The following is a 72,089-nucleotide window of genomic DNA, read 5'->3' as shown; positions in this document are numbered from 1 at the left end:
AGTTGTAGCGGAGAACGATCATTTTGACTATTGAAGAGAACTAAGTGTCCTTTGCGTACTCTCATTTCTGATAGTAAATTATCTTCATAAGCTCTATTATCAATAGAAGGAAGTTTGACCGCAAAACTTGGTTATAAGGACATTATAGAAGAATTTACTACAAGAAAACAGAGGAACGCAGAAAGCACATTATGATTTACCTTAACCAGCATAGTTTCTCCATCTGTGACTGTAAAAAATTTTCTTACATGAAAATCAGGAATTTATTTTAGAGTTTTCTTTCTATCAAAATAATATCCAAAAATTACCTTCATCTTTTTTTTTGGGGGGGGGGGGCACCACATTTGTCAGTGCCTCGGGGCACCCAAGTGTGTAAATTGGTCCCTGAGTACAGTCAAGCCCACTTATGGAATATTGGATAATAGAATATCCCACTTAATGTAATAAAATTCTAATATACTGCACCGTTGATGTGTGTTAAATAATTTTTTGTAGCAAATTGCCTTAATTTAAACTGCTTGGTAGGCTAAGTATTGGTACCAATACTTAGCCTACCACGCAGTTTAAATAAGCAAGTAAATTCTTGCTAATTTGATAAAAATGCAAATACTCGCTGACTTGTACGTTACCGACCTCTATAAAAACTTTCCAATTAGTATTATATGCCAACTGTTCCAGCTCTATGATAACGTAGCAGTTACTGCCCATTCTATTGTTCATATTGTTCAACTTTTCGTATTTACATGGTTTTCAATTTACATTGTTAATATTCTTTTGAGTTTCTTGTTGTTGTTTAGTACACTTGCCATTGTGCTACCTATGAGTGAGACTTTAAATTATATATATATATATATATATATATATATATTTGAAAGTAAAAGGTTCATAGATAGTGTCTAAAAAGGCTAGAAACGTGTTGAACTCGTACTTTTATAGCCAAGAGAGTAAAAATTTTACCCCCAGAGAATTTTGGGCTTAGTTAACTTCACCAAAAACGGCAACCCAAGTGACACTCGGGCATAGACCTTAGTGTTAAGTCACCCTTAAAATATTTCGGTTCGGGTTAAATAATTATAAAGACTTTCAAACTGTAAATCTGGCATTGAAATATTTTCTGTGTTTGCCTTTTTACCTTAAAAATTGAAACTTGTTATTTTTAATAGCATTGGAAGCTGTAAGAAAAGCTCATTCTGAAGAGTTACAGAGGCAAGTACAAAAATTTAAAGAAGAATTTGTCCTTAAAATGAACAAAAGGTTTGAAACTGAAGCATTCAAGAAATGTTATGAGTGAGTAACCCTCTTTCATAATTTTTTTGATTGAAAAGTATTGTAAATCAGTTAGCAGAAATAATTTAATAGTTAATATTATTTACAATTGATTACATATTCTTTAAAAGTTTTTTAATGCAAATTTTTATCGACATAAAATATCAAATCTTAATTAAGTCTTCACCCTGGAGTTTTTAGTGTGATTTCCAAGTCTCTTTTCTTTGTTCTACCAAAAGGGGGGGGGGGACAAGATTTCTTTTAAGACATTTATGTTGGCTATCAGGGGTGTAGAATATGTCCAAATGTCCGAACTAGGTTTGAGGGAAATTTTTTGGACTTTTAGAGTATTTTTGCAAAAAAAAAAAGTTAGAATTTTTTTTAATTGAATTTCACTGCTATAAAGGGATATTCCACTGGGTTATTGTGAAACCAATAACTTTAAAAGTTGTCGATTCAATTTTTACAATGTTATCGAAAAACTTTGGCTACTGATTTTGATTAAACTAATTAAACATGTTTATACTTGAGTAATATATGAGATTGCTAAGTTGCCCCACAAGATGTTTCTTTAAATATGATTTAAATGTAGTTTAGGGAAATGTTGAGGGCTAATTTTGTGCTTATAGGAAGTTTAACTCCTGAGAAATTTTCTGCACCCTTACTTAAGCTAAGTTTTTAAAAATAAATATATGAAAAGATTTTTTTAACATATAAATATATATTTTTTCCCACCATTCATGAAATTCCTACTTCTTTGAATGAGCCGACCACTTAATGATTCTAGTTTTATTTCGAAGAAATGTGGTCAACCATTGATACTTACTGTACTACTTACGACTAAATGGCATGACCTTAAGGGTCACGGATTTCGACAAAACTCTAAATATAAGTCCATCCCCACTAGATATAAACCCAGGTAAAGCGGTTTGGCTGCAACAAGGGTCCAAAGTTGCTAGTTTGGCACCAGAAATGCAATAGGCACCAGAAATTTCAATGTTTCCAACGAAATTTTAGACTTCAACACTATGTTCCATGTCCCAACACATTTTGCATCTTTTGTTAGTACAACGAGTGGAATCGAGAACAAAAATTTATTTATGGGTATTATTTAAGTTACTTGAAAAGTCAAACCGATCTTGTATTTTTTTTTTTTTTATTAGCTTGAGTAATAAATTGAAGCTTTTTCTTCTCTCCCATTTTTGCTTATCATTGTGGAATACCTTTGATAGCAGACGATTAATATCCAGTTAAATTCAATATTTTCATTAGCAAACGGTAAATACTTTTTACTAGTAGAAAATTAATGTAAAAGGAAAATAATTAGTTTCATTTGCAAATGATAAATATTCTGTAACTATTTTATTTTGGCATTCAAGTCATTGAAATTAAAAGTAGTGTCCAATTTGAATTTGAAAACCCTTTATTAAAAATTCGTATTCAACATAATTATTTCAAAGGTAAGTGCATGCAAAAGGCTCATACTGCAGTAAAATAACAGAAAAAAGAGTAAAAATGGTAATTCTAAAAGAAACTCCATTGCAATTCAGAGTCCAAATTATCAACTTTGAACCCCCGTTGCAGCCGAACTAGGCCCTATGCAGTCAAACCGCTTTACCTCGGCTCATACCTAGTGGGAATTAACCTATATCTAGGATTTTGTCTAAATCCGTGACCCTCAAGGTCGTGCCGTTTAGTAGTTAGATGCTTTGATTTTATTAAATATTTGGCTAAAATACCCTATTTAAGTAAAGGAAGTAATTATTGTATCAAATGAAACAAAGTTCATTAAAATACCAATTCAATTAAACATTATGTATTCACATGATTTTTTCCCCATTCAGGTCTGATTTATCTAGTGTAAAACATGAAATTCTTTCAATGACAGAAAAATATTCAGTCAAGTGTTTAGAAAATGCTACGTTACACGAAAAGTTGGAGGTGATGACTCAACAACTTAAAACAACAACTACTCAAGTAAGAGTTCAGTTTTTGTTTTTTTTCCTCATATAGTCAAAGTGAAATAGCTGTATTTCCTTTACACAAATATTCAAGCATATTTGAAAATTCTAATCAAGTGTTTTGCAGTGCTATATTTTAAATTACTCTGAATAAAAACAGACATTGTTTTACTGACAGTTTTCATTTCAGCTTTTTAGCATATGCCATTCTGTAATGGAATAGATAATGAATTTTAAAAGAACATTTTCCTTTTTAAAAAGTGAAATTTATTTATTTCCACCCTTACAATTTCTGCCCTTTTATTCTTATCTGTCAGTGTAAAAGAGAAAAATGTGATACTTTATTTGTTGCTGACTAAATTGGTGAAAAACAAATATCTCCTGATTGTCTCTTTTGGTTAATTAACTGTAAACTTTAATCATATCTTAAATAAAGAAATAAAGCAAACTAGGATTTACACTAAAATTGATAAGAAACAAAATATTAACATTTGCAAGTAAATAAAAATGAGCTTTTTCTATTTCATGGAATCTAAGTAAAATGATATAATTTCCAAAACCTGCGAAACTTTTGCAATTTATGTGATACAATGTATCATTAGATATCAACGTCTCTACTTGAATAAATATATCCAGTGCCAGATTATGAACGAACTGCCATATTCAATTGTAAGCGAGAAAACTAGTTTTTGTACTCTTCAATTCATTTTTAAATCCCACAAAAAATATTTTCTCAATAGACACAAATCAACTTCAACAAATGAGCAAACAATTTCTACAAAATTTGGGCTAAATAAATAAGAACTATGGTTGCCTTTCCTTTAACATCTGCGCTGCATTTATAAATGAATTTTGAAATTTATCTCAAAATATAGCTATAAAAGTGATTGTGCCAAAATGTCAATTTTATTTTCAGAATTTTACTATAGATTTTTTTTAGCATCATCAGCAATTATATTATAGAAGGATATGTTTCAAGCAGGTTTCAATCTTAAATTTAAATTTTTCTTTCAGACACTGCTTTGTGCAAATGTTAAATTATATTGTCTGAGACACTTTCTAATGCTTTTGAATACACCCAAACCTGTTTTTATGCAGTGGATAGGGACTGCATAAAAAAAAATTGCATTCAAAATAATTGTTCAAAACTTCATGACTGGCTACAAAAAGCTGTTTTTGCAACACAGTTTTTTTTTTTTTTTTTTTTAATTTTATACGGTGGATAGGGACTGCATAAAAAAAGTCTCACGTAGAAAATAACCCCAAATGTTATATTTAAATAAAATCAAAAGAAACCAAGTTATGATAATTTTGCCAACTCTGGAAAATTTTCCGGAATAAGAAATTTTTTGAGAGGTCACAATGACTTCCCATGGGGATGCCCCTGTCGTCACTTGAAGATAATACCTTGCATTCGTTTCATAAATAACTAGTGGTACCCGCACAGCTTTGCCCGTTGTTGAAAATTAAAAGGTCATTCCGATTGCCTGTACATTTACAAATAATAGATGACGAATTTCTTGTCATTTGGCTATGTTCATTAGCTCTCCCATTCCACGTCATGATATATATTTCGTAATTTACTCGTCCATCTGATGATAATTTTGCTACGGAAAATGTTTTTAAAATTGGAATAGAAAAAGAACCACATCAAATTTTCGAAAAATCGCTTTGAGGTGCACACCCCCATGCTACAAAATAACTTTGTGCCAAATTTCATGAAAATTGGCCGAACGGTCTAGGCGCTATGCGCGTCACAGAGATCCAGATATCCCACAGACATCCTCCAGACAGAGAGACTTTGAGCTTTCGTTTTATAAATAATTTTCATACACCACACAAAAAGTAAAAAATCACACAAAAAAAGACCGCACAAAAACAGGTTTGGGTGTATTTTGTTTCAAATTGTCTTGGAATTTAAACTATCAGCACTATGTCACAGATTTTATTCTTGATTGTTTATCTGCAGGTGGTTGAACTGCTAGCAAAAAATCAGCAATTACAAGCTCGCTTGACTTCTGGTAGTCTTCAGAAACAAGAAGAGTTGTTGTAATTAAACTATGATCAAGTAGTAAAGAAATGATTGCTCTTGAATTTAGGTAAGTTTTTAGAATTTTGGGAAACACGACAAAAGTGGCCTCAGCATTTTAAAATAACAATATTTAAGTACAGATTTGCCTAACTATATGAATATTTTAAAAATTATTAACAAAAGTATTTAAGCAAACTTACTAAAATAGTGATTCTTTCTATCAATGCTTGTATTTGAAAATATGATGACAATAAAAAAATTAAAATATTTGTATGAAAATTCAAAAATTCAGGTGAGCCTAGGCAGTGGTGACCTGATCTGTAGATCCTCTGTGTTCGCTAATAGTGATTGGGGGAGGTACGGTCACCTCCCGCTACAACGTGATTCGACTTATGAGAAATGGCTATAACGCCAATTTTTCCCGAGTAACGAATTTTAGGGCTTACTCAAATTTTTCGCCCACAATACGAATCTTTTGGAAGGAAGTATCAGCTTTGTTATTGGCTACTAAATATTGATTTCGTGAATGTTATTACATCTTTTTGACCATCACTGACAGTTAAAGTTATCACACCAAACTCAGGGTTCATACTCTATTTAGATAAAAAAATTCCAAGGCTTTTTCATGACTTCATAAACATTTTCATGACCTTGTTACATGGGAGAGAATAGTAGCCTATTTAATATCAAACTTGCCAATTTTTGGCAATGAGCATTAGCAAAACTTCCATGTGAACACCATTACCTCATTGAAGCACTTACTCATGATTGAAAAAATATCAGTATACATCTAAAAAACTCAACTATTATTATGTCTTTATCATATAAATTTAAGTAAAGTAAAATACAGTGAAAGCAATACAATGATAATTAAGTGTCTAAAAATTTCTTTGTAAAAGGGCAGAATGATAATAAATGGAAGAAAGGTTAAATGAGTCATTACTAAGTTTCAATAAATTTGCTTCAAAAGTTGCATTTTAATGTCAACAGTGCATTTAATCATCCACATAATTTGACAGTATTTTGGTTCTTTAAAGTAAACCCACATACTGCTGTAAACTTATGTTTCTAAACCAGATATTTATTTTAAAAAAAACATTCAGTAGCGAATTAATCTTTTGATTCAAATGTACTTGTTAACTTATTTACACATTTTCAAATGCATATAAATTAATAGTGTTAGATTCCTGACATTGAACGTAACAGTGGGTCGCATGGATTAGTTTTTTAGGAGTTATGTTGGGCACTACTGTTTTAGAATATTAGTTTTTGTATACTATCGCCTGACTAAAGATCTTCATTTTCTAAAACTTTCAACAAATTGAGATAAACTGATAAATTAGTAATTAAGTTTTTACGAGTGACGGAAACGAACTCGGATGCAATTGAATTGCGTTTTTTAGTGGGCATGGCAAAATCAAGAACGTGCAAATTCTCTACTATACAACATAAAATATAAAAAGTGTTTAAAATAATGGTAAATACGAAATGAATGATATCCAAGCAATAAGATCACATTGAAAAAAGGACAAGCGGCTGCTACAGAAGTGGATGTAATGAGATTTCAAAATTCATATTTCTTTTTGGGATTGTTCAATTATCCAGTTTTAATAACTTTTATGTGTGCAATACTGTTAAATCACTCCAGATTTCTAATGCTCTTTTAGCTATTGTTACTTTCTCTTAGTCCAGGACATTTTCCCATCACTTTTAATAAATTTCCATGACTTTGAGTGCAAAATTCAATTTTCCATGACTTTTCCAGGTCTGAAATTTGCTTATTTTTTTCCATGATTTTCCAGGATTTCCATGACCCGTACAAACCCTGCAAACTAGTCTTGTGCATCAAATAACCACTCAGTAGCTTTCATTTATTTAATTTTTTTTTTTTCATTCTAAATATAAAATTTGATGAAATATAATGGCACCTTAGGGTCGCCTTCATCTAAAGTTGGTGAAGATAGGAAGAAAAAAAAAGTTCCTGAATTATAAAAATTGGAAAAAAAAAAAAAGCTAAAATTCTCGATATGCTGGAGCAACTACAAAACGTTGACAATAGCGTGACAATAAGTATGAGTGAATCTTCCATATGTACAATTAAAAGTTAGATCAGAAATATATCCGTAAGAGGTTCAGAACTTAATTTCAATATTGAAGCTTGCAGAGCAATCTAGCAAAGTTATATATTATGAAAATGGAAGTTGTTCTTGTATTGTGGATTAATAAAGAGATCAGGAAAAGGGGATGTTGCCACAAATTGAAACATTATAAAAGAAATAGCGAAGCAACCGTATTCAAAAATGTATTAGATAAGAATAATGATTTGATCATGGAGTATAAATCACCACTATCTTCATTTTTTAACTCTTAAATATTGTTACTATATCTGCAGTACTATTATAGTGCATAATTTTAATTTTACTACATGCTGTGCATACTGTGTTGTTTAATTTTATGTCTTTCATTCCCATTGGTCATTAGTTTTGTGCATCATAAAGTATTTCATGTTGTAACAGTTTTTATTTTTTAAATGCAGTAAAAGTTCAGTTTTTTATGCAAGAAATTGTAGTGTATGGTTAAGGAATGCTTTAGAGCTGTTTGAGGGGTGTTTATAAGTGACTTAAAGTATTTGGTATGCTTTAAAAAAAATTGTATGTATATATTTTTCCAACGCGAAATTTCGACTTACGCGAGAAGTCTTGGAACGCATCCCTCGCGTAAGTTGGGACTCGACTGTATAATATGTTGTGGTCACTAAGTCTTCAAAGTTCCCATTAAAATTAATACCTCTGGGGGTGCTGAACTTGGAGTTGTTCGACTTCTGGTTTGGATCAAAATTATCAAAATGTTGATAAATGGTTCTTCTGTCTACCGCATGCTTCTGCATGTTGGAAAAGTTTAAATTCAAAATGGAAAACATGAACAAATGAACATATTGCAAAAAATAAAAGTTCTGGAAGCTCATGCCACAATGAGTGCCGAATTTAAAAAACTCTTGGTGAAAAAATGTTTGCTAAAAGCGTCTCTTTATAGTAGTGTAAAGTATGAAAACAAGTCAGCATTACTAGTACATTGATCTATAAAACACAGGGTTGGCAGGTTTCTGCCGAGGCGGTAAAAACCACTGGTAGAAACCGGTTAAAACCGGCATGGCAAAAACCCCTTTCTGCCACATTTATGGCAGAAACTGGCAGAAACTCAAAAAATGACATAAATGCAACTCCTGACATACAATAGAAAATGTATAAGAAAAATAATTAAATATTAACCCAAACACAATTTATTTACAACACTACCACCATTCAAAATCAAATTTTACATTGTTTCCCCACTGCAGCTGCCTCTAACAAAATAAAAGTTTTGACGCTGTTTCTAAACCTAACCAATTTCCCAATTCGTTGTGCACAAAGGAGAAATTTGAGAAGATTCTTTCAATCCCAGCAGAACAAGGTGGCATTATCCTCAAAGAACAAGCAAGATTCACATAACTTTCATCTATAGCACATTTTTTCAAACTGCACCACCATGCAGTATTTGGAGTAGTTGTTACCACGTGATTGGAAAAATAGGTTTTGGGAAAAGGGGCCGATTTGTTTTGTAAAGCAATGGTATAAGGTACATAATCAGGGTTAATATTTGTGAGTAAAGTGCGGGCACTTTCTTCTTGATTACATGATAAATTTACTCTCAAATACTTTGGATGGAGCATATAGGCGAGTAAATGATTATCAGTAACTGCTTGATTAAGCTCTTTTAGAATAGCTTTGTTCAGTTATATTAAGTGTAAAATGAGAAGTTCTTGAATTTTAGAGTTTAATGAAATAAAACAAATCTGTATTTATTTAAATATTTGATATATATATATATATATATATATATATATATTACACTTTATATTAAATGCAAACAAAATAATTATAAACAACAAACTGAAAAATTTGTTATTTACAACATTACAAGGCTAAAATTTCTAACGCATAGCAATTTCAACTATGATAAATTTTACTTTGCTTTGGAAATGTCAGTTTTGTTATTTAACATATTTTTACACTAATTATTAAATAACTATTATATTAAGTTTTTGCAATGACGAAATGGAGTTATATTTTTTATTTTACTTAATTGCCTGTCATTAAGTAATTACTAGAGCTATTAAAAACGTTTTCTAGTTTTTGCCAGTTTCTACCAGTTTCTGCCGGTTTTTACCGGTTATAACCAGTTTCTGCCACTGGCAGGGCAAAAACCAGTTTCTGCCGGCAAAAAGCCAACCCTGATAAAACACAGTAATGGTAATTGATTTTTGTGGGGATGTTTAGGTATCTTTAAAGACATGCTAATAAACAGACAAATCAATGCATCCCATAGTTTTGGATATATTTTTTTTTTTTTGGGGGGGGGGGCAGAATATCACTCAGCAATCTTACCTATTAGTAATATTTTGAACATTTAAATGTAATCCTTTGTTTTGAGATTCAAAAGAACATATTGTATAGTAGTACAGCTTAAAAAGTATTAAATCTTGATCATGTCCAAATATTTCATTTATATTTACAGGATATTTAGAAATGCTTTGCAGTAGATGACTTTCCAAGAAGTTAGCTTGGTTTGCTGCATCTATGAAGATCAGGAACTTTCTACATTTTAATTTTTCATTTGTAATTTAAATCATGTTTCACTTGTTAATTTGTAATTTTGTATCACTGAGAGAAGAAAAAGTTTCATATTTTAGATTTTTATTGGTTACATTGTTGAAATCATTGATTACTATTTATTTGATTGCAAAACTTTTTTTGTCTTGAAATTGCTTTTATCCCACTAAAATAGAAATACCCCCCCCCCCCCCCTTGTCCTTATGAAAATAATAAATTATTTTTGGAAATATTGTGTGAAGTAAAACTTCCAAATGAATTACAATCTTTAAATATAAAGCCTCTAGTAAAATACATATAAATGAGAGTATAAGTAAAATAGCCTTACATGCAGCAAATTACCCCCTATAACGCTATCATAAAGCAAGTTTTATAAATTAAACATGCTCATCCTTACACCAGTAATATATTTTGTTGAATAAAATGTTAAATATTAAACTGAGCTCATATTCCATGAGAGATATCCTACAGCAAAAATGTTGATATAGACTTGTATATATATTATTTGTAATCTAGAATATGTTATGTAAATTAAACACTGTTATAGAGTCAAATGTTGTATGTTTATTAAAACATTGACTGATAGAGCTTATGTTTAATCAAGACTGAATATTTTCCGTTTAATGAACCCTTTATATATATTACTGTTGAAACATTTAGAAGATGCTGCAAAAAATAATTTTTATATCTAAGAACTATACTTATTATATTGATGCCTGATATTTTTACTATCAAATACAGAGAAAATCTTATCTATACAGTATACACATGTAGATAATGTATTATATTGTACAGTAAAGAAGAAAAATAGCAATAATTTTCTCACGAAGCCATACTTTCTTTATATTTTTGTAGTAAATAATTCTGTTCTGTCAGAGAATTTAATGATTGTTACGTGCAGACTGTTGTTGGTTGTATATTTTATAAATTAAAGTCTTTAATCTTTTTAGAATATGTTCATAGAACTGAAGTACAAAATAAATAAATAAAACTATCTTATATACTCTGTAGTAGTTTACTTATTTTCATCGCAAATATGTTCTGTACTCATATTTTATTGATACAACATCGCAAGTCTCCTGTAGAAACATGGAAAACTTTCTTGACTTTCACTGATCAAATTCTTTCATTACACTCAGGATCAGGGGCGTTCACGGGGGGGGGGGGGGAGAGACACCTGTTGGACCGGACCGGGCCGGAGCCTGAAATTTTTTAAATAAGGGGTGAAATATATGTATCGACATAGGGGTAAACAATATGGAGGGCGGGCCTGTAAGTCATTTGTGACTAGCCCCAAAATTTCTGTGCATACACCTGCTCAGGATATTATACTACAGTATTTTGACAATAATAATGCAAAATCACCACAGCTGTCCATTTCAGTTCTAATTTTAGTCGTTTTACTTTCAATTGAAGTTGTATCTGTATTCAAACAAGATTTTATGGTACATACAACTAATTATAATGATTGCATAAAATTCAAAAATAAAGGTATCACATGTATTTTTATCGACTGAATAGGTCTTAGATGTAGACATAAGGTACATTTAGGTTCTTGTTGTGGAAACTCAAAAGAATAATAAACAAATATAAGATCATTAACAAATTGTATCAGTATGTGGAAGTTTTCTTAATGGTGTTCAATTAAACTTTCAAAGAAACACCTAAATTGCAGTTTTTAATTTTTTTTTTTTTTTTTTGCTTGCACAGAATATTTAGAGGAGTGAAGGGATTTTAGTGTTTCGTACGAGTGATACTGTGTGAATAAAAATATAAATTTTATTACAATGTCAAAATTACAAAAAATATATGAAGCTCCAGTTATTATAGTGTTTGGCATGTTTTTACTCACATATGCTGCGCAAATTCTTGTTTACAAAGCTCATCTATAAAAACAGATGGTAAATCACCTAGGTCTTGACACACATCTGTGATACAATCTTCAAGAATGGCTTCAGCTATCCTACGTAAAAAAAATTTTTTTTAAACAGGGGCAGGGGAAAACATATTTTGATTATAACAAAGATAACAACCCCACTACAACATTTCTCTTTTGTTCAAACTAAGCTTATTTAAACACTAGGTGATTAATGTTTTAGTTATTTAAAAAATATAAGTATATGCCTTAAAATACAAATATAGTTATATTTGCAGCATGAAACAAATAATAATACAAATTTTAGCAGATGATAAGTAATTAAACTTATTCGTAAGGGATCTGTGGCCTTATTCAGGATTAACTAATCAGTACAACTTGTTTTACTAAAAGTATTTGATCAAAAAGTCCATAAAATATAATTAAATTCCTATCCTGAATACAGCAACATAAAATAGAATTTAAAAAAGGAATGACAAATCTGCTTGTTTCTTTTTTTCCTGAAGTATGGAAAGTAGAATTTAAACTTACTAATTTCACAGATTCAAAATTTTAAAAATTGAAGTTTTTTTTTTTTTTTTTGTGAATTGCTAGGAGATAATCACTTTTTTTTTTTTAAATTTTTGAAGTCTGTTAAAAAAGTATGCTTGGATAAAAAAAGAACAGTTGTTGATTTCTTATTTAACTCATGAAATAAAACAACTGTGCAAAACTGAATATAATAGATAATTGTTTTGGATATTAAAAAGGTTGAGGAAAAGGATATGATGGTATTTCATTATGGACAGTTAGTAAGTTTCCAGATTAGCAATGAATAGAGCAAAACGACATGCCTCTCTACCGAGTCCACCGCGTAACCAAAACACTCTCCAAACAGGTGTCTTAACAGGCTGACACAATGTATGTTAAACGTTTAAAAAAGTTAAAAAAATAACTCAATACTTAATTTATAACTTACATATCAGCAAGAACCCAAGGATTGAAGTTTTCATTTGCTACCCAAGATGTTGCTTTCAAATAGTTCCAAAATTCCTTTCTGTATTTAGCAATCCTTCTTGAGGAATCAATGCTAATTCGAAGTGTCTTTGGCACAGTTTGTTTTTGTGCTTCACTGGAATATTTATGAGAGAGTAAACCTTGTTGTTTTTCTTCAGACAGTTTTTGGCTGACTTGATCATCATTGCCAATTGGATTTCTAAGCTCATTTTTTAAATCAGGTAGCAAATGTTCCCCTTTTTCTCCAATATCTCTAAAAGAATTATGTAAAACATTTTATTCTATTTGCAACAACAAAGACAAAACAAACACTAATCTGGAACTCATTTGAAACACATTTTTCGTTTGAAGAAACAGCATAAGATTTCAAGTTTTGAGCAAACAAAAACAACTACCAGTAATTGAAAATCTTACAATTTTTAACCATATACACTTAGAATTTTTTTAGTATATTTAAATTATTTTAAGTTAATAAACGATCAATAATACATTGGTTAATGGATTTACAGGAGCAAAAATTGACATAAGCATGAAAATGACAACAGGTTAATTGAAAATTTAAAAGTACATTTAAAAAAAAAGGTGCAGAACAGGAAGCCATAAGTTTTTATTTTGTGTTCTCTGCTACTTTTATATCATTAGTACCTAAAAAACCTGTTAATAGTTTAAAAATTATAGAAGTATCTGCTACAGTCTTAAAATAAAGCATTTGTTTGATTAAATATTAAGTCTGACATCATGTCACATTGCTGACTTCGTTTCAAAACTCTTGAGTGAAAAACTTTCAACCTTATTAATCTTAAATGAGTATTCCAAAATTCTGTTGGTTTTTCAAGGATAACATATCAGAAATCACACATGAATAAATTCCTACACAAAATAGACCATAATGGTTGAGAAATTAAGAAAATAAAGAATATTGTATTCATATAACCATTTTTACAGAAAAACTTGAAAACAAACACTACTGTTGCAGCTAATGAACACAATAAATGTAAATAAAACCTAAAATGACTGAATTTTTTAAAATGAAAATATGAATGAAAAATTTGCAAGCAATTCCTAGCAAACCACCTAACCCCCCGAGTCCCTCGTTTCTATCACAGTGTAAACAGCAAACCACCACGGCAAGGGGGCCTTCATTGTCATATGACAGGTCTTTGTGGAGCTTTTTTCACGACTCTGAAGCGAGATATTCTTTCTACCAATGAGTGCAGTAGTTGGAGGGGGGGGGGGGGCTGTTCCCTGAAGTATTTGGTTAGATATTACACAAGTACTGTAGATTTAATGCAAATTTGTATCAAACCATTTTTTTTTTAAAAATAAATGTCTACTTTTAAAGTTCAAGTGGGCTGAGTAATGTTAATCAACATTTTTTGGAGTAATAAAATCCATTAACTATGGCATTGTATAACTTATGGAAAGGTCAGTTCTTCCAAATACTGTTGTTCAACTACTGCACTGTTACCACTACTTAATTTGTGAACATGTTAAAAAAATGATTTGGTACATAACAAAGTTGAACTTGGTTTAACATGCTATAAATGAAACTAGCAAGCTTAAAGCTACAAAAAAAAAAAAAAAAAAACATTTTTACAAATAATGTGAAAAAATACCTTTTATCCTCATTTTTAAAAACAGTCTCGTTGAAATCAGAACGAAAATGCTGTGCTGGAATTTCATCTGCACCTGAACTATACTTTTGAAGTGTATTTTCTTTCTGAAATGAATTTCAATGTAACTAAACTTTCCATGTGTAGAAAAAAACGTTTAATAAAATTTATAAGCAGTAATTGCATCTGTATTATTTCTTTTAGATAAAGACATAACATCTTTTTAGCAGGGTTGGTCGCATTGGACCCAATTGGGTTGGACCCAATGGGTTTTTTTGAAAAAACCCGTTTAAAAAAACCCATTATTTAGCCCACTTTTGGGTTTTTTCAATTTTGTGAGAAGTTTTAAAAAAATTAATTTAAATACTTTCACAATTTAAACTTTTTTATTTGTTCTTCACCACAGACAATGAACATAAAAAATGAATTTTGAGCTTTAATAGTATTTTTAAACTCTTAATGGCATTAAAAATATATACTTCAAAGATTTTAAATAAATGTATTTAACTTTTTTCTTTAACTGGTCAATAAATAACTCAAATTATCTTGACTAAGTCCTGTCACGTCTGATTTTCTCAATATTTGTAGATTGTACAGAGGAAACTAATCTAGTTAAAAGGCTTTGATGTAAATTATTTTCTACTAACCAACACGTCACAAATCTCGAATAAACACAAGGTAGATTTTTTAGAAAAAAAGATTTTTCAAACGGTCGACAGAAAACAGAACAGGTACAGTATTTTCATTATTTTACAAAAAAAGTTTAATATTTCTTGCCCTGTACACATAAATAGAAAAACAGGCAACATAAAATTCAAAGAAATGTCTTGATTAAGCGGGAATTCAGTAAAAAGGGTTTTAAACTAATTGAGTTTCTACAGTAGTTTTGCATAACAAAATGAAATACTATAAAATAAAATGCAAAAAAAAAAATGTAGCAATTAAAAAAACGAACAATAGATTTTATCACTCGAGAAGTAACTTTGCCTAACTGTTGGTAATAATGAAAATTAAAAAATCTGAAACTTTAACATTCTTGGGTTTTTTCATCTTTTATACTTTTCTTCAGAAAACGCTGAATTTTAACTAGTTTTCCAGATTTTTACCCAAAGATAATTTTTGCACTTTGTCCATATACTTACGCTACAATGTGCTACAAGTACCCCACATTTTCCCTTAAAAAAAAGACAGAAAAACCCACATTTCTTTTAAAAAACCCAACTTTAGTTGGGTTTTTTTTTGGGTTTTATTTAAAAAAACCCTGGGTCCATGGGCTTTTTTAAAAAAACCCGGGTTTTTGCCAACCCTGCTTTTTAGCACGGTCACAAAAATGTGAAAACTGACCTACATTTTAAAATCAACTTCAATTATAAAGGTCATTTGAGATATTAACTATTTTATTATTTCTATTATTATATCTAGAACTACAGTGGTTGTTTGAAAAAAAACTCCTTAACTGAAAATTTAGTTTTCTTTGCGTCAAAACAGTTTTATAAATTTTCATGCAATTAGTACTAGACAGTGAACATTCTCCAACTGACCACCTCTCCAAACGACCAAATTTGATGGAGCAGAATTTCTCTCCATAGCTTTCCTTTCATTAAAATGGCCACTCAAAATTAGCTATCCTTTTAAAACTACTGCACTTTCTTCTTGTAAAATATCTTTGTGTCAATAATGAGTTCACCTTGCTAAGCAGACTATTGTCCTTGAGATAGATCTGAAAATAATCATTTGCCACCTGGAAACTAAACGTCTAACTCTGGCGACTAAATAAAATACTTAGCTGGCTACTTTTTAAAAACTCAGCCTGCCCAAGTTAATTATTACTGCATTGATTTTTTTTTTTTTCAAAAGAAGTAATTCCTAATTTTTCATGCTTAGTTTATGATGTAAAAATGATTCAAAGTTCTCACATGTCCCTAACAAATCTGTAGCTCAGAGCTAGAAGAACGTAAGCCACATTATGAAAATTTTTATTGAGAGGAAAAACTTTTTTCTGGCGCGTGCAAAGGATGGGACGCGCGCTCTTTTAACTCTGCTAAAAAATTGAAAAGGATTTTTTTTAAGAATTACATTCACGTGACTCGATGCGGGATAGGCTTCTACATACAATGCACTAATAAACAGAATTTTTGGGCTTACGTCACTGGCTCTGAGGATTAGAAATCAGGGTTGGTAAAAAAACCGTTTTTTTTTTTCAAAAAAATCCAAAAAAAAACAGCTTTTTTGGTTTAAACCAGGTTTTTTTGGTTAAAACCGGTTTTTTTTGGTTTAAATACTATTTGCGAGAAAAACAATTTTGGGAAGGTAATTAAGGTTCCATGTAATTAACAGTTATTCAATAGTCACATTATACCTAATTTCTTGCTTAATTAAAGAGATAAGAACAAAATCTTGTAACTAAATTAAATAATTAAAATAGCTTTCTGCGAGGAAATATTGATTGAAATGTTTGACTTGATTAACATATTAGTATGCATGTATATATAGACCCTTTATGATACGAAATACTTCAAAAAGTGGTTGTGATGCGAGTTAAAATAAAATATAATGAAGATCCAAGAAAAAAACTTTATAAAACCAACATAATATGAATAATTATCGAATAAAGGTAAAAGTTATATTTTTAAGCATAATCTTTTCAAAAGAACAATTTTCATATTTTTTCTTTCTGATCTTACATAATGCTGATTTTTATATATGATCTTTCATCCTTTTAACTTGCCCTTCCATCTCACAACCACAGTTTTTACACTTAGCTCTTAATCCTTTTCTAGCTTCATTTTTGATTTCATCAAATGAAAGCCAGATTAGGTCTTTTTTTCTACCAGAATTAGACATTCTTTTTAAAACAATATGAGTAAGTAACTTTTGTAAACTGCACAGGTTAGTTAAGGCAAAGCAAATACCAAAATCCCAATTCCAATGCACAAAAGGGGGGGGGAGGAAACTAAGAATTATCTGCACCCAATAGTCATAAAGTAGCATAGGTGTATAGCCAATCAAAATCTTTTGAGCACACAGAATCCAAAAAAAAAAAAAAAAACACCAATGGAGAGTGTAGTTTATATGTGAAGATTTATATATTTCTCAATCAATTTTTACACATACATTTGCATTTTTTTCTGGGAATTTAAAAATTTATCTTTTAATCTTCCCACATTATAATATAAGGAACTATTATGTATCATAATATGAAGTATAAACTTTTTTTTTAAATTTGATTCAAAAAATATTATTTGTGTTCATCTGCAGAACAAATCTTAATTTTTAGGTGCAAACAATTAAGTTAGACTGTTGATTACCTTACAAGTCAAAGTTAAAATTCCAGGAAAGTGCAAATAAATGGGCAAAAATGTCACACCCCTGCAACAGAAGTGAGCACTATAATGTGTGAATTGCATCTACAATAAAAGACTCAATCCTTAGTAAATCTTAACTAATCATGCAAATTAAGCATAACGATGGAAGTTGACTGAAATCTGCTTTATGGCACATACATGAAATAAAAAATATATTAATATTTTTTTTTCGATTAAAGCTTGTAATACATTTTGAAGAAGCAACTTTGCAATTTTAGCATTTATCTCTGCAACTTAGCTAGGAACTTAGCATAAATGGAATTTTACATTTTTCAATATGTGTGGGAAAATTAATGTAAACCTGTAAAATGGATTTTTTTTTTTTTTTTTTTTTGGCTTTTTTTAAAAAAAAAAAACATTTAAAAAAAACCGCATGGTTTTTTAAAAAAAACCAATTGGTTTAAACCATGGTTTAAACCAAACAACCCTGTCAGAAATAACAAAAGCTATAATTCATTTCACTCTACTAACCACACCCGCTCAAGAATTAGATAGCACTGATCTGCGGGCAGGAACTAAAGGTTTAAATGCACCTTTGGAGAAAAATAAATGCAAATTAACAAAATTGCAGTTTAGCCTAATATGCCAACATTTTCTTCTGCATCTTACCTTGTGGAGTGGCGATCTTTTTGCTTCTGTAAAAAACAAGGTCCTGGGCAAATTGGCTATTGATGATTAAAAAGTGGCTACTAAACTAAACATGTTAAATGGAAGAGGGGAACTAACTAAAAATTTGAATTTTTAGGTCTACTTTAGGTATTTTGGATGAGATGAAGATCGAGAGCAATTTGTTTTTTGTGAAATGGTTCCACATCCCATTTCTTAGAACACTCCATCAGTCTCCTAACTTTATTATGATACTAGAAAGTCACCTGTCAGGGCAGGACGGGTGAAAATTGCTTCTACTCTTCTACATTTGAACAAAGCAATTGCCTGTTAGGTGATATTTGAAACTTTAACCCTACATCCAGGAAGTTAACACTAAACTCCAGTAGGTAGCGTTCATTGTTGACTGTTTTTTCATTTCTTCATTCTCCTGAAATGACAGTCTTACAGGGTTGCCCACAAGGGGGGGGGGATTAGGGCACCAGTTGCGCCATCAAAATTTGGGGGGGGGGGCGTTAATGACATTTTTGGTGGAAAGAAAAATATTTAAATTTATTCAACTAGGAATAGTAAGATGCATGAATAATGCTTTTTTGACATACTCCTTACACCTTCCAAAACTTAGTGGAAAGGGTCTCTTTCAATGAAGACCACCTCGTAGACGGAATGGGTCAGAATATCTGTTGCAGAAAAGGTTCAGACAGCCTGATTTCATTTGAATTTATCATGATTTTTCTGGAACTAGTACAGTTATGTACGTTAAATACGCTTGAAAGCCAAAAAAAGGGGGGGGGGGGAGGGTCAAAAGTGAATAAAATAAAATATTTTTTTAATCTCAATCTTTTTTTTTTTTTTTTTTGTTAGAATTTTGACCACTATGCTCCAGCTTTTCATGGATTCCTTAACAATAGGAAAAAACAATTTTAAAGTTTAAACATAACATATTTTTTATCCCTTGACTGGCCAATATTAATATATTTTTTTTACAAAAAACTTGAGTTTATTTAGAATTCTCCATTTTAATCTACCCCCAAAGGATTTTATCACTTTTAAAATGACAGTTCTTTCAATTTACCATTAGATGATTTTTACCAAACCCTCAAAAATGAAAAAAATAGAGCAGTTTGATCTTTTAATACCTTAACAATTTTCAGTGGCGTAGCTAGATCCGACTTTCGGGGGGGGGTTACTTCTTTTATATATATATATATATATATATATATATATATATATATATATATATATATATATATATATATATATATATATATATATGTATGTATAATCGCTTGGATTTTTTTCCTTTTCTTCCTTTTTTTTTTCTTTCTCTTCTCTCTTCTTTTTCTCTTTTTTTTTGCGACTAACTTTTCGGGGGGGGTTTTGTCCCCAAAACCCCCCCCCTTAGCTACGCCCCTGACAATTTTTCATAAATCATTTTTACTTTTTTCCATATCTAATACATAGAAGAAAGATTTCTATTCATGAAAATTGTCGAGTTTCCACATTTGTGTGCTTAAAAGATGAATCACTTTGACCATTTCTGGTAAATATCAATCTATCTGTGTGTGACTGATTTTTGGTAATTATGCGTATTTAGGACTTTAATTTCGAAAATCTTTTAGAAGAACGCTCCCTCCCCATAATTAAATGCATTCTTAAATTTTTGTTTTATTGAGCTTCAATTTCAAAACAATGTCAGGAGAAAGTACTGAATTCGTTTCTTTAACAATATTATCGAAATTCTTCCACAATTGAGTTTCTGGAATTTCAATTTCAACCTCTTATCCCAATAACATTATCAAAGATCGTCTAAAACTGCCCTTTCAAAGATACAAGTTCAAAAGTTTTCCGATGAACTGTCCCCGCCTGCCCCTCCCCTTCACCAAAACATCATTAAAAATAGGTTTAAGTTTCCTTTTTAGGGCTTACATTCTGAAACATGACCGGGGGAGAGCTTCTGAGAACTCCTTCCTCAAACATCACTGAAGGTCGGTTAAAATTGCGTTTTTATAACTTCAATTTCGAAAAACTGCTAGCCCCTAATGTTACCAAAAACGAACTACAATCACGTTTTTAGTACTTATTAAGCAGCCATGTCCCTTATTTAACAAATAATTCTTTACCAAAAAACCAGAGATGGTTGCTTTAGAGAGATTTTATAAAATTTCTTCTATTCTACCTTACATGCTAATGCATTTGGGAAAACATTATTGATGGTAAAAACAATAAAAATGAAGCAAAATCCTCTTTTTTTTAATGCAAACACATTTCAGACAAAAGGAGCCCCTTTTGAATGCAGAAAGTTGATACTTTTAAGCATATTTTCAAAGATTTTTTCATCAATCAGAACACATAACATTCTTACCTCACCAACTGTCTTACTAAGAGTTTGCTTTGATTTTCTTTGCTTGATAGCATTTAAAGATAAAACAGTTTCACCAAGCAAATCACTTAATATTCCATCCACAGCACATTCAATGTTTTCATCCTACAATGTTAAGCAAAAAATACAAGTTAGATCAAATGTTTCTAAAAATAACTGCTAAAGAAGATGGACCTGGGCATGTTTACATATATACATTAAGGATTATGTGAGGTCCTTACTTTATATTCAGATGCTTGCTCATTCAAGTTTGCTTCACCATTTGCAGGATTTTCCAGGAGGTCTACTTGAGTAGATACATCTAATTTTTTCCTAAATTTAACAGCACCTTGTTTTCTGAATAGTTAGAAATAGGAAATGTACACATTAGAAAATGCATTTAGATTTGGCATTTTCATTTTTTTTAAATTAACATGTTATGATACTTAACATCACCAAAAGAAATTACATCTGCATTTTTTGTCACTTATTCACACATTAAAACAAGCATCATGACGAATACTGTCTCAAATTTAATCACCAAAAAATTACTTTCTGCTATTTTTGTCACTTATTCATTTCTTTCATTCATTAAAACAATATCATGATGAATACTGTCTTAAATATGAAAAACAAAAGTAGAAAATAATAGTGGATGAACTGAAGAAATCTGGACTTTCATATATTTTATTAATGAGTGCAAAGCAATTTGGAGGAAAACCAGAAATATACTATACACAGCAAATCTTTTCCAAGGTGACATTTTAATTTATTTATATATGATATTCTCCTGACTTCCTGCCCTGCCCCTTATTTCTTTTGCTAACAGAATTAATAACAAATTGAATAAATAACATAAATATTTACCAGGTTATTTTGTCAGAAAGAAAGTACGCAAGATCAAAAAATGAAATTAAATGGAATGTATTCACAAGACGATATTGGGGGTTATTAAGACATCACTGAGAATCTAGTAGCAGATGAAATTACGGTTCCCTACTGCCTATTAACACGTGGACTTTTGCAGCTTAAAAATTCTATTTTCCATTTGAAAAAGACATCTTATAAAAGCAGATGGATCACTGCCATTTCGTGGGTAAAGTGCATTAAAACAAGCATAGAACTACTAATGGGCAAGTTTTTTGTGCCTTTATCTATAGGAAGTGGGAGAGACTTCTACAAGACAGCCCAATAAGTTTGCTTAAATGTTGCATTTGAGAGACATCACAATATTAGAACATCCTGCCCCTCATTTTTTCTTGGCATTTTACATGAGTTTAATCAGTTTCAAAAGTAATTGATACATAACTAAATTAAATGACAAAAAACAGTTAATCATTTCGCATTTGTTACTCCTCATGAAGCAAAAGCTTTTGAGTCGAAAGTTATGTTAACCTAAAACCCTTTTTATTTAAGTTTTAACTATAATAGAACTTACTTTTGTACCTTTTTCTTCTGATAACCTTTTGGTTGTATGTTTCCTGAAGTAGTAGAAAAACTGGGCAATTTTGTATGAATTGTAGTAGAACTTTTTTTATTTTTTTCAACTAATTTGTTTAGCCTAGGCTTGTTTAGAGACAATAAATATGATCTCCTGGCAGCTGCTCTTTGTACCTAGAAAATAAATATGTTTTTAAATACATCACGGGACCAAAAATCGTTGCTTTCAAGAAATGAAGGCTTCTCTCTCTCTCTACGTTTTATCTATTCTCAATTTACATATCACAGTAGGAAATTTCATTACAAAAAGCAGAGCTGGCTTTCTTATTGTCCTTTGGAAACGGGTTAAATATTTATTTCCATTCTTGCTCAACAATAAGTTAAAATAAATATTAATCATTTGGGGGATAGAAACATAAAATGTTTAAATTAATTAATTTATTAAGAAAAAGGTTTCCGATTTGATTGATCAGGCTTCAAAACCATGCTTACCAATACTTAATAACAAACAAAAAATTTGATCAAAATGGGTCCAGCCGTTTAAAAGCCTTATGGTGACAAATGTCCGCACAGAAGATTTTTATATACAGTAAAACCTGTAAAGTTGACCACCTATGTAAGTTGACCACCTGTCTATGTTGACCGCTTTTGTCAGGAACGGAATTAGTCCTATCTTATATAATGAAGGAAAACCTCTCTAACTTGACCACCTCTCTATCTTGACCACCTGTCTATCTTGACCACTAATGAACACCAAATTTGGTTTGGAGTACTGTAAAAAACCCTTTGTAAGTTGACCACTTGGTTTAGTTTTTAAAATTTTACTTAGCAAATTATTTTATTTTATTATTATTTTTTTATAGCTTTCCAAGAATATTTTTGATACCAGAACAGCATTTTACTAACTAAATGAAACAGCAGCATAACTAAACCTCCTTTTGAGTTTAACCACATGGGAAAACTACTAAGAACCCTTTTATTTCTCAAACTTGTTTTTCTTTTGTTGATCTATTTGAGATTGCCCTTTGTACTCTCTGTTCAATGAAAACATGTGTCAATAGAAAAGTACAAAGTATTTTTTTACAGTTGCAATATTTTGTGGCAACAATGGAATTGTGCTAAAGAGTAAAGTTACTTGCATTGAAGTATTTCTGGTGCAAATGATTAAGAGATAGGACACACACACACACATTTTCATTTTCAACTGCTTTTTTGAACTATGAGAGTCTAACTTGTTGCTCTTTGTGTTATAGTTTTACATAAAACGGCTTCAAAAAGAAAGTTAGTTGAACTTGAGATCAATAAAAAGTATAAAAAATTAAAATTAATTGAAAAGGGAGAAAGCCAGAGAAAATTAGCTGACACATATGGAATTTCTAAAACTAGTGTCTAATAAGTGCGCCAACTTCAATAAGGAGTTATTTTGTTGAAAAGTAGATTATCATGGAGTATAAATGTATATGAGAAAAATTTGTAATTTTTGAGAAGCTATGAATTTTTAGGAACTATTAATATCAAATGAGTAACTTTTCATAAATAATAAGATTTTTTTTTTTGGATCAATTTACTGAAATTTTAAATTTGCATGACATATCATACGTCATTCTGGGAAAATAATCTCTAAAAATATTTGAATAACATTTTAAATAATAGTTTCAAAGTAATGCTAAACAATGAAAAAGAGTTGAACAGAAAGAGTAAGTGTCAATCAATCAAAAAATGAATACATGGAGCAAGAAATGACGAAAAAAAAAATCATTACCCTCTTTATAAGTTGACCACCTGTCTAAGTTGACTACCAAAGTACTGCACCGCAAGTGGTCAACTTACACAGGTTTCACTGTATTAAGATTTGCATCTACAATAAGCTTGTTATTGTTTACTTTACGAGTATTGAGCATTATTTCAGAACATAAAATCTAATACACATTCTACATAATAAAAGAATTTGAAAAGAGTTTTTAATACTTGTTGCAATAAACTGCATAGTAAACAGATTTAATTAAAAAGAAACAAACAACGTTTGATTAAAGTGAACCTATAAAATGAAGGAATACTTTGGTCACTTGTGCAGCCAGAATTATCTTTCTAGGGGAAGGGGGGTGTTCAAGCTTTGTAACTTTAAGTTTAACTGTAGGTGGCGCAGTTGGGACACCGATATATATTGCATGTCTGTTTAAATTGTCTGGCTTGTTATTTTGTTTCTTCTGAGTTCTTGTACTTAGTTTATTTAGCCTTGTTTGAACATTATCTCTTGAATCTTGAAATCATATAATTAACTTTAATTTCTTTAGTATTATTTACAAAAGTTTTAGTTGCTTTTAATGTTTTAAGTAAAATAAAGGACGTTTTTATGAACTTTTTTGAGTTGTGGAATGAATTGCAAATTTTCTGAAAATAGCACATGTAGCTACAATACATGTTTTTGGTGAACGCGGACGTGATATTGATGCAAGAAAAACCTGTACAGCGAAGGTAAGCTGTTGAAATATATTCTTACTGAAAACAAATCTTTTGAGAATGGAATCAGTTGACAAATTGAAAGCTAAGCGACAATATGTGCGTGCAAGTTGCACTAAATTACTTGCAAAATTAGAGACTGCTTTAACTAGTGATATTGAAGAAACTGATATGGAAGAACTTTTGGAACTTAATGAACATTTTCTTGAAAAAGAAGACTTGTTGAAAACATTAAATTCGGAAATTGAAAAGCAATGGACTGAAGCCGAGGGCTTTGAAAACAAACTTGAAACTTGTGGAAAATACTCCGAGCAAATTTTGTCCGCCAAGTTTAAAATTAAACAGCGGATTAAGAAGTTAAATAAGGACAATAGTTGCAAGGAAAGTGCTTTGTTGAATTCGACTGTTTCTGAAACAGGTGCTTCTAACATGAAATTGCCTAAATTACAAATTGATAAATTTTCTGGTGATCCTAGTACATGGTTAGAATTCTTTAATAGTTTTCAACATCAATTCATCAAAACAAATCGCTGAGTAAAATTGAAAAATTTTCCTGCTTGAAATCACTGTCAACTGGACAAGCGTACGATGTTGTGAAAGGATTTCAACTTTCTGAAGAAAATTACAAGTCGTGTCTTGAGCTTTTGAAGCAGCTTTTCGGTAAAACCGATCTTATTATAAACACTCACATGAATAATCTATTAAACCTTCAACCCGTTAAAAATTCTTCAAACTTAAGCGGTCTACGGGAATCGCACGACCAGTGCAAAGTTAACATTAGAAGTTTGCAAAATCTTGGAGTCACATCTGGTTCATACGGTCATTTATTGAATCCAATTCTTATGAAATTACTACCTCAAGATATGATGTTGGATTTTCATCGTAAGTGTAAACCCGAAAGCGGTAAGGACCTTTATGAATTGCTTAATTTTTTGAGAAATGAAATTAAGTGTCGTGAAGTAATGTCGGCTGTTTATAACTCTTGTAGTTCCAGTAAAGTATGCAGTGACTCTAGGGCTAAACCTAATAATAGTCAAAACAGAACCCACGATATGGGAAGGGAAACATTTCAACAATCATTTTAAATACATCTCAAAATGTACTAGCAGACAAATTGTTTTGTATATTTTGTAAATCTCATAATAATCATTTTTCTAATGATTGTGACGTTCTAGCAGATAATGTTAAAAGACAAATACTTAAGAAAGAAGGTCGTTGCTATAAATGTTTTCGTAAGACCCATCTTTCTGCTGAATGCAGAAGTAAAATTGATAAATGTAACTTTTGTAATGAATTTAGTCATAACAAATTGTTTTGCAAATTAAGTCCAACTTCTAGTAATAATTCTAATACAAATGCTCTTGTATCTCTAACGCAATCTGAAACATCTAAGGAATTTAAAGCGACACTTTTGCAGACTTGCATTGTTGCTATACCAGCAAATAATGGTAAGGAGCTAGTAAATTGTTTTATTGACCCTGGAAGTGAAAGGACATTTTTAACGAGAAAACTTGTAAACTCTTTAAAATTAAAACTAATTAGGAAAAAAAAAACTAATGATCTATTCTTTTGGTCAGCCTAAACCCCAAGAAATTATTTATGATGTTGTGTCAGTGGAGTTACGCAGCATATTTAATTCTAGTTCCCTGAAAATTGAAGCTCTAGTTACAGATGTTATCATTTGCGCAAAAATGAAACAAGCTCCTCGCGACCTTTACAGACTCCTTTTCTCACAAGGGTATAAATTGTGTGATCCTAAAAGGAAAGATGAAATAGAAATCCTGTTAGGCTCTGATTATGCTTGGCAAACTATGAGGGGTGAAGTTAAACAGTTACCGGGTGGGTTGTTTATTAGTGAAACTATATTCGGACATACTGTTCAGGGTCCATTGGAATCGGAAAACTTTAACTCAACAGCGGGAGTGCATTTTATGAGCACAGCTGATGCAGAATTAAACAATGAAATAAAGATATTTTGGAGTTTGGAATCGCTAGGTATAATAGCTAACGAGGCAAATAATTCAGATTTGGCTATCGTGAAAGATTTCGAAGATAACCTAAAATTTGTCGATGGTAGGTATAAAACGAAACTTTTGTGGAAACCCCATGAACTTCCGTTAAGCAATAACTTTAAGATTGCAGAATACCGTTTCGAAAATTTAAAACCTAAATTATATAAAAACGAATGGTTGCTGGAAAATTACAATGCTATTATGCTAGAACAGTTAAGAGACAGTGTAATTGAATCATGTAAAAGTGAAACGCGTGATACTAAAAGTTATTATATGCCGCAAAGACCTATAGTAAGAAAAGAAAAATCAACGACAAAGGTTAGGATTGTTTATGATGCCTCGTCAAAATCAACTAATTGTAACTCGCTTAATGAATGTCTCGATTTAGGACCGATATTAAATCCAAACATTTTAGATGTCATATTAAAATTTCAGAAAACGAAAATAGGATTTTGCGCTGATATGGATAGTGATGTTTTAGGACTGGAACTAATGCCTCTGTTAGACATGTTACAAAAGCCCTTAAAATGTAGCAAAAGAGTTATGTTACAGACAGCAGCTAAATGCTTTGATCCTGCTGGATTTATTTCTCCTTTCCTAATTCGAATTAAGTGTATTGTACAAGAACTGGGGGAAATGGGACTTGATTGGGACGAAACGTTCAATGCAGAAATTAGGAAGAAGTGGTCTGAATGGTGTTCTGAGCTAAATGTATTAAGACATTTTTCAATCCCAAGATATTATTTTACACATTCTTCCGAAGTAGTGAAAGAAACACTACAGTTGCATATTTTTGCTGATGCTACCCCAAAGACGTACGGGGCAGTAGCCTATTTTAGATTTATTTCTAAAAATAATGTGATTGAAACAAGTTTTATGTCAAAATCGAGAGTAGCGCCTCTGAAAAAAATAACTCTTCCAAGACTTGAATTGATGGGTGCTGTAATTGCAGCACTCCTAGGAAAATATCTTGAGAATTTATTTAGTGTTCACACTATTTTCTTTTGGACTGACAGTACAATTACTTTGTGCTGGATTAAAGGATCTGCTTCAAAGTGGAAACCGTTTGTTTCGAATAGAACTGTTGAAATTCAAGATTTAACAAGTCCTCAAGCTTGGCAATTTTGTAATAGCAAGAGCAATGCAGCAGATTTTATTTCCAGGGGCTGCAAAGCTGAAGAGTTAATTGGTAACAGAAAATGGTTACACGGTCCTGCTTGGTTATCAGAAAACGAAGAATTATGGCCCAAACTTCAACTTAAAGAAAGTGAAATTGATCTAGAAGTTGAACGAAAGATTGTCAGAAATTGTACAGCAATAAATCTAGTTCATTCTGGACAAGAAAAATTTAACCTCTTGACCAAATTTTCTTCATGGTCGAAGCTTTTGCGAGTGACCACATGGTGCCTATGGTTTTTCACTAACTTGAAATTGAAATCAGTTTCTGTCATAAAACGTGATTATTTGACGTGCGAAGAATTGAAAAGGGCATCGGAAGTAATTATAAGAAATATTCAGGAAGAAGCATTTTCTGAAGAAATAAAATGCTTAAAACAAGGAAAACCAATTACTTCTAATAGCAAAATTAGTTCACTAAATACATTCATAGATAAAAATGGAATACTACGAGTCGGGGGAAGATTGAGAAATGCAGAAATAGCTGAATCACAAAAATATCCTATTCTTCTACCGAAAGGAAATTTTATCACTAATTTGATAATCAAGTATTATCACGAAAAACATCTTCATGGCAGAGTTCAATTGCTGTTATTCGTATTAAGACAACAATTTTGGATCATCAATGCTAGAGTTGAAATTTAAAAATGCGTTTGGAAATGTGTGAAATTTTGTCGATTCAGGGCAAAAACGCAATCGCAACTAATGGGTGATCTACCTACCAACAGAATTATTCCAAGTAGAATTTTTTCTAGAACTGGAGCTGATTTCACTGGACCATTCCTTGTGAGAATGAAAAAAGGAAGAGGAGTTAGACCAACTAAATGTTATGTTTGCATTTTTATTTGCTTCGCTACTAAAGCTGTACACTTGGAATTAGTGGGAGATCTGTCCGTGAATTGTTTATTGCAACTTTAAAAAGATTAACAGCAAGAAGGGGAAAACCCGAAGAAATAAGTACGGACTGCAGTACCAATTTTGTTGGCGCTGATAGAATTCTGAAGAAAGAAATCTCTATTCTAAATTTAAATCCTGAATTCTGTAATTTGATTTTGGCGGAAAATATAAAGTAGAATTTCAACCCCCCATCAGCACCACATCATGGAGGACTTTGAGAAGTGGCCGTTAAGTCCATGAAATATCACTTACGCCGGATGATCGGTTGTCAAATCCTCACCTATGAGGAATTCCTCACGCTGATCACTCAAGTTGAAGGGTGTTTAAATTCAAGACCGATTACCCCAATTTCTAATGATCCTAATGAGTTGGGCGCCCTCACACCGGGACATTTTCTTATTGGGGCACCTTTGACAGCAGTACTAGAACGGGACTTGACTTCGAAAAAAGTAACCCTTCTGCAAAGGTGGTTGTTAAGGCAGCAAATATTACAGGGATTTTGGAAACGTTGGTCAAGTGAGTATTTATGTCAGTTACAACAACGGGGCAAGTGGAGAAATCCCTGTGAGAATCTTCATATTCATGACTTAGTGTTGATAAAAGAGGATCATCAACCACCATTGACTTGGACATTAGGTCGCATCATTAAACTTTTTCCTGGAGCAGATGCGAAAGTTCGTGTTGTTTCAGTAAAGACATTAAATGGTGAAATGAAACGTCCAATTACAAAATTGTGCAAATTACCTATTGATAATATTGAAACTTGAAAAGAAAAAAAAAACTTCGGATTATTGTATATGAATTTATTATGATTATTAGTTTTACAGGCTAATCTAGTAGATTGCTTTGAAATATAGATTTAACTGTGATTATTTTGATATGAATGTTTAATTTGCTTAATTTTAAGTTAGCAGTTAAAGGAATTATTGCTTTAAAATATTGAAATTTTAGGTTTCAGTTTTTTGGAATATTAAGAATGATATTCATCCGGGGGGAGGATGTTCAAGCTTTGTAACTTTAAGTTTAACTGTAGGTGGCACAGTTGGGACACCGATATATATTGCATGTCTGTTTAAATTGACTGGCTTGTTATTTTGTTTCTTCTGAGTTCTTGTACTTAGTTTATTTAGCCTTGTTTGAACGTTATCTCTTGAATCTTGAAATCATATAATTAACTTTAATTTCTTTAGTATTATTTACAAAAGTTTTAGTTGCTTTTAATGTTTTAAGTAAAATAAAGGACGTTTTTATGAACTTTTTTGAGTTGTGGAATGAATTGCAAAGTTTCTGAAAATAGCACGTGTAGCTACGATACAGGGGGTACAGCAGTACTTACAGGTGCATAAACGCCATACTGAGATCGATAATTTGTCGTAAAACCAAAGGTTGTGTGGGATTGAATCCCCCCCCCACAGGTAAGATTAAAAACCCCTTTTTGAAAATCTGCACATGTGGACCTGGTATGTAATATTTATATTTGAATAAAAATGAATATTAATAACCTGCAAAATTTGTGCTGCAAAACCATTTGAATTTTTAAACTATTTTCATGAGTCAATATATTATGTTCCAAATATCATTGATCATGTTAATGAGGTTAATTTTAAAAAAAAGGTTAAAATGAGACTGGGGAAATTACCTATAAAATGCAAAACCTCTATTCCCAAGATTAGAAAACGTTTCTACTGTATAGCTCTTATTTATTTGAGATACACATAATTCTTTTTTTTTTTTTTTTTTGAAACAATACAAGACATGGAAACTATTCACAAAGTAATCCAGGGTTGGAGCGGAGAAAAAAATGCTGTAAAATTGAGAAGCAAGACCCAAAAAATTGAAGTTCATGTGTCCCATACGATGCACAAAATTGACAATAAATGATAAATTTGAAACAAACAATATTATTTTCAAATTGAAAAAAAAAAAACAATTTATAACATTTAATTCAGCTATAATGTTCAAATCTTTTGAAAGGATTCAAGTCTGCAAGGATACATATTTCTATAGAATTAGCTTTGATAACTCAACAGCAACCCTGTAAGCATTTTTAAAATACAAAAATACCTGAAGATTGTGTGGCAGAAAGTATCCTGAATTCTTTGGTCGTATTTTAGATGTTGAAGTTTTGGGGACACCCATGGCTGAGGCACGCAACCTTATAAGGCTCTCTTTCAGGCTATTTTGTATAAATTGCCTTCTTCCAGCTATCAAATCCAATGGTGCCAAAAGAAATATAAATATAAATAACTGAAATGCATCTCAAAATGAAAATATTTCAGTTCATAAAATGTACGCTTGTAAAAATACACAAACGTGATGAAACAGAGTAAACAAGTGATCAAACAGTGGTGTTCCTAGCACAGGTGCCACCTGGGGTTTATGGAGTTGATGGTGCCACCCACCGCCAGTGGCAGATACAGGGGGGGGGGGCGATTGTTCGCCCGAAAAACAGTGAAATGAAACATGGCCACACTTGATTTGCTTATGCTAATAGGCCGTGACAATCACTGAAATTCATGGCAACAAGGAGGGCGCTGCAGGCAATCCCTATTTTCTATTTTCACAATAAAAATGTCCAATCCCTGTCCAATCAAAAACAAACAAACTTTGAAACGTTGTCATTGATTGGTGGATATACAGGATTGGGTTTAGCGCTTCTCGCGGTCAAAATGGGTGACGTACAATCAAAAATTAACGAACTTTGAAATGTTGCCATTGATTGGTGGGTACAAAGGATTGGGTTCAGCGCCTCTTGCGGTCAAAATGGGCGACATATGAAGTTTTGCATTTTTTGAGAATTTTAAGAGCAGATCACCTGAGACTACTAATTGCTTGCATCGGTTTTACACAGAATAGTTATAAATTTTCTAGGCCCGTAAAGCATAAGCAAATCAAGTGCGGCCATGAATGAAAAATTGGTGCCACTGTTATTCCATTATTAATTATTAGGAACTGACTAATATAAATTTTTAAAGATGATAATTGATAGTGTGTTAATTAATTAGTCAATCACACAAGTTGAGATAATTTTGGATCATCATACAGTTAAATTTATGCTATTGGTTGTTATAGGAAAGCATTCCACATTGGTGCAACGATACAATTAACTTATAAAGACACATAAAAATTTACTTATAAAAACTCATTACATTAAATTTTTATCAATTTGTAAGAAGTTGGCAACCTATGTAGTAGTTTTTTGAAAAGCTAAACATGTGGTTCAAAGCTGATAGTCAAATCTTATTATTTGAAGAATTCGGAGCACCATAAAATTTTACTCTAATATTTCATTTCTCGAAAGCAAAATAATCCAACTACAACTTATGTTAAAAATTCAGCACTTTAAATCAAAACAAGTTAATTGCAAAAATCAATAAGTACATTAAGTTTACGTATTTAATTTTCAAATTGATATCAATTCAGTCAAAAGTATCAAAAATAATTTTTGTTTTTGGTTCCCACCAATATTGTATTTTTCTAGATTACTAGATTTTACTCAATCTTCTTAAAACTTAAAATATGCACACAGGTTGGTTCAAAATGATACTTATTAATTTTTGAGCTACACATAATTTACTGATTTCATTTATGTTATTTACTTAGCACAACGAGTAAACAACTCAAAACTGGGCTTAATTTAGAAAGAATCCAGTTTGGTATAAATTGGATTTTCAGAACAATATTTAACTTTCAAAATGACAATCAAAACATAGAATTTTCGAGCTAGTATTAATATGTAACAATAAATTATTACATTAAATGAAAGGTTTTATCAAAAAGAAAATTATTAACCATCAAGAACAATTAACCACAGTTGACACAACTCAAAACTTGGATCACACTAGAAAAAAAATCCTAGTTTGATTTAAACTTGATTTTTCAGAACTAAATTCGACTTTTAAAATGATAATTGAAAACTTAGAATTTTAAACTGTACCATTTTTGGGCTAGAATTAATATGTAACAAAAAATCATAGTTAAATCAAAGATGAAAAGGAAAGAAAATATGAAAAAGAAAAATATTAACCATCAAGACTCTCCATGGCTGACACTTTAGAATCTATTAAATTGCTACTAGAAGCTATTAATCTTGTCTTTTCAAGCTAAAAAAAATATAAGTAAAAATTTTTGTTTAAATATATGCAAACCAATGAGAAAATAACAGAATAATAGATGCAACAAACGTATTCATAATACAAAAAGAAAAATAATGCCTAGTACAAAAAGCAGACTAGGTGTATTACAATAACAATAAATATTGACAACAATAAATGAATTTAAAAAAAAATTCTTTCATTGAAAACTGAATGCTAATAATTTTAAGAATTGTTTTTGCAATGGTAAATTTTGTGTGTGTGCTTAAATGCAACCATTTTTTAAAAATTATTATTTATTTTTTTATTAATTTTTGTGCGTGTGAGAAGAACCTATTCTTAAGACAGCAATTTTTTGATAAAATCTGTTTCTGCAACTTCAATTTTTGTCAAAGATTAGCTTGGGTGGCAAGGCTAATTTTAATCACATCCTTTCATTTTTTAGCACACATTTCAGTAAAACACACTTGAGATTGAACTTGAGAAAAACACATGGAAATTTCATGAAAATTTTGCTACTGAATATGCTTATCATGTAATGCAGCGTTTCTTAATTTCTTTGATCAGTGGAGCCCTTTTAAATGCTCACTTTTTTCGTGGAACCCTTAGTTTTTTGTCGATATGCAATAGTGTATCCAAGGTTCTGTTTGAGAGGGAGCCCAAGTTCTTATCTCAAAGAGAATATCTCATTAACTATTTGGCATTGAATTGGTAATTAAATAGACTTAATTATAGACCATGATAATTATTGATAACTGCTAATTATTGTTTATTATTATAAAACACCAAAACACTCCTATTTGCATAGGCGACTGGTGCGCCAAAAAAGAGGGGGGGAAGGTCTAAGGAGGTGCGAGGGGGGAGCCAGGTTTGATGGGCAATACACCCTTAAAGCTAATTTTTTTTCTCTTCAAATATTGGGCAATAGAATTTTTACATCATTATTAATGAATTGAACCTTCTTCCAAAAATTCGAGAAACGGACTCAAAAAGCAGGATTACATGGCCGCAGAATATTCCCCCTTACCCTCCAAAATCAAAGTTCCATTTTAATTTTTCCATTATAACATAAAAAAGCATAAAACAAGCACTTATTAAGTCAGTTCTTTTTTAAACACGTGAATAGATCATCACTTTAATTTTTCATTCGACCTTTAGTTTTGAACTTAGAAAAGTGTTAGGGCAAAGTAACTTTACTGTTGAAAATGAAACGACAATTGCCCCCCTTTCCCCCTCGAACGAGCCACCTATGCCTATTTCTGATTCTGAGTATTTTTAAAAGGGATAAATAACCTCAGAATTTATGCATGATTTATATGATTAAAATTTTTTCTTAGTTAGGAAAAGAAATACTGATGTGTTTTACCTACAATAGTGTTAATAATTTGCTAAAATTTAGAAATAAAAAGTTTTTAAAATTTAAAAACTAAAATGTCTTTTATTTTACAACAATTTTTAAAGTTATTTATAAATCAGAGACTTTGATGTCACTGTATAATATGTTGACTTAAATTGGTCCTCATTCGTTAAATGTTAAAATTGTGCTTTTAACTGCTGCTATAGATACTGGAAGAGTGGATAGTTTTAATAGAAGTAAAATATTTGAAATTTACGTCAAAAATTGTAATTTTAAGCAATATTTGGTAATGATGCAAGAAAAGGAATTTGAGTTGTATTCATAAGTTTTTCAACATTGAAGTCACTTTTAAACTATTTTTGGTGATATTAGGGGATCAGTAGCTTCTTCCAGATTTTTTTTAAAATTGAAGTTTTTAAATGTGAGAAAGAGGTGCTTTATGACTGATCTTGGAAACATTTCAAAGTTGAATTTGAAGCTCAGATTAGTTTGCGAAAGTAAAATTAAATTTATTTTTAACTTTAGGAAAGCGTTTTTATCGATTTTTTTAATTGACAAATTTGAAAGATATGGAATGAAAACCCTCAAGTCTCATGGAACCCCTGAGAGAGTTTCGTTGAACCCTGGGGTTCCGCGGAACACAATTTAAGAAACGTTGATGCAATGAAGAATAGGAACCTCTGCCTCCCTCCAAAACACTAAGTCACTGGGCCATGAACTACAGTGATAAGTGTTTTTCTAGCTAATTGTCCTTTTCTGTTATCACTGCTGCCACCTCACTTTCATTTAGAATTTTGATCAGTACAGACTTATGACCATAACAGTAAAATGCATTGAACTATCATTATTAATTAATGATATGAGACTTAAAGGTAAAATTAATGACACATTGGATTTTTCAACAGTCAATCTACAGGGTTGCTAACCTTGCAGAAACTATTTGAGTAGCATCTGTGGTGATTTTAAGGAGCATTTTTAAAATTTACGGAATAGCTCGGTATTTTGTATAAAAATCAATGTAAAAAAAATTAAATCTTTTTTTTTTAATTTGAGCTTTGATAATCATTTTAAGCACTATAATAATTTTTAAATTAATAAAATAGCTTTAAACACTATGTCATGCTTTGAGTATAAGCATATGTAGTTTCCCATATTTACATGCTTGTCATTATCAACTAGCAGAATATAATAAATTCTATTTTATTAAAATCTTTGATAAGCCTGGTTATAATTATGACCAAATGAAAAATGCCGAGCAAAATAACTTCTTTGTAGAACTGAGGAGTTTCGCTATTTTTGCGGAGCAACTCCACAAAATGCGGAGCAGTTGGCAACATTGAATCTAGAAAGTGCATATAACAAAAATTCTGCATGGCAAAATAACAACCTAAATTTTCACCATATTTCATCTTTTCCCTTAAATTGAAAGCTTTTAAATGAAAAACTCAATTGTTGCTGTAAAATATTTTTTTTTGAATCCAAAATGAGCAATGTCAACGCTAAACAGACACATAGTGACACCAGATTGCCATAGTAAATGCAACAAGTAAACTATGGAGCAACCAAAAACACAGGAAGTTCGTGATTTTTTAGGATATCAAAATTAGTTTCGATTGAGTGGAATATTTATTTCTGAATGATAAGGAAGAAATATTATAAAGTTGCGTAATTTGTGCTTTAAAACTTTGAATTTTAAAATATTTCTAATACGCAAATGTATTGATGTATTACAAATATCATTGGCTGTGGTGCTTACCAGATAAGTTAGTTCATCCATGAAATAACTTACAAAATTCAAAACTTAAAACCACTTCCTTACTAAATGTGTTATTAAGACCTTCTATTGTATCCTAGAATTTCATTTTTAAGAAACAAAACTTTGGTAAAAGAAAGTGTCGAAGCATCATCTTTAATTTAAAATTAACTAAAAATATTATTTAAGACTATTTTAAATCTACTTCACAGTAAAAGAGTTAAAGGCTAAAAATTTAACATGTATCAATAAAGTAGTTATTATATTAAAAGTTGTTCTTCTCATCAAATTCTCAATATAGGATGAATGTCCCAAAAAGTGAGTTTAAATCAATCAAAAAAAAAAAGTTTAAAATAGTACCTGTTCATCATTTTCTGAAAATTTCAGTTCCGATAACATCTCATCAATGCGGTCCAACTTTGACTTAATAAAATTTAAGTCTACATGTGACTGAGCAGGTGGGAGTTTAGATTCTGAGGGAGGTTTTTTCCCTGTTAAATAAAAACAAATAAATTTCAACCAAACACAAAACTATTTGAAATAACATTTTAAAAACTATTTGAAATAACATTTGACTGACAGATCAAAATGTGTCATCATGTCAAAATGAAAATAAACCCATCCTGGTTCTTAAAACAACCTAAATTTCACAGCATGTCAGGTTCAAAAACAGATAGAAAAAAAGGGGAAAGACTTTAAAGATTTTATGCTCTGTGTCTGAGGGTCTTTTTGTAAATCCCCACAAAACTATGATGATTGCTTTCACCCATATCCAGGTGTGCGGTTTTCATAGGAATGATAGTGATCTGAAGTAAAATTTTCTGAAACTATGAGGAAGCTCGACCCCCCCCCCCCCCCCCCCCCCCCACCCTGTAAAACCATTCAACTATGCAGACAAAAATCATCGAAATCATTAATTAAAATCATTTTAAACATTGCTTCCTACATATTTTTTCAGTTTTTGAATGTGTTGTCAGCACAAAATTTTTGGAAACAACAACCCAAAGTTTTTGAAATTTTCAGTCACTTTGGATCCCAAACATCTCTCAGTATTAAGTTCTTCGGACAGACTTTTACTTATTCTCTACTTTGATTAGAAACTGAACTGGAAAAGACATTTTAAATATAATCTGGCTAAGACTAGTAAAGTATTTTGGGTCTGTAAGAGAGCTATGGGGGACAAAGTTCGAGAGGGCTGTCCATTAAGGTGGTTCAAAAAAATCAATTTCTTTATTTTTGAATCGCATTACCTCTCATAAGTTGTAGTTTCGTATCCTCAATTGGAGAAAAATAATAAAAACATTCGATGTTGACATCTTCAGTTTGCGCATGAGGCTGAAAGTGAAAAAATATGCTAAAAATTAAATTTTTCAAAAAATAATAAAAGTAGTTTTTTTTAATTTCTATAACGCAACAGTCATAAATTGTCAGTATATAGCATAGTTTGAGCCTAAACATATATCTTATAGCTTTTACATAAGATCTTTCATTTGCACATTCGTCTTAAATTGGGCTAAAATCTCCCGTCCAATCTAAGGCATATGAGCAAACTAAAGATATTATTTAAAAGCTATAAAATATTTTTCAGGTTCAAAGTACACTATATACTAACAGCTTATGGCTGTTGCATAATGGAAAAATACAAAAAAACTCATTTCATTATTTTTCAAAAATTCAATTTTTTAGATATTTTTTTCAAAATTTCAGCTTTATGCGTGAACTGAAGATGTCAACTTATAATTTTTTTATTATTTTTCCCCAACTGAGGATACCAAACTGAAACTTTTGAGAGGAAGCATGAATCCAAAATAAAGAAATCGATTTTTTTGAACCACCCTACTGTCCACTGGGTTGGGGGCGGGTTCACCTAGATGGTTCACCTTGCAGTGCAACTCCCTTTTGAAGCCATGCACCTATTTAGGCCAACAAAGATAACTTTTTTCAATAAAATAAAATTATAATAATAAGAAATATGATGGCATTATTTTATGTTCTAAAGAAGAAGGAAAAAGTTTATGCCACATAAGATAAGCCTTACCTACAATAAATGAGGTTCTCATCACAGTTTGACTTCCAACATCTTTTGAGGAACTACTGCATTCTGATTTACAGGTTGAGCATTTTGAAATTTTTCGTGAGCAGAATTGCTGCCACTCATAATCTTCTTTCTGTAATAAAAACATTTGCCTAGCTTTGAACTGATAGTACTGCATTTCAGAATCAGAAACTTTAGGCTGAGCCATCCTGTTATGCATAACGTAGTTGTCTACTTCAGAAACATTTGATCAAAGATCTGTTTAAAAAAAATTAAGAATAATATTTACATATATTTTCGTTTTAAAATTAATATGAAATATTCAAAAAGTAAATCTGAAACCAGGCCTGTCATTTAGTGGGGTCAGGAGGGGGCAGTGTTGGAAATAAGAAAAATCTAGGCGTCATGATGGCGCCTAGTTTACATTTCTAAGAGAGAGAAAATGAACAACCTAGTTGCCATTTTTAATGAATCAAATACATGTACAGTGCCTGCCGCCTATTAAAATCACTTTTGTTCTGAGCACATTTGGTTTTATAAATCAGCTGATTTTATCAACCAGCGTACCCACTTTTTAAAAAAGTAGAAGGTTTCAAGATTTAAATACACTACTAAAAAAGAAATGAAATACGAAATTTTTATTTTATTTTAAGTGAGTTCGCATTTAAACTATACATTAGGCAGTTTTTATTTATTAACTTGGCAAATTATTAAATTATTATATTTATTAAATTTTGGCAAAACATTTTTGTTTAACAGAACTTGAAAGTAAAGATTCAGGATCATTTGAAAATTCATGAAAGTTTTTGTAAGTTTCAACATAATCTCTCTCTCTTTGCTCTTCTCTAAAGTGCATAGAGTGACACCAAGCATGCTTTCAATGTTTACTGAAGAGGACAAATTTGGCGCTGTAATTCCCATTTCTGCCAATACCGGTTAATACAATTCTTGGTGTGACAAAAACATTGGAATTTATTATTGCTGTTGCAATTTTTGAGATTTTCTAACTGTATTTTTCAATTTTTAACATAAGCTCTCCAAAATCTTGATTTTATAAGTCATCGATAATGATTTTATTAAAGGATGGTTTTAATATATTTCGATATTGTAATAATTCTGTTCTTCCAGAATTGATTTTAAAAAAATGGCTGATTTTATAATCTAGTTATTTTATAAGTGGCGGTTACTGTATCTAAATACAATTTCTTTTTATTAAACACACTACCTTTGTATTACTTCATGTTACACACTGCCGATGGCATCTTTTTAAAATATACTGAAGAAAATTAAAGACAAAACTGATAGCATTTTAAAATTACCTACTTTCACAAATTTATCTTTTGGGCCAATCATGAGTCTTAATCACAATGAATCAGGAAAGAAAAGCTCCAATGTGATCCAAAACTTAAGGCATCAAATTTGGCACCAAGCGTTTGAAATTTAGATGTCAAATCAAAAATTTTGGTTCCAAAATGTGACTAATGACCACTTGTCTCAAATACTGGGAAGGGCAGGGGCAGATACAGACTAGTATTTTAGGGGGGGGGGCACGCTGAAAAATATAGAACTTTGGACGCGAAAAGTTTTCAACACTGTTTGGCTTTTGTCGGATGTCTTTTCATCCATAAGCTCATTATTTTTGCATTGAAAAAGGCGTTCCCTGTAACGCCGAAACACGTGTCTGCTGTAATTTATAAATTTGTGCTTCTACTTACGTTGTTTGGTCTGACTTTACTGTTTGGGTGCTTATAAAATGTACAAAATAGGCGAGTAATAAGGTGGCTAGTATGGCACAAACTTTTTAAATTAATGTCAGAAGCAATCAAAGAAAGCTTTATTTCTTATATTTGTTTAAACAAATCTTTACTAATATTATAAAAAGAGAGGGCAGATTTTTGTGTGTTTATATGTTCGAAGTAATCTCCAGAACCCCTGCACCTATTTGAAAAATTCTTTCACTATATAAAAGGTGCTTTCTTACTGAGTAACATAGGCTATAGTTCGAAAAAATCCGATAAATAATTCTTTTTTTATTCAAATTTAGGCTCAAATTTCATGTAAGTTGCCTATTATTGGCTATTAAAGGGGTGAAAAATTACTTGCACATATTAATATTATATATCGTTAAAAAGGGTAGAATTTTCTGCGTTCTAAACAATTTATTTCAATGCTCTAACTTAATTACGGTGGGAGTAATTTGCATTTTTAACTCAAACTTTTTTAGGCTTAGCTGAAATTTAGGTACTACTTTCTTCATTAAATCTATCAATAAAAAGTGAATGAATTGTCCCACAGTTTTCTTTTTGATAGCATTGGAAAAAGCGAGATTTTTTACTCCAGATCTCTCTCGACCTGTGGTGAAAAAGTTAGCTTCTATCTTCAAAGGAAAAAAAGTTACAAAAAAGCGTCACGTGCGGGACAAAATTACTGTTTTCCGTTAAATGTCCCAACAATGGATGAAAAAAAGTGATGAAGAGTTAGTGATCATTTGGATGATCAGGGTCCTCCTGTATTTCAGAATGCAAAAGTGCATTTTATATGTAATTTAGAGTTTTTTTTCACTCTAAAGAGCAATAAATAATAAACCCTTTGTTTTATGGAAAACTTGAAATGACAGGCCTCCTGCAATATATAAAGCAGAGTGAAAGAGTGACATCAACAGGGATTATGTTTGTAAAACATTGGCATAATATTGCTTTTTCACCAAGAATAACACAACATTGTAACACATATATCAGACAAATTTCTTCACACCAAAATGACTGTTAACACTTTGAAAGGCAGTGGTCGCGCCTCAAAACCACTTATTTATTTTTCCCCCTTTCTTTTTTTAATCAAAATCACTTGAGTCCTTTCCTTTTAAGTGAAATGAACAATAATAGATGGCATTTCAGCAAAAGTATCTTTTTCTGTAGGCTCAATTTTTTGTCCAAATCATTCCAAGTTATAAACTCAAAAATACAAATACAAATACAAAAGTGATGACCAGCAACAGGCTCTGGGCCTAGCTAGACTGGTCCTAGTCAATTTACAATCCCCAGTGAAGATCAATGGCCCTCTTAAAACTGTCTACTCCTTTGCTCATTACCACCTCTTCCGGTAAGCTGTTCCAAGGTTCCACTACCCTGCTAAAATAATAATTTTTCCTAATATCCATGTTAGCCTGAGATTTAAATAGCTTAAAACAATGACCCCTTGTCCTGTTTTCAGTGCTAAACTTTAGCCCCGTAACATCTCTCGTTTTAATAAATTTAAACAGCTGAATCATGTCCCCTCGGTCTCTTCTTTGCTCAAGACTGTACATTTTTAGCCTTCTAAGCCTGGAATCATAATCTAAGTGGGAAAGTCCACTTATTAGCCTTGTAGCCCGCCTTTGAACCCTTTCCAATACATTAAGGTCTTTCTTAAGATAAGGAGACCAAAAGTGAACAGCATACTCCAAATGGGGCCTTACCAAACTTCTATATAAGGCAGGGTTGGCAAAAACCCGGGTTTTTTAAAAAAGCCCATGGACCCAGGGTTTTTTGGGTTTTTTTTAAATAAAACCCAAAAAAACCCAACTAAAGCTGGGTTTTTTAAAAGAAATGTGGGTTTTTTTGCCTTTTTTTAGGGAAAATGTAGGGTACTTGTAGCATATTGTAGCGTAAGTATATGAACAAATCACAAGAATTGTCTTGGGGTAAAAAAAGCTGGAAAACTAGTTAAAATTCAGCGTTTTCTGAAGAGTATGAAAGACGACGAAACCCAAGAATGGTGAAGTTTCAGATTTTTTAGTTTCCATGATTACCAACAGTTAAGGCAAAATTACTTCTTGAGTGATAAAATCTATTGTTCGTTTTTAACTACTACTATTTTTTTTTTTGCATTTTACTTTATTGTATTTCATTTTTTTATGCAAAACTTCTGTAGAACCTCAAGTAGTTTAAATCCCTATTTACTGAATTCCAGCTTAATCAAGACATTTCTTTGAATTTTATGTTGCCTGTTTTTCTATTTCTGTGTACAGATTAAGAAATATTTTTTGTAAGATAATGAAAATACTGTACATCCTATTCTGTTTTCTGTCCGACCATTTGTAAAACCTGTTAATTTCTAAAAAAAAATATAACTTGTTAATTCGAAATTTGTGACGTGTCGGGTTGCAGAAAATAATTCACACGAAAGCCTTTTAGCTAGAGTAGTTTCCTCTGTACAATCTACAAATATTGAGAAAACCAGACGTGACAGGACTTAGTCAAGATAAATTGAGTTATTTATTGACCAGTTAAAGATAAAAGTTAAATATATATTTTTTAAATCTTTGAAGTATTTTTAATGCCGTTAAGAGTTAAGAAATACTATTAAAGTTCAAAATTCATTTTTTGTGTCCATTGTCTGTGGTGAAGAACAAATAAAATAGAAGTTTAAATTGTAAAAGTATTTAAATTAATTACTTTTTTAAAAAACTTCTCAAAAAATTTTAAAAAACCCAAAAGTGGGCTAAATAATGGGTTTTTTTAAATGGGTTTTTTCAAAAAAACCCATTGGGTCCAACCCAATTGGGTCCAATCCGGCCAACCCTGATATAAGGGCAGAAGAACTTCTTTAGATTTGTTTGAAATAGAGAAACTGAAAAAGAAAATGAAAAATAATTTCAAATTAAAAATTTTTTAACTAGCGCTAAAATAGTCAACCATTTTTTTTTAAATAAAGCAATTTTTTTGTTATAATGATATTTATGTTTCATTTTGTAAGTATTAGAAGCAATTTTAATCAGATAAATATAAAATAAAATTCCTTTTTTTTTTCCTGAAAATCTATTGAACTCTTTTCAACAGAATTCTTGATTATCCTTTTTAATAATCAGGAAAACAAAAATGAATTTCATAGACATTTATTTTGGAAATAAAGATACATATCAATCATCATTTGTTAAAACGAAAAGAAAAAAAAAATCATTAACAGCTTTTTCATACTTTGAATTCCCTTTATTTTTATTCTATCAAACAATCATCAATTTTTGTCAATGCTGTTAAATCTACAAGAAACATTTCAATTAAAGAATATAAAACTTTAAGTCTTTTTCTCAAAATTTAAAAATAATAACAATAACAAAAATATTAAATTAAATTTAAAAAAAAAAAGAAAATTAAACATATGCTTACTCTCTAAATATTTGCAATAAAAATTACTTGTAACATAGTTAATTTCTTAAAGAATTTAAATCAGTACTATTAATGTTAAAACATTTTAAATTTCTGAAAAATACCCTTAAAATGGCCAAATTTGAGGATTTTTTTCATAGGTCAAGGTTATGTTTGTTCAAAACAAATAATAAAAAAAATTAGGTTTGTTCAAAACAAATCTCAATTTTAGCTCAATATTTATATTTTCTTACAATTTTCGCATAGATACTTATGTTTTATTTTTGAACCATAGGGGGGAGGGGAGGATATGATGCACCCTCTCTAACATTTTTTAAAGTTTTTGCCAATCAACTTGGGGGGGGGGGGATCAGACAGATCAACAGACATGCAGGCGTGTAGATGGGGTAAACACTCCAGAGGGAAAGGGGGAAGTTAGCAAAAAGGAGGTTGGCATTAGCTGTGTGTTAGATAGTGGGAATATTCCAGAATTAAAGGAGGAAGTTAGTAAAAAGGATGTGGGAATTAGCTGTGTGTTAGATAGTGGGAAAATTCCAGAGGTAAAGGGGAAAGTTATTGCTGAGGCGACTGACTGGGAAACAAAGGGTATAATTTTGGGAGATTCAATGGTGCGTGAGGTGGGAAACTCAATAGGCAGAGTTAGACGTAAGGTGGCTAGATGTTGTTTGCCAGGGGCTCGGGTGAGAGATGTAAATAGGGTTGCTGAAAAGAAGGGGGTATTTAATAAAGAGGATGTAGTCACTTTGTGGGTGGGAACTAACGATGTAGGCCATAGTAACAATGATGAGTTTACAAAGGAATGGGATTCCCTGTTGGACAAAGCAACCAACTGTTCGGCAAATGTCCAAGTGGTTGGTTTGCTTCCCAGGTATGGAGTGCATAGGAGTTGGTTAAACCAATGGGCTAGGTGTATGAACCTGGTACTCAAGGAAATTTGCGTTAAGCGTAGTAGCAGGTTTATTGATGTGTGGAGTAGATGTAAACGAGATTGGATTGCTAGGGATGGCCTACATCTGAGCTCTACAGGGGTCAAAATGGTTAGTGGTTTGATTTTAGAGGCTTCAGAATCAAAAAACTAAGTTGGAATGGGGGGCATGGTTTAAGGAGCAGAATTCGAAAGGGTACTAACTATGGGGATTTTAGTAGAAACGGAAATAGGGTGGCTAATAAGAGAAAAGATTTTAACACTTGGGATTCAAACAATCGTGCAGCATTAAATAAAAGTAAGATGGGCTTACTTAAGGTTTTTTATACAAATGCTCGTAGTATTAGGAACAAGATGGAAGAATTGAAAAGCATAATAATAGATGAGAGGTTGGATATTATTGGAGTTACCGAGACATGGGCTACCGAAAGTGATGATGATTTATTATCTATTGCTGGGTATAATTTGTTTATAGAGTAGGTAAAAGAGGTGGTGGGGTTTTATTTTATGTCAGAGACACTTTAATTTGCAATGAATTGGTAATTAATGATAAACCTAATGAGATTGATATGATTTGGCTGGAGTTGATTAGTAATAAGGGCAAAAAACTACGTTTGGGGAATATTTATAGGCCACCCAACTTAAGCCAGGGTCAAGACGAACAGATGTTTAGTATTATTAGTGACATTTCTAGCAAGGGGTCAGTCATCATAATGGGAGATTTTAATTTTCCAGGAATTGATTGGAATAATTTTTACCATAGTAATAGCAGAGAAGAGGATTTTTTGAAAGTAATTGGTGACTGTTTCTTAGATCAAATTGTAACTCAGGGTACTCGACAGGACGCGATTTTAGATCTAGTTTTCTGCGACATGGAAGGCTCTGTTCAGGGGTTGTGTGTAGGGGAACACATTGGAGATAGTGACCACAACAGTATTAGGTTTGGGATTAAATTTGATATGCACAAAGTAGAGAATTTTAGGTTTGTGCCCAATTTCAGAAATACTGACTTTGTGGCACTTCGGCAGAGTTTGAAAGCAGTTTTTTCTTCTGGATTGGACAATAGCGATGTGAATCTTCAGTGGGCAGAGTTTAAGGAAAATCTAGCAAATACGGTTAGGGATCATGTTCCTTTTAGGAGAAAGGGTGTCAACACTAAAATTTGGCCAATGTGGTTCTCCAGGGAAACTAAAGACGCTCTAAATTACAAGCAAGCTGCTTTTCATAGGTTTAGAGAAACAGGTCACAGTGCAGATAGGCTCCAATATTGTAAGGCAAGGCGTAAATTTAAGTATTTGGTATGGATTCCAGGGTTGGCTTTTTGCCGGCAGAAACTGGTTTTTGCCCTGCCGGTGGCAGAAACTGGTTATAACCGGTAAAAACCGGCAGAAACTGGTAGAAACTGGCAAAAACTAGAAAACGTTTTTAATAGCTCTAGTAATTACTTAATGACAGGCAATTAAGTAAAATAAAATATATAACTCATTTCGTCGTTGCAAAAACTTAATATAATAGTTATTTAATAATTAGTGTAAAAACATGTTAAATAACAAGACTGACATTTGTAAAGCAAAGTAAAATTTATCGTAGTGGAAACTGCTATGTGTTAGAAATTTTAGCCTTGTAATGTTGTAAGTAACAAATTTTTCAGTTTGTTTATAATTATTTTGTTTGCATTTAATATAAAGTGTGATATATCAAATATTTAAATAAATACAGATTTTTTTTTATTTCATTAAATTCTAAAATTCAGAAACTTGTCATTTTACACTTAATATAACTGAATAAAGCTATTCTCAAAGAACAAAGAGCTCCCCCCCCCCCATTTTGATTTCTATGGAAAGCTAATAATCCAATTATATAAGTACTAACACAGTCTTCAACTTTGCTGTATGTAAGAAACAATATAATTGGTTAGATTCACTGACTCATAAATGTAAAGAGTTTCATTGGTTGAAACTAGGGGTGCAACATGGATGTCGATGTTTTGGAAACATCGATTTTTTTGTTAAAACATCGATGTTTTACTTTCAATGTTTTTGGACTATCGATGTTTTGGTTTCGATGTTTTTTCGATGCTGATGTTTTTGCATTTTAATTGAAAATTATCATAAAATTTTGCTCCAATCTTCTCGCTAGGTAATTAAGTTTACTTATGGAGTTGCCAAAAAAAAACATTTTTTGCACCCGTTTTATAAGAACAATTTTTCTGCGTAGAGGATGATTTTTGGGAAGATCACTACAAGATAGTAAAAGATTAACTAGAGAGTAAAAAAGAGGGAAGAACCTGACACTGGTAGTCTGGTGCCAGAACTTGCAGTCTATTTCAAGGCTCCAGTTCTTAAACTAAAGGAAAATCCTATACGCATTTGATAGTGATGGAAACTTCTGTTCCATCGAAAGAGATGTTTCTCGGACTGGTGGGATAGTCTGCGAAAAGAGAAATGCCCTTCTGGGGGGACAAAGTAAGGAAACTTCTTTTTCTCCAAACTGTCAACACCAATATTCGGGCTTACTTATCAATTTCCTCCAACAAGTCGTCCGTCTATTACCTTAAATTTGTGTTTAATTATTAACTAACAGTACAACACACATTTCTTACTCTTAAAAATTATTGTTAGAGTTAATTTTGTATTTTTAAAATAATTAGCACAACTTTTTCTCATCATTCAACTGACGGTAAGTGCATGATGCATTTTTTCTTAGATTCTTTTTTGATGTAAATTTACTTTTAGTTTAATTCAGTTTGAAAATATTTCCTTATTACTATAACTAGATTGTATTAACCGGTGCTTGTCTTATTATCAATTTTTGCCCAACTATAATATCAAGCTGTTGCGAAATTATTCTTATTAAATTATATTCATGATTTTCAGTATGAATGTTCAGTATTTTCAATATATTCGTCGGATACGTATTCTTTTGTATTGCTTAAATTAGTGTAGTATATTCAAAAATGTATGTTATACATTGATAAAAAGATCGATGTTTTAATTTCTAACATCGATGTTTTCATGGGATTGAAAGAATCTTCTCAAATTTCTCCTTTGTGCACAACAAATTAAGAAATTGTTTAGGTTTAGAAACAGCGTCAAAACTTGTATTTTGTTACAGGCTGCTGCAGTGTGAAAACAATGTAAAATTTGATTTTGAATGGTGATAGTGTTGTAAATAAATTGTATCTGGGTTAATATTTAATTATTTTTCTTATACATTTTCTATTGTGTGTCAGGAATTGCATTTATGTCATTTTTTGAGTTTCTGCCAGTTTCTGCCATAAATGTGGCAGAAAGGGGTTTTTGCCATGCCGGTTTTAACCGGTTTCTACCAGTGGTTTTTACCGCCTTGGCAGAAACCTGCCAACCCTGATGGATTCAGAAAAGAGAGTTGGAGCAAAGACTGGCAGATAACATAAACAGGAATCCCAAGAGGTTTTTTGCATACGCTAATTCGGGGAAAGTTCGAAATAGTCATATTGGGCCACTGGTTGATGAGCACGGAATTTTAATTCAGGACAATAGTGATATTGCTAATGTTCTTAATAACTTTTTTTCGAGTGTTTTTAACGATAACTGTATCTCAACAGTTGACACCAACAAGACACAAGCTATAGTACAGCTTGAGGACTTTGTATTTTCCAGGGATGACGTTTTACTTCATTTGAAAAAAAATAAAGAGACTAAGGCTCCGGGGCCAGATAATAGTTATCCGAAAATTTTAGTTGAATGTGCAGAGGAATTAGCAGATGTAATCGCAAACATTTTCAATGCTTCTTATAATTCGGGGACAGTGCCAGAGGACTGGAAGCTGGCTAACATTACACCGCTCTTCAAGAAAGGGTCTAAAGGGAGTGCGGGAAATTATAGACCTGTGAGTCTAACTTCGGTGGTTTGCAAAATTTTTGAAACATTGATGAAAATTAAGATAGTAAATTTTCTAGAGACTAATAATCTATTGACTAGTTTTCAGTACGGTTTTAGGAAAGGTAAATCTTGTGCAACTAATTTATTACATTTCTATGACAAAGTTACCATGGCTTTGGACAATAAGAAGCCTGTAGATGTTGTTTACATTGATTTTCAAAAAGCTTTCGATAAGGTACCGCATGTTGCTCTACTTAGCAAATTAGCTGATATTGGAATAGGAGGGAAAATTTTCATTTGGGTAAAAAATTGGCTGACCGGAAGGAAACAAAGAGTAGTTGTAAGGGGAAATTATTCTAATTGGAGTGAGGTCTTAAGCGGGGTTCCTCAAGGATCAGTGATAGGGCCTGTTTTGTTCATTGTCTTTATGAATGATATTCACAAAAATATTTCTGGGAACATGAATTGTTTTGCTGATGATGTCAAAGTTATGGGGACTGTAGAAAATGAAGAACAAGCAAATCAGCTGCAAGAGGATCTAGATCATATTACAGAGTGGGCTGATAAATGGGGTATGGCTGTTAATGTTGGGAAATGTCAAGTGCTACATTTAGGGCATGGAAATAAGTGTACAAGTTATTATTTGCAAGGTTCAGTCATTAGTCAGGCAGACAAAGTTACTGATCTGGGGGTCCTAATAAGTCAGGATTTAAAGTTTAGCCAACAGTGCAGCATTGCTAGCAACAAAGCCAATAAGATGCTTGGGTTTATCAATAGATCTATTTCAAATAAATCTAAAGAAGTTCTTCTGCCCTTATATAGAAGTTTGGTAAGACCCCATTTGGAGTATGCTGTTCAGTTTTGGTCTCCTTATCTTAAGAAAGACATTAATGTATTGGAAAGGGTTCAAAGGCGGGCTACAAGGCTAATAAGTGGACTTTCCCACTTAGATTATGATTCCAGGCTTAGAAGGCTAAAAGTGTGTCTTGAGCAAAGAAGAGACCGAGGGGACATGATTCAGCTGTTTAAATTCATTAAAATGAAAGATGTTACGGGGCTAAAGTTTAGCACTGAAAACAGGACAAGGGGTCATTGTTTTAAGCTATTTAAATCTCAGGCTAACATGGATATTAGGAAAAATTATTATTTTAGCAGGGTAGTGGAACCTTGGAACAGCTTACCGGAAGAAGTGGTAATGAGCAAAGGAGTAGACAGTTTTAAGAGGGCCATTGATCTTCACTGGGGATTGTAATTTGACTAGGACCAGTCTAGCTGGGCCCAGAGCCTGTTGCTGGTCGTCGTATTTGTATTTGTATTTTCCCATCTACTGCAGACAAAACCTTACTTTCAAATTTTTTCTTCTGCAGTATTCATTAACTTATTTATTTGATAATATTTCTTTTTTTGAATTTTTAAGCATACATTTGTTCTTTCCTTAAACTATATTTGTGGAAAGTAGACTAAAAAGAAACTAACAGCAAATTATTCTTATAAAATAATGCAAACTTTACCAGGTTGGCAAAATTAGGTTGCTGTACTTTTTTGGCAATTTATAAAGTTTATAAAAGGCAAACAGGAAAAATACCACTGCCGATATTTTAATTAAAATGAATTCTCCGACAAATTTGCAAAAAATACTGACTAAATTTTGAAAAAAAACTCACAAATACTGACCAAGATAAAAAATACTGACTTGTGCTGACCAGTTTTATGCCTTGCACCACCCCTTTCGAAAGAATTCATTATATATAAAAAAAAAAATTTATAGCTGACAATTCTATGTCTAGATGATCAAGTAAACCCACTCATAATGTTTTTTTTTTCATAAAATTTGTAAAAATTTAATAATGTGCCCTTCAAAGGGTTGATTATGTAAAAGTTTTCTTTTTTAAAATGTTCTTATTAGAAGCAAATGTGTAACCCTTGAGATGAAACTATTTCAATGGTGTACAAAAAACTATAAACGCTGATAAAGTGCTTTTATGTTTTTTATGCATTTCTTTTTTCATTAGAATTTTCAAAAAGCAAATTCAATTCAGATTTTCCAAAACTTTGGACAGGCGGGTGTTTTCTATTAAATTGCTATCAATTCCTTTATTTTATTTTTTTTAAGTCAAGAAACAATATTGTTTTCGTGACCTAATAGCTTTCTTTAAAATATAATACAACTACCTTTTAAACAGTCTGTTTGTTCTTCATTCACAATCAGGGTTCATATAAAGCACTCTTCAGAAACATAAAAAAAAACATTCGCGTTTGTCATTTAAATCGTAATTTAAACGATTTGCCCATTAAAAGGGCATTATTAGAAAAAATATTCTTCGGCAAGTGTAGGCATAAGTTTCAAATTTTGTAAACAAAACTGCTCAAAAAGAAGTTAAAGTACTTTGTTTTTTGTCCTATGAGACATTTCATAAAAGGAGGCGCATTCGACAAAACTAATATCATTGGTCCAATGGCCGCAGAGCGTTTCCATTCCGAGACCTTAACGGTAGAACCAACCCAACAAATGACAAACAAGTACAGAAAAGCAAGTTAAGTCCTAGAGTTCACGAAACGTTCAGTCTGAGCTCTAGTGTTCACCAAGGAAAAAATATGCAAAGAGTCCCTTTCTTCCGTAAAGACGTATCATTATTGTCAATTTTATGTAAACATAATCAATTGGGTGAAATTATAAAAAACCGTAAATGTACAACCAAATGTGCTGATGTTGATCGGGAAAATTTGAATGAATTTGATGAAAGTGCATTAAATCATGTGGTTTGCCCTTTAACGAAAAAAAGTCTGAAATACGACAAGGAAAGGCAATTACTTGTAAACGAAGAATTGTCAATTGCATATAAGATAGTAGATGGTATTCCTAATATGATACCTACTGAAGCAATTAAGATTGAGCGATCTTCGTAATTAAATATTTTTGTGAAGTCAAAAGTTGGGTATGTATGAACAAAATAGTTTCCAGGATGTAATGTTTTTTTTTTTTTTTTGAAATGTAGTATAATTCACTCAGCAAAAGTATTGGTTCAGCCCTGAAAAACTACCTTATTCAGTCACCCCAGGCTGTGATGTGTGGTCCAGAAAGACAGCAACCCCCCCCCCCTTTTTAATGTTAACAGAACCGTTCCATCACTTTTTCAACTTTTAATGCATGTATCCCCCAGTCTTTGATCCCAATATCTTAGTATTCTTGTATTTGTAAGAGACCCTCAGCTTTTTTACCAGTACTATGATTGGCTTTGTAGTTTTTTTAATGCTCTTTAAAAATTTTAATTATGTTGAATAACACTAAAACTTAAGCCAACTTCTACCACAGTTCATCATACTCTGGGGTAAAAATTCTCGTGTATTCTGAAAACGCATTGGTTTAGTAATAAGTTTTTGGTCAATTTGCCATGATTTCTTAATGAGCATCCAAAATGGCTTCTGGTCTGTACAGATACATTTCCTGCAGATATAATCATCGTAAATCGTTAATTTTTATTAATACTAGCTGACCCAGCCAAGTGTTCCTGTAGCTCAGTAGTTATAATAGATTGAATTAATATTTTGCTCATCATTTTAATACAATCAAATTAATATTTTTAATAACGCTGGAAATAGTCCAGCTGTTTTTAAATTGTATGGGATGGTGAAGAATGGGCGTGTTTGGTCGAAGTAAGTAGACTCAGTAAATTTTCTTACTAATTTTCTATAGTAAAAACAATACTTACTGTTCTTATGCTTAGTAAATTTAGTTAACTTCAACCAAACATGCGCAATTACTTGAAATGATAGATAAAGTATCGGAATGTTGAAATTAAGCACAAACCAACATTGGTCATTCTCAGAAAAATCTGAAATTTGTTTCTGGTTTTTATTATGAAGAATAAAAGTTTAGAAAGTAATTCAAGTGAATAATACAACTGATGGAATATATTGAATTTGCTAAATGAGAAAAAAAATATATTTTTTACTATTTAAATTTTCGTCACAGAATGTGATCTATCACATCCGTGGACTAGAACCACTTATCTTTTTTTGTTTCCATATTTTATCTTTCCTGCATCAAACAAGAAATAAGCTATTTAAGCTACATTTGCGATCAAGTACACATTTCGTACACACTTCTCAAAGATTAGTTAAACTTAATTTTCATATTTATTTAATTACAAATTTAATGATTGTAACCAGAGAAATAGTCACATCTGTGGACAGGAAGAAAGTGCCAATAAATTCTTCTAGGTCGCAGCACCAAACTGTATTGGTTGAAGGATCAACTCTCGAGAAGCCATTTTGTTTAGCAGGACAGAAAAACAGAAGCTTGCTTTGAGATTTCTGTGACTTTTATAGTTTTTGTCCTTGATTTATAAAAAGTAAAGTTCAACTCATCATATCTGTGGCTCATACAAATTTAAAATAACCATATAAAATAATACATTAATTCAATGAATATATAATATTAGATGTAAAATATTTGTTTTTCAACTTTAAAGTCAAAACTTCAAAGGCACATGTTCTTAAAATGCAAAAAATGGTTCTTTTTATCACATCCATGGACATCACATCTCTGGACACAGTTTGTCCATGGATGTGGCACTAATAAAGTAATTTAAAAAACTTAAAATATTTGCTCGCTTGATCTGAACCACTATAATGGCATTTTTACTTTAGAAAAGATTTAACTTAACCTTAAGTATTTAACATATTAGGAGATATTTTATTTTTTGAAAAATCAGCAGCAAAATTCCTGTTTTTTCTAAGAATGACCCACGTAACACCTTTTGAATGCATATTTTATTTATCTCAGCTTTTTAATTATAGTTTGTAATCAATGACTTCTTTGCAAAATATACTAAATAAGTTGATAACATATAAAAATTAAATTTTTTAAATGAGGTAGATAACATTGATTTTGTTTCTATGATTTAAAATTTAAAATCATTCTATGCACTAATTGTGCTGAGATCTGAGATAATTTTAATTAATCCTTGCAATCAGAGAAATTAATGAAGTTAAAATCTTAGTTTTATCGCTACACGTTTGGAAGAATGAGATATTCACATTCATTTTCTTACTAAAAATTTGTAATCTTATATATTATTTTTTATACTGTTTTGAGTTGATATTTATTGCACTAGAATTTTGATGAATTAGCTGTAGCCCTTAGCTCAGTGGTAGTACTTTGCGCTTCCACGCTGCAGACCCCAGTTGGGCTCTGTTGTACCAAACGTGCTTGTAGAATAAACCGTAGGTATTCAGTTGACCACCTGAGGAGAACATCTGCTTTGCACCCCAAAGCTCTCTGAATAGACACTTTGTAGTATTTTTATCTTCCTGTAGATGTAGTAAAATCTTAAAAATACATTAAAATGTATGTAATCATAAAAAAATATGCATTTAAGAACTATAATTTCTAACAGGTGTATACTTCTCCTTGTTAAATATTTTTAGTTTTTGCAATACATTGATTTATTTAACTCTTTTTCTCCAAGAAAAATGGCATCAGTGAAACCTTGTGGGTGCAAGGGGATAAGAACATGCTTGTTATGTGAGGAAGAAGAGTCAATTCAAAACTATATTGAACAGGTAATTCTATTCTTACAATGTATTAAATTTTATTTAAGATGATACTGTCAACTTCTCTCATGGCAATACAGTAGAATACCTTTATAACGCCAACCTATATAACACAATTTTCTATAAACCGGACAACTTTTCAAAAGTAAACAATAGGTTTTGAAGTTTAAAAAATCCCTCTGTCTTGCTTTGCAAACATAAAAATTGTTAGGCAAATTAAATTTTAAAACAGTTTTTCATCTTTCCATCATAATTCAAAGCTTTTAAATGAAAATTATCATTCACAGTCAAAAGAAAATATCAGATGGTTCTTGAAAATTCAGCTGTTATGCAAATCATGAAGCTACCAGAAGTGCAAGACAATTCACTTTCTTTTGATTGTGAAACATATTTATTTGTGAATGACTAATTGTGTATAATTAGTGCTATAGGACTCATTGCAGATAGAACTCATTCTGAAATGCTAATATATAGATATATTCTGAATATTAGTTTCAAAATTTGTGAAATGACCTATATAACACCAAAACCCGTATAACGGAAAAGCTCTGGTCCCAAGGTGTGCGTTATAACGGTCTTCTACTGTAATGCTTTTGTTTTCTTAATCTATAAAGTGCATTTTTCATTCTGCGTCTTTCTTTTTCTTGAAATGTTTAAACTGAGACTCTGATCATTGAGTTCCTGTATCTACCGTTTTCCCACATTTCAGCGATAGATCAAGAATCGGATCATTTTATTTCTATGGTCGCTACACAAAATGTATTTAAAAAACGTTATCAAAATATGCATGTAATATCGTTCTTCAAAAAGTCAATTTCTGGCGTTATTTTTCTCCCATTAAAAATCAAAAGTCAAATGGATTCGTATGGCATACAAACTAAAATACCCAAAACTCTCTCTTTTTCTGGCTACAAACAAGCAGAGGCTCCACTGCAATCGCAAAATGCGAAAATACTATCCAAATTGGGAAAATGGAACACAAGGCATTTTCACTGTTTTTCTCCACTATAATAAGAAAAAGAAGGGGGGGGGGGAAGGTGCATAATCCAAGAGAGGAAGCAAGCATCTCGATATTGAACTTAATCTTATTTATAAATCTTAGCTAACATGTATAAGCTGCTATTAAGTTCAACAATATTTCGTCTTAATGAGCACTATGCCCCCCCCCCCCCCAATGAATGCATTATTGGGGTTTGTAAAAAAAAAATCCCTCAATACTAAGAACAATTCTGAATTTTTCATTTCAAATTAGTGAAAATGATTAACTGTTGTACATTCATTTCTTCAAAGATGTCAAGGCGAAATTTTAGCATTTTGCTAAAGAATTTTTCAACTCACTACCAAACGGCACGAACTTGAAGGTCACAGATCAGGACAAAATTCTGGATTTAGGTTAATTCTTACTAGATATGAACCCAGGTGAGGGGGTTTGACTGCATAGGCCCTAGTGCGGCTGCAACGGTGGCTCAAAGTTGTTATTTGAGTCCAGAAAAGCAATGGTTTTTCTTTTGAAATTAAACTTTTTTTAAACTCTTTTCTGGCATTTGCATTGCAGTATGAGCTAATTAAATGCATTCACAACACAGAATAAATCTCCCCTTCCCGTCCTTTGTTGTACTGAAAAGAGACACTGAATGTCTTGGAAGGGTAAATATTGTCCCTAAGTTTCCAATTTCAATAGAACTCCATTGCAATTCTCTGGAGTCCTGCCAATTAGTGTGGTTCAGACGGCAAAAACTTGAGAGTCACGAATCTGGATAAACTTCTGGATTTAGGTCAATTCGTACTAGATATGAGCCCAGGTAAAATAGTTTAAGTGCAAAGGCTTTAGTTCGGCATCAAGGTGGATCTAAATTTGCTTGTTTGGCTTCAAAACTACAATAGCGTTTTTTTTTTTTTTTTTTTTTTTTGGAATTTGAATTTTGGCACAATATTTGCTCTCCAAACATCTGTCACGTCTGTTGTTAGTACTAGAGTGCCTTGAGAACAGAGTGGCAACAACAGCGGCGTTTTTCCGCCCCGGACAAGAGCGGCAGCAACGAGGAGCAGCAGATGCAACGAGAGAAAATTTTGACCGTTTGGCGATTTGCCACCAAGTGTGAATCGTTATCGCGGTTTTGGCAGCAGACGTGACTTCAGTTTCTGAAGCATTTCACAGAGGCTACTGAGTTTCTCTCCATTCTTTCTTTTCACTTATCCGCCAAAAACAAATACATTCATAAGTTCTAAGAAAAACGAATTGAAAATGATAAGCGACATCACTATTTTCTTTACATATTATGTGTGTGTGAATGAAAACAAAGTAAATGACAAATTTTAAATAATATAAATAATGTGAAAATTAACTTTCACAAGAGAAACGAATCAGAGAAGAGGACCATTACTTTAAAAATCTTAAAAACCCCCAACTGAGTCGCAACTGTAGAATCGAGAGGGAAAATTGGAAATCCTTTTAAAAGCCTTCTATTATTAAAAATCAATGTGAAGTATTTTATTTGCTATTAAATAAAAACTGGCAACATATTAAAATATCATTTTAAAGTCATTGCTTTTAATTTCCTTGTCGTCCAACAATGAATTCGTTTATCAATCGCGTGAATAAAGGCTTAGTCGTTATTAAAATCTGCTTTTAAAAAACGTTATAACTCGAATTCTATGAAATATGGAAGTTTCAAACACATTCCATCAGACGCGGAAAAAATTCTCTTTATTTTGGTATTAAATTAGAAAATTTTTAGCAATGTTTTCACTGCAAAAATTGCGAAAAACCTTTTAGACGGGTTTAATTAATATCTTCGTTAATTAATGTCATCCAAAGATGCAACCTACCTAAAAACACTCTCGATCAGCTCTCCTTTCGAACAAAAGTTTTTTAAAATCGGTCCATCCGTTTAGGCGCTAGAGTGCCACACACAGATACACAAATACACAGACACCTCAAACTTATAACCCCCTTCCATTGTTTGTCAGGGGTTAAAAATGAGTCTTCTTGGGGGGAAAAAAAGCTATGATAATTTTTTTTCAACGAGAGAAAATTCGAAAAATAAATAATGAATTTCCATTGCTTATTGTAACGTGCATTTAAAAAAAGTTCCTCTTGAAGCAAATTAGGAAACATATATCTGTAGCTGGGCAGTTCAAGGCAAATCACCCGATTCAAGATCGAGACTTTTGCACTATCTTACTCAACATTTTAAACTCTATTTAGAAGTTCAAGAAGAATTACATGCGAAAATTTCAATGAACTAATTTTCAGTCTATAAGCTCATAAATGGCAATCCAATCGAGTAATAAAAATTATCAGAAAAGAGAAATTTCTAACTCGTCTCTTGGCTTTGTTTTTGTGACTAAATTCCCTTTCCCTCCCATGTACAGATACATGCATAGGAATAAGCTTAATTAATTTCTGCTATATCTAATTTTTACGAAAATAAGAATTGAAAAGGTCAAAATAACAAACTATTAACTATAGATAACTGAAATGTACTGTTTTAAAAATGTTGAATTGAGAAGTCTTGATAAAATAATTCAATAATAGTTTCCCACTGTATAAATGCAGACAAATTCTAAACAAAATAAATAATTCACTTCGAATGGTTATCGCAACGTATATTTTTTTAAAAAAAAAACTTATTTTTGAAGAAATTAGAAAAAAATAAAAGGTATATTGTCAGTGGAATGCTACAACTAGGTAACTGCAAATTTGCGTAAAGTTGAATGTTTTACGAAATGGTGCTTTAATGATACGTTAATTTCGTAAAAAGATACTAATTCCTTGAGTTTTTTGAAACAGAATGAAAAATACTGAGTTGAATTTGGGTATTTTAGGATATACTCCACACTATGAATATGAATGATTTAAATTAATTTTAAACTTATTTAGTTGTGAACATTCACACTGCGAGTTATTGGAATTGAGTTTCATATTCCCCTCCCCCCTTTATGGTTTCTGTGTGTAAACAATAAAAATGTGCACCAGTTTCAATTTTCTCTACAATGAATCATGAATAATAAGCAGCTTCATAGAATAAACTTTAAATAGTTTCCATATATTAACTAATATATACTTATTTTTCTTACAAACAAGATGCATTTTATTCTCAGATAATTATTTCATTTGAGTAAAAATATTACGGGATGAAACCCATTTACAAGCAAAATTAACTTCTAAATCTGAAAATCAAACACTCCTGAAGCGGAGAATGGTTGCCGCAATGTTAGTGAAGCCAAAAAGCCCGCCAACACTATCGGAATCCAAAATCCCAAGATCAATGATCTATAATTAAATTAATTTCTTGCTTAGAGTTCCAAAAATAATAAAAAGTGATAGCCTATACATTTATGCACTTGAGACATAAGGTGAAATGTCAGTACAAAACTGATTATTCACTAAAAAGCGTTTTTCTGAGACTCGTCCAATCTTCCTATGTTAAGTCTACGAGACTTTCGTCAAGATGCCCTCTGGCGGATAGAGACGCTTCCCCGCTTCTCAAGGGGGGTGTGCTTGTCGTCACTCTGATCATTCAAGGCACTCTAGTTAGTACAGGGGCAGTGAAATTTACTCCATACTGTGATGCGATTAGTAAAGCGATACTGCAATGCAATATCAAGAAAAGAGTGAAAAAAGGTTTATTTCAAAGGAAAACCATTGCTTTTCTAGAGCTAAACTAGAACCTTTGGAACCCCATTACGACCGAACTAAGGCCTATGCAGTCAAACCGATTCACTTGGGTTCATATATAGTGGGAATTAACCTAAATCCAGAATTTCATCCAGATCTGTGACCCTCAAGGTCGTGCCGTTTGGTAGTCAGCTTAAACCTTGCAAACAAGGTAGAAAAAGGGTCTTGACCTTTCTTTTCAAAAATGGCTCCATGATAGCCTTCCTCTTTTTCGTCAAGTGCACACTAGCCTAAATGTTGACATCTTAACCCTTTGCGGCAGGGTGGTTACAAAAAAAGGGCGCCAATTTATTTTTGAAAAATTTCTCTTTCAAACCACAAAAATGACTGCTGACTTGCTATTTTGTTTTTACTTTCTTCTATATCTAATATATAGAAGAAAGTATTGGATTCGTGCAAATTTTCGAATTTTGACGGATTCGAATGTTTTGAGGTGTACTGAGTCCATTTCGACTATTTTTGGAAAATGTCTGTCTGTCTGTGTGTGTGTATGTGTCTCACGTCTGTGTGTGACCAGTTTTTTGTGGCCACTCTACAGCAAAAACTACCGCATGAAATCGAACGAAATTTGGTGCACATATGTGCCCCTATGTGAACTTGTGCCCATTGGTTTTTGGCGCGAATTCCTCCAAGGGGGGTGGAGCAATGGGACGTTTTTTGAGTTACGCGTGCTTGCTATTCCTCAGGAAGTAACTGGCGGAATCAAACAAAATTTGGTCCATATGTTGCCATTAACAGGAACAGGTGCTGATTCAATTTTGGTGTCAATAACTCAAACGGGGGTTGAGCTATAGAACGTTTTTTGTCGTCAATTGTGACTGCTGTATCTCAAGAAATAATGAACGGAATGAAAGAAAAATTTATCGGCAAGTAGCCCTTAGTGGGTATAAGAGCTGATTTTATTTTGGTGTCAATAGCTAGAAAGGGGTTAGCGCAATCGCCCGTTCTTTTTTTCCATTGTGAGAGCTCTATCTCAAGAAGTAATGCTACGTTCTGGTTGAAATTTGGAATATATGTGAATCCATATGTAAACAGGCTTTGGTTCAATTTTGACGCCAATCGCTCCAAGAGGTGTTGATTTTTTTTTTTTTTTTGCGAATAAAAATAGCTTTATTAATGCAACAATAAGAAAGATAAATCGTAATAGATTGTCGTCTGCGTATTTCTCATGATTTTAATTGTATGGAAATGATCGGAAATATTATCTCAATGATTTAAAATTTTTAACTGTTGCCATCTTATGTTTGTTAACAAATAAAATATTTGTAATTAATTCAAGCTAGGCTTTTAAAATAACTTTCAATTTTCGCTCTTTGCTTTGCTTTTGCAATAATTCGGACATTGGGATGGTCGTCAAGTTTTTGCATGCGTAATTTTGTTTTTGTTGGGAATATTGCTTCCTCATCAAGCATGGGGAGGGATCAGAAAAAAAATATATAGAAGAAAGTTTCGTGATGGCCACAACATACTAGTTTGGTTTTGGAGCCTGATACTGTAATCCATACATACCCCATGCAGATTTCAGAAAATGCAGTCAAAAATTCATTCTCTGAAAATCTAACTTTATTTTCCTAAAAATTATGATTTTCCCCCCTTAAAAAAGCAATTATCGGCAGACAAAGAATCTGAAAAGGACGTCACAACATCATACTGTTTCTGCTACTGGGCATATGACAATAAAAAAAAATGACATATTCAACCTTAAACAGTAAAACAAAATGATTTTTAACTTTAAGAAGTAGTCTTTGAAAATTATAAATCACTGTATTGGTATCCTCTGAACATGAATGAGTATTAAAGGGTACTTTTGCTTTTAGGTTAGTTTGTAAGAACATGGATTATAAAACTTTCACCAAATTTGTAAATCCAATTTAAATGTATGTTGTATCAAGGAGTTGGTATGTAATCTTTATTTGTTAATTCATCTTTAGGTGATGTGGGATGCTGTAAGCAAAACTGATAAAATCAGCATTATTAAGACTTACATCAGCAAAAATTTTATAGCAAAGCTACATTTTAAAAAGTTGTATTTTTGTCATTTGCTCATTGCTTTCAGCTCGATGATAAAAAATTTTATTTCTCAATTTAAGCCCTATTCTAAAAAAATATTCCTGAAATTCATGAAAGTTCCAAAAAAATCTTAATATACAGTAGAACCCTTAAAAAATTACAAAAAATTATGTACAAGTGCATAAGAAAGAGTGAATTTACTGGAATTCAAGTTTCACTTTTCCTCTAAAAATTAATGGAGGAGAGTTTAACATTAACATAATTTAAAGAAACAAGTATATATTGTAAAAGTCTTGCTGAAAGTTACATGCACGATTTGCCCATCAAGATATTTATTCAAGTAGGCTCAGGGCCAAAGGAGAGGGCACAACTGCCTAGCTTTTTATATAATAAAACTAATTGTAATTCACAATGTCTTGCATTGTAAATTACGTGACATGAAGCAAATTCATGTAATGAAATACTTCATAATAATTGCTTTATGCTGCAAAATTTTGGAATTACCAAATTTTTGACTTAATTATGATTGGTAAAATAATAAAAAACTTTAAAAAAATATTAAGTGAATTTTATTTAGTTGTGTATTAAAAATGTATAGTATTTAATCTTAACTGTTAATAGTCTAAGTTCATAAAAAAAATTTACTGAGTTAACTCATTGCATGCATAAACTAAAATACCTCCAAAGAGGGGACACCACTATTTAAGGGACAAAATGTCTGGTCCGATTAGTGTCCCTTATTAAGAGGTTCTACTGTATATGTAAACAGCTGGACAGATTTTGATCAATTTTTTTGTGTGTAATTAAGTTGATCCGAGAGTGGCTTAGATTTTGCAATGGATGGAATTGGAAATGTTTTTTTTTAATTAATTAATTTATTTAAACATTGAATGGTTATAACTCCTAGATGATTAATATTTATTTTAACTTGTTGAGCAAGAATTGAAATAAATATTTAACTTGTTGCCAAAGGACAAAAAGAAATTCAGCTCTGCTTTTTGTAGTGAATTAATTTATTTTAACCTATTGTTGAGCAAGAACTGAAATAATTATTTTTTCCTGTTGCCAAAGGACAATAAGAAAGCCAACTCTGCTTTTTGTAATGAAAATTTCCTGCTGTGATATGTCAATTGAGAATAGATAAAATGTAGAGAGAGAGTGAGTGAAACCTTCATTTCTTGAAAGCAATGATTTTAGGTCCCATGATATATTTTAAAGTACTGGAAGAAATAGGGTTTCTTTCACTAGGTTCACACAAAATGTGCCTTCCTGTCGTCGAAGTTGAACCATGTGACAGGATCATTGCCTCAGGTTTTCCTAACCAAATTATCAGAAAGTAGCGTACCTAGCAACATTTGTTCCTCGGGTCAAATCCATCAGAGTTTTGGTGCCACTGACAAGAAGACTTTAAGGATTATCAAACTAATCAGTACATCAAAGGAAAAGATGGTGGAATTTAAAGACGAAACAAATTTTAGTCTCGTCCAGATAAATTACAACAGGGTAGTTCTGTACACATAGGGAGAAGGGGGGGAAGGGGAGGGATTTTCGCTTATTCATGGGGGAACTGTTTTTACCTTTATCATTTTTTAAACGATAGCTTTTCGATTGTTTTAAATACTTTTTCATATGGGGGATGTTGTTGCAAGATTTCCCGTTTGTTCTAGATGGGTAGTTAGTTTTTTACTTTATATCCGAGTACGATTTTTATCCTTTGAGTATGGCCGAAGGTACAAACCAAGCAATCTAAGATGATCTTTCAAGTACGCGGGAAAAATAGTTAAAAACAACTGCTCATTGGGCATTAGATAAATCAAGTTGTAATAAATATTCGCTTTCTGGCACCAAGCATCTTAAGAACAATTTATTTTTACATACTTTTTTCAATAGAATGGTTCAAATACTTGATAGTTTATTGAAATTTTTTAACTTTTCAATTTACGAAGTTTGAACAGAACAACGTCTATCAGGTCCTCTAATATATATATATATATATATATATATATATATATATATATATATATATATATATATATATATATATATATATACTGCTATTAATAGATATTGTTACAGGATTCAGAAGTTTTTACTTTCTGCTCAAAATGTGAACTGTGCTGGCCTAATTGTCCTTCTGTAGACAATCCACCTGTTTATTTGGGAAAATTTAAACTGTATGAAGAGTTTTTAAGCATTGAAGAAGAAGAACGTATTGTTTGTGCAATAGATGAAATTCCGTGGATGCTTTCCCAATCTGGTAGAAAAAAGCAGGTAATAATTTAATTTGTTTAAGCTGTAATTTCATTTTTGAAATTATATCTTGAATATTTATTATTTTTATGTAATACCAGGATTTGTGAATTTTTTTAATTATTATTTGAGAAAAGAAAACTATTATTTGAGAACATTGTTCACCGCGACCTCTCTTGGGCAATGGCATCTACTGTCCGTCCATCACGAGAAAAGCCACCACCAAAATGTCTGCGCCCGTCTACTGCTATAGCAACAAGGTGCGCCTCATTTTTCCATGGAAAGCTTAATGTTGGAAAAACCCGTACGACTGCACAAAAGCGAGCAGACAAGTGGTAAAATGGCACCAAAAAGCCTTCCTGCTAACCCGTGCAGAAAATGAACGAAGTCCATTTCTATGGCAGTAGACAGGCTCAGACTTGACGGCGGGAACTTTTCTCGTGAAAGACACACAGTATGCCACAACACAGACAACACACGCACTCAAGGATGCGGAAAACATAATTTAAATTTAAGATATCAAAAATTCAATTTTTTCTTTCTTTTAAATGTATGTTAATTACTGATGCAGCTGAAAATGCCTTGGTTAAATGATTAGACAAGTAAAGAATGTATAATGCCCAATGTCCTAAGGTCCAAAAATCTACGAGTCTACGTTAAGAAATTTTGTAGGGGTATGTTGTTACAGGTCATCAAGTATGAATATTTTTTACTTCGTTTCTTTTGGAAATTTTATGATAGATCCTAAATATATGGCAGCTTGTGTTGCCTCATTAGTTCTATTGATTGAAAACAATGGAAAAAAAACTTTAATATCTGAAAGGGCAATGAGAAAAATGTACTGGTTGTGATGCTGATCATAGCATTGATATCCTCTCTAGTTATAATTTGCTGTTGCCAGAACCCGCAACAAACAATCATGAATAAAGTAGGAAAGCTTTTTGTTCATTAAGCTACTTTTATTTAGTACCTTATTTTATGAGACCTCTTGTGTGTAAACGGTGAAAAAATATATTATTGTTTGAGCTGCTTATTACTTAGTCATTTGTAATTTGTATGATTTTTTATTCTAGGATTTTGGACCAAAAGTAAATTTTAAAAAGAAGAAAGGAAAAGTTGGTGATTTTAGGGGATTTCCGTACTTTTCCAGGCTGATTGTAGATAGAATGCAACTCCTACCTGAACTTGTTGATTTTCAGCCCATTGAACTTTGTAATTTGGAATATTCTCCAGAGAGGGGTTCAGCAATAGATCCACACATAGATGATTCTTGGATTTGGGGAGAGAGATTAGTAACTGTTAATCTGGTGTCAAATACTGTTCTTACGCTTACGCCTGCAAATTCTAAGTTCTGCAAATGTGATTTAGAATTAAAGCATCACTATCTATATGAAGACATACTCAATTCTAAAATGGATACCATCTCTATTAACACATCAGAAAACTTTCCTACAAATCCAAATAAAATAACATTTTGTGAATACATGAAAACTCATATGTTAGGGTCTAATGACTCCATAATCAGTTCTAAGTTTCAGATTCAGGCTATGTGTAATAATTTTCGATGTACTGAGAAAAAAACAACACCTTCTATCTGTATTAATCTTCCACCTCGCTCGTTATTAGTACTTGCTGGTTGTGCGAGGCACAATTGGTATCATGAAATTAAAAGACAAGATATCAAATCACGTAGATTAGCAATGACTTTTCGAGAACTTGCAAATGATTTTATTACTAATGATGTTGAATCCAAATTTGCAAAAGAACTGTTGAACATTTCTAAGATATTCTGTAATTTTAGTTGATATAACTGTATTCTTACAGAAAATACAATAAAATGCTGTTTTGAAACTATGTTCTTGATTTCTTTTTGTTGAACTTATTTTATATCAACTTAAAATTTAACAAAGAAATTATAACTTTTAGCTGAATGCAACAAACATATGAGATAAAGTATAAACCAGTTTTAACTTTAATACTGTATGTAAGACCAGTCGAACATACTTACAACAAGCCCTGATTTAACGAGAACCCGGATTTAGCAAGGAAATCAGAAATACTTATTTGTACAATGTTAAGTCTATGGGGGCATAAATCGCTTTTAACAAGCAAACTCTGCTTAAAGCGAGCAATATTTTTGTGATTCGTAAAATTTCTATTGATTTACAGCTCCACTTATCCTTTTTTGGTAAATTTTCTTTTTCATTCCAAACTCAATCAAAGTTAGTGATAATCATAAATCCTAAGAACAAGCGGTGACAGAACTTTTTTTTTTATTCGTAGAGTAAAGAAGCATTTAAAAATTATAAATGTGTATATATTTGTATTGCTCAAAAGCAGGTTTCGCCGATATATATCTGATATTTATTTTGAAAATATATTTTGATATTTTCGATATTTATTTTTTCAACTTCGGTATTTTCAGTGTAAAAGTTATATTAATCATATTAATGTTGTTCATTTATTATTAAAATAACCAAAAAGTTACGTACTATATTTCTAAGATGTATTAATACATTATTAATGCAGCAAAGTAATTCTTTTTTGTTTTATATTCATAAAATTATCAGTAATGTTACAATTTCAATTATATTAAAAGTGCCTAATCAAATGTTACATGTTGGTCAGAAAAAAAAGAAATGTCTTATGATTGTGCAGTGACAATGCATATTTTTTATTTCTAAATTATATAACTGTATAAAAGTAGCTAATAGAAGAAAAATTAGTAAAACAGCTAATGCTAAATTAACTCCATTAAAATTGATAAAAATGTGAAATGAAATATTAAATATAAATAATGAAAGAAACCTTAATTTTAAGTCTATATAGTGTAATAATAATTAAAGAGTGATTTGAGGATGCATTTATTATTTTAAAGACTTAAGTTTGTGCTGATTAAAAATATCGGATATATATCAAAATATCGCATGTTTTCGATATTTCGGAAAATATCATGATATTTTTTAACCCTGCACAAAAACGATGACATGATAAAAGAGACATTCAGCCAACTCAAAGCAAAGTAACCAACTTATTCGGTTAAACAGTGATTAAAAAGAAGAAAAAAACAACTAGAAATGAATTTTCACGAGCTCGGTTTTTACGAGCACTCGGTCATAACAAGCAAATATCGGGGTCCCTTTGCGCTCTCAGGGCTCATAGTCCTCCTATATCTCCTATATTTTCACAATTGTCAGATATTCTCCTGTATTTCCTATATTTTCTCACTAACTCCTATATTTTTTTTTTGTTGGATGTTAAATGCTAAAAAAATGCAAAAACATTTGATCCGTTTTTTCTTCTTTCTCCCCTGCACTGTGCACTCTTTCATCTTTAATGTTGGCATATGTTCTAAACGTCTGTTTGATTATTTTTATGAAACATGCAAAATATAGGTGGCTTTACTTGCAACTTTTTACTTGTTTTCAATTACCGTATTTTCGGGATTAAGCGCCGCACCCAGTATAAGCGCCGCATCGAAAATTATCGTCGCCGGAAAAAAAAAATTAATGTACGCGCCGCACCCATTATAAGCGCCGCGCCCGCTATAAGCGCCGCATCCAACTTAACGCAACTTAAAAGCGCAATTTAGACGTTCAGAAACTTGCAATAAAATGAAAATAAAATTTAAAAGAATATAATTAACATAACTATATTATTATTACTATAATTAAAATTTTCGTACTTTGGGAGGAGACATTGGTTGGTTATCCAGAGCGCGGGACGCGGACCCTTCTCCTCATGGCGCTCCACGTTTTTTTAAGTGGTCGGCGCCACTATAAGCACGCTTTTTTCAGTGGGTCGCATCCACTATGGATCGGCGATTCAAAATCCTTCGAAATCGCTGTCCTCGCTGTCGGACGCAAATAGTCCTAGAAAGTCTGCATCGAGCTCCGGGCTGTTTTCCTCGTCATCGGAGCCATCGTCCTCCGCAGCAACATCCGGGACTCGGGGAATGATCTCCGCCTCGGTGAAGCCGGAAATTATGGTGCTCGGCTTTACCGCATTCCAAGCTGCAGCTACCCACTTCGCCACTTCCGCGAACGACGCTTTCTTCAGGTTGCCGCCTTTCGTGTATTCGTGCAGTCCGTTCACCATCCAGGACTCCCATTGTTGACGCATGTGGCTCTTAAAACTGTGATTGGGGGCCAAATCCAAGGGCTGCAACTTTTTTGTAAGCCCACCTGGTATGATGGCCAGGGACGCCAAACATTGCCGCGCCGCTTCCTTCACAGGGTCGGTCTTGTGCGCCGCCATGGAGTCCATAATCAACATTCCACTTGGTTGGAAAAAAGCGCCTTTCCTTTTTCTCCAAACTTCGTTAAACCAGTCTGACATCAGGGCCTCATTCATCCACCCCTTCTCGTTGCAGCGGATGACAACGGTGGACGGGAAAGACTCCTTCGGGACCGTTTTCCGCTTAAAAATCAGCATAGGCTTCAGCTTCTCTCCGCTAGCCGTGCAAGCCAAAACACACGTGAATGATGTTTTTTCATGCCCCGTGGTTGTAATGGCGACGCTCTTCTCACCGGTAGATGTGACAGTCCTGTTGGGAGGGCAGTCGAAAGTCAAAGGGACTTCGTCCATGTTGATAAGCTGATGAGGCTGAAAGTTGTTTTCTTTCTTCAGCTTCTCGACGTAGTCTAAAAACTTTTTTTTCTGCTCCATCCAATCAGCTGGAAGACTCTGCCCCACAGTTGTTCGCTGCCTGACGGACAAATGATTCCGCTTCATGAATCTGAAGCACCAATTCGCGTTGCCTTTGAAGTTGGAAATATTCAAATTAGCAGCGATGCACCTGGCTTCTATTCGAATCCGGACAGTCGAAACGGAAATTCCTTTAGCTCTCTGCTCCACTACCCACTTCTTCAGGTCCCGTTCTAAATCCGGCCAGTGAGCTGATCTTCCTCGTCGGGCACGTTTTGTCTTCGGCATCGCTTCGATCGTTGATTTTTCGGACCTCCAACGCCGAACACATCTTTCATCAATTCCGAATTCCCGGGCAGCAGGACGATTTCCGATCGCTTCAGCCTTAGCGATAACTTCCAACTTGAAAGCTGCAGTGTAACTCTTAAGTCGTTTAGTAGGAGCCATTTCAGATGAAACTCGATGTAAAAACTTTAAGAAAGAAAAGAACGCACGAACGACAGCAAAAGCGACGATGTGAGTGAATAAAATTGGGGATGGGAGACGGAGAAACAAGTTTTCAATTAGTAGGTCACTTGACCACCCCGAGCAACCCACTTTGTTGAAAGGGGTGATTCCCCTTTAGAAAACTGGAAGTTCCACCCCCCTCCCCTGCTAGTCTTGCTAACAAGCTCCTTTCCTTGACCCTCCGTCCCCCTTCGCTTCGATGAGGCTTCCTCGCCGCTCACGTCATTCAGCGCTCACGTGGTTTAGCGTTTCTCTCTATGGTGCAACACCAGCAATCGCTGACTCACCTCCCCTCATGGCTACCCCTCTTTGCTTTGCTTGTCGCTCATTTCGCAAAACGAAAGGGAAAAGTGTGGCGCCATCTATTGGTAAAATGTTCAACTTTTTTGCAAACTCGGATTTTTTTTAAAACTTGATCGGGGAAAAAAAAAAAACACTATACCCGCCGCTCCCATTATATGCGCCGCATCCACATTTTTGAAACTTTTTTTCTTGTATGCGCCGCGGCGCTTAATCCCGAAAATACGGTAATTATTTTTCTTTAAATGATTTTATTTTGTAATTTTAATAGTATAACATGTTAACTTTAAGTGTGCTGCTGTAAAGATTTTGAAATCTTTTAATTTTGTCACATATAATCTTACATGTAGTTCAAATGACCGGTTGTAGCTTAAACGATTGTTTTTTAAAATGGTGTGTTCAGATTTTGGTATCATTTCAACTTTGAGTACTTAAAATGTTTCAAAGCTTGTAGCTCTCTGAAAAATGTTACTATTTTGATGAAAAAAGTGTCATTTTTATAGGGTTTTGTCTGCTTTTTTCAAGTATGTACTTATTTTGTGTGTAGATTTTCCAAGATTTTCAAAAATCAGTCTTAATCTCAGAATTTTTTTTTGGGGGGGTGGGGGTGGGGGGGAGGCTTATTTTCTATCTAATTGGTTACGGTTACATATTGCAGAGGATAATGGATGGTTCTATGCTCCACTAGGGCTCTTCTAACACTCTTATTTGTTTGGCAGATTAGGTCAAATTTATCCTTTATACATGTGTACATATATACGTACGCACAATTAACTGTGGGTTATGGATAATGCCGTTACAGTGAGCGCCAGGTAATTGAATCAGCCACTTTAATGAATATATTCCTCAAAAACGAAACAAAACCCAGTTTTAACTTTAAAAAATTGCAGAATATTCTAATTGAACATGCCGCTTAAATGAATCAAGCATATGAGACTGACCATTTTTCTCTCTCCCCCACAAACGTGATGCCTTAGTGCAGTCTTTTTTTCTTTACCTTCCTTTAGTAAAATAAGTTTTTTTTCTGTAAATAGTGAAATGAAGGTGAGGCAGAGTGTTACACATTTTTTGTAACGATTTTCTCATGATATGTCCAACAAAACCAGTGAGACGAGAGAGACATGGAGTCGATGGGACTTTTCATTGTTATAATGTTAGCATTAAAACTATGAGGTACCAATACCGATGACTAAAGGTAGATTTGACATTTAAAAAAGAATGTCCAAGTACCTAGTTTTAGCAATCAAGAAGAGGTGCGTTTTTCGAAGCACATAAGACAAAATCTGAATTTTAAAATTGCTTTTTCATACTATTTTGTGATAAAATAATTTAAATAATCAGAAAATGGATATTTTTAGTGTGCTGTATATTTCTAAAGATATCTAATTTGACCAAAAGTTTAATAAAGTTCTCTGAAATTGTATGTAGAATTTTTCACGCTTAAAAAAAAAGAAAACACGCACTCATAATTTTGCTTAATTGAATCAAAATTGTATTAAACAACTTTGATTCATATTTATTACAAATTTGACCATGGGTACAAAGACTGATTTGCTCTCACATCTGAGACTCTTCACATTGCTATAACTTCTTGCATTGTAGAATTGTATTGATACTGGCACACTGTGGGTTTTTTTTTTGGTACAATGCTCCAAACATGCTAGATGCTATACTTTTTTGAAGTTCCCATATATTTTCCTACTAAACTCCTATATTTTTCCTTTTAAACTCCTATATATTTTCTTCCACTTGCTATGAGCCCTGCGCTCTTTACAGGCGAGTTCGACTGTATTTAAAACTGCTACTGATACCAAAATTCCACTAGCATTAAGTTTGTCTTTAGAAAAAAAAGTTTTTGGAAGAGAAATATTGGGAGGAAGGAAGTTAAAGCTTATAATATTGGTATTAAGATCAAAGATGTGAAAGGAAATCATTCCAATTAATGAGTAATACATTAAAATGATCAAATTTTGACATGAGTAAAAGCTTTTATGATTTAAAATCTATTGTATAACTTACAAGATAGATTAGAATTTAAGATTTTAAAATAATATTTACTTACTCTAGAATAACTGCCGCCAGCGCTTTCGTGTACAAATCTGTTCCTCCGAAGTACCACATTACAGCGCTGTACTTCAGAGACTTCGCTTAGTGAAAGAAATTCAATTGACGTTCATAGTACGTAAATTGCATTCCTTTAAAACAAAAGATGAAAAAATCATTGCATCAAAATATGCATCGCCTGTCCTTTAATTAATGAGCAGTGAATTAATTTTCAGCATGGGACAGCTCTAGAATTATTTCATTCCCAGTTGGCTGTTCACCTTGTAACTTAACCATTAACCCTGACCGAGGCAAAATCAACGAAGCCGTGGAAACAGAACCAAAGGTCTAATTTGGCATTGTGCCAGAATGCTTTGCTTCAGGTGGTAGTAACGTCCTTGAGAATAAACATTTTAATAAAATCTCCACTAATTAAAGTCTTAGAAAAACAAAACCATCTTAAACATGAGCCAGAAAAGATATTAGATTCTATCGATACCTGGTTTGATCAGCTTCTCTCGCGTTCGGAAGGGGTGACTCACATAGATAGATAAAGATACTCAGTTTTCAATACATAAAATTAATAATATTTTAGAGTACAGTAGACCCTCATTTTACGCGGGGGTTACGTTCCACGGAAATGCCACCTAAATCGAAACCGCTTAAATAAACCCGCGTGAAACGAGGGTTTACTGTAATTTGTTGGTACTTTCTTTACCAACCTTTTTTTTTAACTTACTAATCAATAATTCAAACCTACAATAAATAAAATTTAAATAATAACATCAAATTATTCATGAATTTTATTATAAATAATGTTCAATTATGCATCTTGAAACTTCCAGTTAAGAGTAATTATGACGACACCCTCTAGAGAGTCCTATGGGTGACTTCATAACAAAGTTTGACTTAAGATATTAAAAAATATATAGAATAATGCTTAATATCAAGAAAGTATTACTTCATATTTTAACACTAAAAAAATATATATTTTTTTTCTCCCATTTCCAGTTTGATAACTTTACTAAACTTGTTGAGCTTGGCAATTTCATCTATGCAGCATTTTTATTACATACATAAATATACAAGAAAAACCAACTAAGGTTTTCTAAAAATACATGGAAAAAAATTCAAGTAGCTCTTTTATAATTTTTAATTATCATTATTTTTCAGTCTTTTGAATTTCAAAATAGTCCAAAAAGTATATTTCAACAAAAACTTCATATGCTACCTAATTTGCTTGATTACTTAAGATTTATTGAGATAGATTATGTACCATTGAAACAATGCATAGCATAAAAATATCTTAACACTAGAATATTTAAATGAAAAGAGAAAAAAAAAATAACTTAAGAAGTCCAAGAACACTTAGAGTAGGCATAAAATTGCACTTATACCTGCACACTTTTTGCACCCCTGATAGATGATGCTGTCAGAGCAAGAAAGGAAAATGTATAAAATTACAAAAACAGAAAACATTCATGTGGGGGGGGGGGGGGCGGGGGGCCCAAAGCGGGTAGGACTTCATTTGCCTCCCCCCCCCCATGGTGTGTTAGCAGCGATGAATACATATGTCGTGTTTACCTGAACACTCCGAAGTTATGATCAGTCCCAGCGAAGCAGCAGTAAAGCAGCATGGCGCAACCAGCTTAAAATAAAAAAATTATACATTTCTTTTAAAAAAATGAAATTTTGTAACTTGTGATTAGTAGAAGATCAGCTTATTTTTTTGATTGTCAATAATATTAACTTATTCTGACACTATCCACCTATAAATTACGATGGTTATTCCATTTTTTAATTAGTAATTGTAGGTTAAAATTATTGAAATAAAAAATGTGCCTTTTGGCAAAGCGGGTATAGGACTTAATCATATATTTAATTAAAATTTCTTGACTTGTGTGCTGACTTAGATTTCCTCTCAATAGGATAAGTGTAACTTTAAATAGTTATTTTTTAGGATGGCAATTAATTAGTCTATTAATTAACTCAGTTATTTCTTTACAAACGAATATACTGACTTTAAATTGGATAAGTACAACTATTTTATATTTTTTATATAATGGCAGGTAGCTAGTCAATTACTTTAATCATTTATAACTTCATATTTGATTAGCAAATGTACCAAACCACAATTAGTTAAGCTTATCCGCTTTGGGTACCTGGTAGGGCAAAGCGGGTTTTTCACAAGTTTGTTAAGTTTGATAATAAAT

At 32.1% G+C, this 72,089-nt stretch overlaps 4 protein-coding genes across 5 annotated transcripts in view; 2 read left to right on the top strand and 2 right to left on the bottom strand.

The window, feature by feature from the left end:
- The window catches only part of LOC129226377 (protein outspread-like), a 16,148-nt gene extending 5,240 nt beyond the window's left edge, over positions 1 to 10,908 (top strand). Inside the window, exons 4-7 of the mRNA XM_054860980.1 lie at positions 1,164 to 1,287; positions 3,111 to 3,243; positions 5,197 to 5,326; positions 9,814 to 10,908. Coding sequence (XP_054716955.1) covers positions 1,164 to 1,287; positions 3,111 to 3,243; positions 5,197 to 5,280 — 341 coding nt within the window. The 3' untranslated portion in view covers positions 5,281 to 5,326; positions 9,814 to 10,908. The remainder of the gene's footprint in view (positions 1 to 1,163; positions 1,288 to 3,110; positions 3,244 to 5,196; positions 5,327 to 9,813) is intronic.
- A 795-nt stretch (positions 10,909 to 11,703) lies between these two features.
- On the bottom strand, positions 11,704 to 30,866 carry LOC129226406 (uncharacterized). Its single transcript, XM_054861006.1, has 7 exons — positions 30,776 to 30,866; positions 22,165 to 22,340; positions 20,969 to 21,083; positions 20,730 to 20,852; positions 14,397 to 14,500; positions 12,743 to 13,033; positions 11,704 to 11,871 (listed from the first exon to the last, which is right to left on the bottom strand). Exons 1-7 carry the CDS (start codon positions 30,848 to 30,850, stop codon positions 11,757 to 11,759), a joined length of 999 nt encoding a protein of 332 aa, XP_054716981.1. The 5' UTR covers positions 30,851 to 30,866; the 3' UTR covers positions 11,704 to 11,756.
- A 1,867-nt stretch (positions 30,867 to 32,733) lies between these two features.
- Positions 32,734 to 50,217, bottom strand: LOC129226780 (uncharacterized). The gene is made up of 4 exons (XM_054861408.1): positions 50,055 to 50,217; positions 37,954 to 38,208; positions 36,276 to 36,406; positions 32,734 to 32,814 (listed from the first exon to the last, which is right to left on the bottom strand). Exons 2-4 carry the CDS (start codon positions 38,168 to 38,170, stop codon positions 32,734 to 32,736), a joined length of 429 nt encoding a protein of 142 aa, XP_054717383.1. The 5' UTR covers positions 38,171 to 38,208; positions 50,055 to 50,217.
- Positions 50,218 to 50,398: 181 nt separating this feature from the next.
- LOC129225979 (alpha-ketoglutarate-dependent dioxygenase alkB homolog 4-like) lies at positions 50,399 to 64,224 on the top strand. 2 transcript variants are annotated; one of them, XM_054860550.1, is made up of 4 exons: positions 50,399 to 50,818; positions 53,354 to 53,447; positions 62,206 to 62,400; positions 63,453 to 64,224. In XM_054860550.1, the coding sequence occupies exons 2-4, from the start codon at positions 53,358 to 53,360 to the stop codon at positions 64,182 to 64,184; spliced, it is 1,017 nt and encodes a 338-aa protein (XP_054716525.1). In that variant the 5' UTR covers positions 50,399 to 50,818; positions 53,354 to 53,357; the 3' UTR covers positions 64,185 to 64,224. The 2 variants fall into 2 exon arrangements, with proteins under 2 accessions (XP_054716525.1, XP_054716524.1); XM_054860549.1 differs by lacking the exon at positions 50,399 to 50,818 and adding an exon at positions 51,059 to 51,536.
- Positions 64,225 to 72,089: the final 7,865 nt, after the last annotated feature.

Source organism: Uloborus diversus, chromosome 7 (assembly GCF_026930045.1).
Source record: "Uloborus diversus isolate 005 chromosome 7, Udiv.v.3.1, whole genome shotgun sequence".
NCBI lineage: Eukaryota > Metazoa > Arthropoda > Arachnida > Araneae > Uloboridae > Uloborus > Uloborus diversus.
The sequence above is the reverse complement of the archived record's forward strand: the minus strand, read 5'-3'. Positions and strand labels throughout refer to the sequence as shown.

Coding starts and splice junctions, on each gene's coding strand:
- LOC129226406 (XM_054861006.1), bottom strand. CDS start 30,850: ATGGGTGTCCCCAAAACTTCAACATCTAAAATACGACCAAAGAATTCA. Junction 22,341..30,775: donor TTCTGCCACACAATCTTCAG/GTATTTTTGTAT, acceptor TTTATTTTCTAG/GTACAAAGAGCAGCTGCCAG. Junction 21,084..22,164: donor CAGAAGAAAAAGGTACAAAA/GTAAGTTCTATT, acceptor CTAACTATTCAG/AAAACAAGGTGCTGTTAAAT.
- LOC129226780 (XM_054861408.1), bottom strand. CDS start 38,170: ATGCATAACAGGATGGCTCAGCCTAAAGTTTCTGATTCTGAAATGCAG. Junction 36,407..37,953: donor GAGAACCTCATTTATTGTAG/GTAAGGCTTATC, acceptor TTTATTTAACAG/GGAAAAAACCTCCCTCAGAA. Junction 32,815..36,275: donor TTTCAGAAAATGATGAACAG/GTACTATTTTAA, acceptor TATTTTTTTTAG/CTTGAAAAGACAAGATTAAT.
- LOC129225979 (XM_054860549.1), top strand. CDS start 51,508: ATGGTGAAGAATGGGCGTGTTTGGTCGAA. Junction 51,537..53,353: donor AATGGGCGTGTTTGGTCGAA/GTAAGTAGACTC, acceptor TTTTTCTCCAAG/AAAAATGGCATCAGTGAAAC. Junction 62,401..63,452: donor AATCTGGTAGAAAAAAGCAG/GTAATAATTTAA, acceptor TTTTTATTCTAG/GATTTTGGACCAAAAGTAAA.